The 60,948-nt window shown below is 45.7% G+C and overlaps 1 protein-coding gene across 1 annotated transcript; it reads left to right on the top strand.

The window, feature by feature from the left end:
- Positions 1 to 31,594: 31,594 nt before the first annotated feature.
- On the top strand, positions 31,595 to 58,885 carry LOC138358548 (innexin inx2-like). Its single transcript, XM_069316532.1, has 5 exons — positions 31,595 to 32,034; positions 52,719 to 52,960; positions 54,255 to 54,473; positions 56,135 to 56,310; positions 56,872 to 58,885. Exons 1-5 carry the CDS (start codon positions 31,648 to 31,650, stop codon positions 56,952 to 56,954), a joined length of 1,107 nt encoding a protein of 368 aa, XP_069172633.1. The 5' UTR covers positions 31,595 to 31,647; the 3' UTR covers positions 56,955 to 58,885.
- Positions 58,886 to 60,948: the final 2,063 nt, after the last annotated feature.

Genomic DNA, 60,948 nt, shown 5'->3' on the forward strand with positions numbered 1-60,948 from the left:
AGGCAGGGGTAATATCCAGGTACAGTCAGATCCGGAATATACTATGTTTAATTTGTCCTTTCGCCTACAGATTGAGAACGTTCTAGCAGTGTCTCCTGATTTTTCTCTCGACAAGGAACATGAGGTTACGATGGCAGAAGTACCTGAGCAAGAAGAGAGGCCTTGTGTGCAGGCACCCACGGATACCAACGAGTCTGGAGCGAAGGCGGATGTGTACTTGCGGTATGGCATTGTACAGCGTTCATTGAACCGGCCAGAGATTCCCCAGACCTCAGAGGTATGTGAGGTGTGTTCGAAAGGTCTAGTGCCCTCTTTGGTCCAAACCAGGCTAGTGGATATAGCCGGTTATGGACATGACAGGCTCGGGAAGCTTATCCCTCATTTGGCCCCATGTTTCTTAGCGATATTTTGTTTGATTCTCGTGTGTGTTCTCAGTAAGGATCAGTGGACGACCCGAAGGATGATGGCTCCCTTGAACATCAGATCCCAGGGATTAGAGACGTGCACTAAGAGTGTTGCAGTCGAAGAAGGGACCTGGAAGGTGATGGTTGATACAGGAGGTACGAGATACGATAATGTGAGTGACTGTTTCCGACAGGTTGACACCCCCCGCGTGACTGCTGAGCCTCAATGCAGTGTTATGTGGAACGTTGGTCGACCTGACGGTGACCGAGCGAATGCCATCTGCGACGTACGAACAGCCCCGTTGGGACTAGGTGTGGACCTAGTAGAGTATGCTGTAAGTACTGTTTTACCCGCTGTCGCTGTCACTCTGAATTATCCGACCCCTGTATTCCAGGTGCCCGACTCCCTGAAGGACCACCGGATCGGTACCAGAAATGCCGTCTGTGTCCAGCCATCATCGGTGCCACGACATAGGGAAGTGTCGAGTCGCCCCAGATCGTGTCCACACCGATCCTTACTTGAGAGATGTGAGATGATGCCCCTGCTTGACATCGCAGTGTGGAGATGTGGAAAATTACGTCAGGCAGGTCATCGCCTGCCATTTTAAAGTTCCCTTTGTGCCAGGGTTTCTCCTTAGTACAGTTCTGTGGACGAGACAGCCTCGCCGTGCAAGTTTACAGTAATTGTGAGTCCATTTGGAGATGTGTCGCCGTACTAATTTGGTTTGTGTCTCTTTTTATAGAACCCCAAACCAAATTCTTTTTGGTGGGGAGGTGTTACGAACCCGGATCCAGCATCCGAGCACGGAGCAGTGACGACCACGCCATCTGTGGGTCAGCTCCCGAAACCCCCTCCAAACGGACGACGACACCTGGTGAGGACGACGAGTACTGGCCACAAGGGCCGGTTTCCAGTCCTGTGCAGCTCACAACACCGCCACTGCTGACCTCTGGTGAGGTGGTGCTCAGACAACAACGCCATCTATGGAGTGGATATGTCAGGCGTTTGTGTCTGAGCCTGTAAGTGGGGTGCTGTAGTGTGTCTCTGCTATTGATGACGTGTCTGCTTACAGAGTCGACCTGGGACTGCTGTGATGGAAGTTGAGTCAGTCTACCCAAGGCAGCCGTCTCTATACCTTGTGCTTTGCTGCAGCAGCTGTGAAGTCGTCCCCCCGGAAGAACACTGTGGTGTTACCCTGCCAGTGGAGTGGCAGTAGAAGGATTACCCGGGACCGACTGCTGGAGACGATTATCCACTGGGGTATTGAGGACAGGAGAGTGATTTGTGGTATCACACGAGGCTCCTGTCTAGGGCGTTACACTAATATCGCTCGTGGAGTGGCCTTACCAGCGTTGCTGGTCCAGAACCTGCCAGCAGACCTGCTGGACTTGTGGTTGACGGCCTCCACGGCGGTGCCCCCAGTGGACCTGTGTTTTGGCTGACCTGTGGCCAGGGTAGGCTCAGCTTCTCAAAGGATTCGTTGTGAGGCCACGAAAGCACCGAAGACTTAGCACCGAGAGCTTGGATCCAGAGTCTTCAGGAGAAGACGTTTGTGTACAGTGTTAATACCCCTCCCCCCGTGTAATCTTTTTATATAATATTTATTGGTGGTGGTCAATATATTATATTAAGTTCTTGACTTTATTTCCCTTCCCCTTTAAGTTACTTGCGTCACGGATCTCATCCCTTGAAAGCCACTACTGGCTTGGGGCCGGATACAACTTCCTCTAACTACATCAGAGTAAGAACCCCGTTGCGTCCCGAGAGGGTCGTAACAGACGTCAATGCCATCTGTGAGTCCGCTCCCGAAACCCCCACAAAATGGACAACGGTCAGAGCAGTGTGTTAGCTGCTGATGTATGCAGTGTTGTATGGACCGATGTACCCAGAATGGGTCAGGAAGAGTTTCACCATGACAGTGGTGCATCTGTCGAGAATTGCTGCTAGAGAGCTACTAGAGACTTCTGCATGGGTGCTAGCTACCCCTGTATGTGATTGTTTCAGACCCACATCGGCGTGTTGCTGAACCCTCTGCCAGTGTGATTTTGGAGAGTGGAGGTGGGGTGTTGGCACATCAATATAATATGGTGTGTGGATTGGCCCATGTTGAAGATGAACTCGCAGGTGTTTGCCATTAGGTGTGGAAGACGTGTACCTGGATAGTGGATTCACCGGGTTGAAGAACACTGCCGAGGTTGTGTCCTGAGTGAAAGAGACACTTTGCAAATACGTGTAGTAATACTTGATTATAATATATATATAGGGGTGAAGGTGTTAATATATTGGTGAAGGTAATTGTGTATTGCTTATCCCCCTCTTTTTTTATTCATTGCACTACTACTTGACACAGCCAGTTCTTGAAAGCTTACCACCGACTTGGGATTGGATACAACAGAAGAGGTTATAACAGCATGAACCCAGTTACTGGCCCAAGTGGGCGTAACAGTCTCCTAAATGCACTTTTCGTGAATTAGTGTCTACTGTTACCCTGCCCGCAACCGTGACCCCTCTCTCTCTCTCTCTCTCTCTCTCTCTCTCTCTCTCTCTCTCTCTCTCTCTCTCTCTCTCTCTCTCTCTCTCTCTCTCTCTCTCTCTCCCGCTCGCTTTCCGGGAAACTTCACCAGGACAAGAGCAAAGACCATCTGTTTACAAACATTTAATACATGAAGACATACATAATAAAATATATATAGTAAACAAAATTACAGTACAACATTCTAAGAGGCAACAACCCGGTAACACTCCAATATCATATCCTGGCTTCACCAACTATCCATATCAGGCGGTTGTACAACTCTTGGCTCACAACCTACTACCCCCTCGCTGCTTGGGGCTGAAATATCTGGCACAACAATATAGAAGTCTGCTCGGGGCTGAAATACCTGGACCATCTACATAAGTATCCCCCAACAAAAGAAGAAATGAGTCTCTCGCCGTACACTGGGTCTTACATGCAAATAAACATTCTAGCACTCCTCTCATATATTAATGTGTCCACATGAGCCTCTATTCTGCTCCTAGAGGCTCACTATAAATGCATACATCTAGGTTCTCCAAAAATCAGGAGAGGCTCTTTTTTTTTTTTTTTTTTTTTTTTTTTTTTTTCCCAGCTTCTGCCCCAGCCTCTACGCTGGGGACCTCCGCTCCTCAGTCGGCCCCTGACCTCCATCGAAAGAGGATGTATCTCTCCTCCCTCCAGCATGTTCTTTTAACTCTAACTCCTTATTCTGGCTAACTGAATTAATAAAATCTCTGCTCTATATACACACACATGTTCACTATGATCGCTGGGCACACGATCAAACACTGGTAGCTAATCTAACAACAGATTAAACAAGCTTACTGCAGAATCTATGACGTGGGGCGCTCACTCTCTGGCACTCAACATGGCCTTCACACAGGCTGCCCACAGAAATTGCTTTAGTACTGCTTCACAAGGCTTCCTCCAGTCTTGACTTGAGTACACGGAGTTGTCCGGCAGGCTTCACATAGAAACGCCTGCTTTCTTCCTTCCACTTAAGGGAGTAAAATAATTAGTTTCACAAAGGCGCGACCGATCACTCCTTCCAGGTCGCCCCTAATAATATTCAAATCACAGGGAAATGGTGTACGATGTCCCCAACAGCTTCCTCACCCTTGAAAACAAGTAGTCTTCACTTCACCGCTAACACAGGGCACTATATTCTTCTTTCTTCTAGGAGATCAGCGAAGTACAACCATCCGTGATGACTGTTGTATCTCAGGTAACATCACGACGTCATGCTAGGGTAACGTCACATCACCAAAATATCGACATCTTATTCCATGTCATTTTTATTAGAAGCTCAACCTCTGCACCCGACCATGCGTTGCTGTGGTTCAGCAACGCATGAGCGTTGCTAATCCTAGGGTCCGCGTGATGGCAGAAACAAAATGGGCAGAGTTTCTTTCACTATGATACCCCTGTTACCTAGTAGTAAGGACTTGGGAGTTAGACAGTTTTAACGAGCTTCTTCCTGAGGATGTGTGTGAGTGTTTTTGGAGAGAAAAGGTGCGTGTGGAACAAATGGGTTAGTAGATGTTGACTGATAGACAGTTGAGAGGCTGGCCGAAAGAGCAGAGCTCAACCCCCGCAAGTACAACTACGTGAATACAACTCGCTCAAGAAGACCCCCCCCCCTCCCCCCCACTCATGAAGACCCTCACCCTTCACCTCTCACGCACCACTTCTCTCCCCTTCTCAGTGATTAGATTTCCCCTCTATTCCTTTTCGAGCATTATGATTATTCGGTTTGTGTTGGTGGCTCTCTTCCCCTCCATCAACACTGTTGGTGGCACTCTTCCCTTCCATCAACACTGTTGGTGGCACTCTTCCCTTCCATCAACACTGTTGGTGGCACTCTCCCCCTCCATCAACACTGTTGGTGGCACTCTCCCCCTCCATCAACACTGTTGGTGGCACTCTTCCCTTCCATCAACACTGTTGGTGGCACTCTCCCCCTCCATCAACACTGTTGGTGGCACTCTTCCCTTCCATCAACACTGTTGGTGGCACTCTTCCCTTCCATCAACACTGTTGGTGGCACTCTTCCCTTCCATCAACACTGTTGGTGGCACTCTTCCCTTCCATCAACACTGTTGGTGGCACTCTTCCCTTCCATCAACACTGTTGGTGGCACTCTTCCCTTCCATCAACACTGTTGGTGGCACTCTTCCCTTCCATCAACACTATTGGTGGCACTCTTCCCTTCCATCAACACTGTTGGTGGCACTCTTCCCTTCCATCAACAATATTGGTGGCACTCTTCCCTTCCATCAACACTGTTGGTGGCACTCTCCCCCTCCATCAACACTGTTGGTGGCACTCTTCCCTTCCATCAACACTGTTGGTGGCACTCTTCCCTTCCATCAACACTGTTGGTGGCACTCTTCCCTTCCATCAACACTATTGGTGGCACTCTTCCCTTCCATCAACACTGTTGGTGGCACTCTTCCCTTCCATCAACACTATTGGTGGCACTCTTCCCTTCCATCAACACTGTTGGTGGCACTCTTCCCTTCCATCAACACTGTTGGTGGCACTCTTCCCTTCCATCAACACTGTTGGTGGCACTCTTCCCTTCCATCAACACTGTTGGTGGCACTCTCCCCCTCCATCAACACTGTGGCACTCTCCCCCTCCATCAATACTGTGTTGGTGATACTCTCCCCCTCCATCAACAGTGTTGGTGGCACTCTCCCCCTCCATCAACACTGTTGGTGGCACTCTCCACCTCCATCAACACTGTTGGTGGCACTCTCCCCCTCCAACAATACTGTGTTGGTGGGACTCTCCCCTCCACCAACACTCTTGGTGGCACTCTTCCCTCCTTCAACACTTTGTTGGTGGCACTCTCCCCTCCATCAACACTGTGTTGCTGGCTCTCTCCCCCTCCATGAATACAGTTTTGGTGGCATTCTCCACCTCCATCAACACGTTGCTTGTTGTGAGATTTTTTTCTACGCCTACCTCCCTTAGGAGTTGGACTACAAGTTTAAAGTCTGCTCACGGCAGGTAAGCATGAGTCCAATAGAAAAAGGAAAAGCGGGAGCAAACCGCCAGGCCTCCACCACCAGGGGTGAAAACCTGTCCACAATAGGCCGCTGGCTCCTCCTAGTTAAACAGGACGTTAAAACTAATAAAGGGTAACCGACGGGTTCTCACAATCAAATATTTATATTTGATGTGGCGCTATGAATTGGAATTCGAATTCCCAAGAACAGCCGCCATATCAAGATCACATCAACATTTATTCGTAATATGCAGAAACATGTGTGGAATAATATGGTTGAAGGGTTGACATCAAAGACCGTTTTCTATAACATAACAATTTATTAATAACAAGAGACTAACTACTACATTACCGAGTTTACGTTACGTTAATGTCCATCCAGTGGCACGATAACAAACAGCTAAATAGCAACCCTTGCTGTGAGGCTGCATACTGAACTAACCTGAACACAGGTGTGCCCACTGATGACGCAATATTGCAAATCAAAGAAAAATATCACAGACTAAGTTACACCACAGCGAATGGTTACGTTATTGTCCATCAAGTGGCATTTGCAACACAGCTATTCAACAGCCCCTCGAGAAGTGACAGCAGGCTCCATCTTTGCTGACACTTCGGGGTGACAACATGAACTAACTGAACAAATGAAGGATATCCACTGTAGACACAAGCATGCAATCAATAGTGTCACGGTTTCCCTGACAGCTTACTATAATCACAAGCTTAGGGGTCCTCCCGCCCCCCAGGAGAGACCCACGTAACTAGGCGGGTAGTCCAACAGTGACCCCCCCTATCACAACCCAGTGTGAACACTCTTTGCAACTCCCTACAAGGAGTTGCACTGTAAACAGTAAACAAAGTCAGGCAAGGCGGGATTCTGGGACACAGCTCCACAAATCAGCTCCACAGCTCCACAGAGAGTAGATTACTCTACTCTCGTCACCAGACGACAACCAAAAGAAATTGCCTTAAGTGATTAATTACGTTAATTGACTGATCGCAGCAGTCAGCAACAAAGTACAACAGTAATCACAAACAATTGTCTCACACTAGACAACAACATGATGGTACTCTACGTTAATCCTCAACACTTGTTTCTCTCAATACAAGTCATCTCTGTTAACAATAACTCAAACTCTTATATTACATCACACTTCACTCCTAGCAAGTATTCAGTGAGTAATTCCTAATTAAGGTCAAACGGACCACTAATTACATCCCCACTGAGTTACGTTAACTAAGCCTACCCTAACTTGGTAGCTTCTCAACAGTCTGTGTCAAAAAATTACTAGTGTTAATTACCCTAATTAACTCCGAGCAATTAATTAACTGTCACCAGGACCGATAATTAATCATCCATAAATACGTCTCACTCTGCACTGCCTTAGCAGGTCTCATCAAACACTGTGAATTCACGGGAAAGGAGTTAATTACCCCTAATTAACATGTGTGTAATTAATCCACTGTCCTCAGACAGGATATGATTAATGCAACGATTTATGCTAGCTCCATGACCTCGCTTTACCAAGTCATCTGAGCCCTCCAGACGTAAATTACTCCACTAATTAACATGAGCCACTAATTGCTATACCCCAGAAAGGTAATTAGTCTCGAGCAAATTACGTTAACACAAATACTGACAGACTCTGACAGATCCTCTCCCACTACGTGAATTCATGATGAGAAGGCTAATTACATAATTAGCTAGAGTGGTCAATTAATTGTCACACGGAAAATTAATTGCTCCCGAGACGTATCTCACTCAAGCTCAATGCTGTTCTCTCACATAACAGCCCTCACTCACTCCACAATAAGTGTGCACCCCTTATCCAGTTAACTACCCCTTACTTAATTAACTTACTGAATCCTTAAGTCTTCAACACAACTTAAAGAAACAAAGTAACCCCAGTGTTACATAGGTCACACTACAATGGCATGCAACAACACAAATGCACTGCCCACATACGGTTGCGGCTACTGCAACTCGTTAATTACTGTGCCCACACAATAATGACACACGGTTGTGCAACAACAAGAGTATACCAATATTACTGCCCCCCTTATCTTGCAACCGTTGCAAAGGACTACTGTGAGCACACACTTACCTCAGCAAGGCAATTAACCAATCAACTGCCTGCTCTCATTAAGTACTGTGAATTCCCCTGAATAATCCTAGAGGTCCCTTAAACCCTCAACACAGCTCCCAGGGCAGCAATATCGTATAAACTGATAACAACACTGCACAAACCTGCAACATAATGATGCCATCAGCATACCCCACATGCTAATGACATCATTAGGCAATCAGTCAGCAATCACATCTACTGACTCACCACACAACACAGTACATAAAACATGCAAATGAACACATAGAAATGGCATTCACATAGTAAATGAAAATTATATCATCAGGTAAATGTAACTCCAACTACACAGACCTCAGGGTACCCACTGACATCCCTGCAACCTGGCCTGCCTACCTCTAATGATACAATTTATATGCGGTACTCTATGGCATTAATCAAGTCTGAACGATTATATAGAATCGACAGGCTGGATCACTTATATGGTAAATCTCTACACTGACCGGTACATACTCGAATCAGTCTACACACCTATATATATATACTATATGTATCTACAGTGTGGTACCTTGTACAACATCTATCTCCAGGTACCGCCCTACCAGTCCCCTGGACGTGCTACAGACAGCTGTCTCTCAGCTGCTTCCCTAGCCTGGCAGGGCTATGGGACAACACAGCTTTACCGAGAATTTCCCCTAGTACTGAAACACTGTTACACTCTGACTATCGTACTCACGTTTTTCCTCTCATTTCACTCATTTCCCAGGTCACTACCTCTCTGGCTGTCAACACTTAGCTTGCTCCTCGTGCGTCGACAAGATGTGGCCCAAGGCTGTCCCAGGAAAGTGGCCAAGTGGCCCAAGGGGGTGGCCAAGGCATGTGGCCACCGCGTGGCCCACAGCGCCCCTCCCGGGCTGAGAGCGGGGGGAGGGGGGGGGGGGGGTAGCCGGCGCGCGGGTGGCCTGGGGTAGCCGGCGCCCGGGCGAGCGGGGTGGGGTGGCCGGGACAGGAGGGCGGGTGGGGTGGCCGGGCCAGGTGGGCGGGTCGCCGGGGTGGCCTGGGGGTGGCCCCCGGGCATACACACGTGGATGGGGAATCACCAACAACCCCATCAAACCAGAGCCTGCCTTGCTCTACACTGGGGTGACAATGGCCGGCGGCGTCACCACACTGACGCCGCCTGGCGGAATTCAAAGTCCAACCGGGGCCTGTAATCTCACCACAATTACACTAGGAGGCCCTGCCCGTATTCCGCCAATTATCCATCAACACTAGACAGGTTATTTGAACCACCTGTTACACCATGAGGCTCTGCCAGCTGCCTCATGGGTGCCCACTGTCTCTGAGGCTTTTTTACTGGTCCTTCCGTACCTCATCGGCCCCAAATTTCACGAAAATTTGGCCTAGACACAACCCGGTATGGCAGGGGTGCCATCCCTGCTGGACAACACGGTAACGTCCGCGATTAACGGGGGTGGAGGGAGGGGAGACTCCCCCCCCTCCACCCAGCAACGTCCTAGTCCACCTGCTACCCAGCTCAAACTGACGATTTCGCGGGCTAAGGAAACTCAAAATGCCCATACCTCCCCCCCTACTTTGTCTTGACCAATCAGCACGAAGCCAGCACTGTTCCCTCGTGCCGCTTCCAATCACAGCTGTTCGCGCCAAAACACAGCTCGGAGCAGACATGCCTACCCCAATCACAGGCCTCACTCACCCTCAGGCATCCCGTGACGCCTGAGGGTGAGGGGGAGGCCTAAAGACAAGGGGCGCACTGTCTCACATGGTGGGGGGGGGGGGGGGCAACGGTCACCCCACTTTCCCCCCCACCTCTGTAAAACCGTTGGGAGAGTCAAGTATCTCCCTACACCACTTCACACTCAACTCCCAACCTATTTCACAGAACAGGAAAATTTCTGTAATTCTCTCTACAGAGCAATCACAGTCCTCTAACCCGTCCCAAATGATGGTCCATAACATAAGCTTTCATTCAACACCCCACAAGTATATGTTAGTTTGAAAGCTTCAGTTTCTAGAGTCCCTAGAGTGACTAGCCTAATCTAGAAACTAGGAAAACTAGCTGAGGGAATCTAGATTCCCTCACACTTGTGACACTCTCCCCCTCCATCAATACTGTGCTGGTGGCACTCTCCCCCTCCATCAACACTGTGTTGGTGGCACTCTCCCCCTCCATCAACACTGTGTTGGTGGCACTCTCCCCCTCAATGAACACTGTTGGTGGCACTCTCCCCCTCCATCAACACTGTTGGTGGCACTCTCCCCCTCCATCAACACTGATGGTGGCACTCTCCCCCTCCATCAACACTGTTGGTGGCACTCTCCCCCTCCATCAACACTGTTGGTGGCACTCTCCCCCTCCATCAACACTGTTGGTGGCACTCTCCCCTCCATCAACACTGTTGGTGGCACTCTCCCCCTCCATCAAAACTGTTGGTGGCACTCTCCCCCTCCATCAACACTGTTGGTGGCACTCTCCACCTCCATCAACACTGTTGGTGGCACTCTTCCCTTCCATCAACACTGTTGGTGGCACTCTCCCCCTCCATCAAAAATGTTGGTGGCACTCTCCCCCTCCATCAACACTGTTGGTGGCACTCTCCCCTTCCATCAACACTGTTGGTGGCACTCTCCCCCTCCATCAACACTGTTGGTGGCACTCTCCCCTCCATCAACACTTTGAAGGTGGCACTCTCCCCCTCCGTCAATACTGTGTTGGTGGCACTCTCCCCCTCTATCAACACTGTTGGTGGCACTCTCCCCTTCCATCAACACTGTTGGTGGCACTCTCCCCCTCCATCAACACTGTTGGTGGCACTCTCCCCTCCATCAACACTTTGAAGGTGGCACTCTCCCCCTCCGTCAATACTGTGTTGGTGGCACTCTCCCCTCCATCAACACTGTTGGTGGCACTCTCCCCCTCCATCAACACTGTTGGTGGCACTCTCCCCCTCCATCAACACTGTGTTGGTGGCACTCTCCCCCTCCATCAACACTGTTGGTGGCACTCTCCCCCTCCATCAAAGCTGTGTTTGTGGCACTCTTCCCCTCCATCTGTACTGTGTTGGTGGCACTCTCCCCCTCCATCAACACTGTGCTGGTGGCACTCTCCCCCTTCATCAACACTATTGGTGGCACTCTCCCCCTCCATCAACAGTGTGTTGGTGGCACTCTCCCCCTCCATCAACAGTGTGTTGGTGGCACTCTCCCCCTCCATCAACACTGTGGTGGTGGCACTCTCCCCCTGCATCAACACTGTGGTGGTGGCACTCTCCCCCTCCATCAACACTGTGCTGGTGGCACTCTCGCCCTCCATCAACACTGTTGGTGGCACTCTCCCCCTCCATCAACACTGTTGGTGGCACTCTCCCCCTCCATCAACACTGTGCTGGTGGCACTCTCCCCCTCCATCAACACTGTTGGTGGCACTCTCCCCCTCCATCAACACTGTGCTGGTGGCACTCTCCCCTTCATCAACACTGTAGGTGGCACTCTCTCCCTCCATCAACACTGTGCTGGTGGCTGTGGAGTGTGGAGGAGTTAGTTGTTTTGCGTGTTGAGCAGGCTTGTCAAACTGAGGGTCCTCCGATGGCCCCATAAGGGCCCCCCTCCGAGGGACTCCCCGAATGCCCCCCGATGGCCCCCCGCGGGACCCCTGGGGGCTATGTGGTTACACGCTGGGATGTTAAGGAACATGCTAAGTTACATGGAACATCCCTAAGGGAACATGGAATATGTGATGTTCCAAGAATATCATCCTGAGGGATTTTTATGGAATAAACACTATTGCTGGAGTATGGAGTGGCGATTTCTGCGCCATTATGGATCTGGGCTCCAACTCCTCACTATTTGGTGCAACTTAGACAACGCCATCTGTTTGTGGTGGCGAGCCATAGGTGAAAGGCACCGGTTTCCTGCCTGAGTTAGAAGGTGAGGTCGATGAGGATGATCTCTGGTGGGTGGCGTATGGAGATCAACGCCATCTAGGTTGTGACTACAATTACATTGTCAGTTCCCCGGAAGATGGGTATTATCCTAAGGTCACCCAGTATACTGTCTGTCTAGCTAATGACGTTTCATGTTCACAGAAGTGACGTAAGAAGGCGATTGCGTTGAGGAAGGCAGTTCACCTTGGGCCGTTCAAGAACTCTTGACTTGGTCGTGTGGGTGGACAAAGTGGCCGCCCCCGGTTATAGCAGTGTGATAGCTGCTAATTTATGCAGTATGGTATAAGCCGAAGTACCCGGGATTGGCCAGTAAGAGTTATGAGACGACAGGGGTACGTCTGTTGAGACACTTCTCAACAGATGTTGAGAAGTGTCTCAACACTACTTGAGTAGCGTTGAAAAGTCTTCTTAACGCTACTAGTGAGCGACTAGAGACTTCTGCCAGGATGTTAGCTACCCCAGTATGTGATTGTTTGAGACCCCAGTCAGCATATGTCCCCAGTATGTATCTGGGGAGCGGGGGTGGGGTATTGGGACACCCCACCCCCGCTGGGGTGGGGGTGTCCCAACGATACGGTAACGTGTCCCAACGATACGGTGGACATAACGATACGGTGTGTGTGGACTGGCCCATGTTGCAGAAGGTGAACTCACCGGTGTTTGGCATTAAGTGTGGAAGACATGTACCTGGAAAGTGGATTCACCGGGGTTTGATGAACACTGCTGATGTATTGTGTCTTGAGTGAAAGCGACACTTTGTAAATGTGTAGTAATGTTTTAATATAACATAGTGGTGAAGGTGTAATTATGTATTGCTTATTACCCCCCCCCCATATTCATTGCACTACTACTACCCACAGCCAGTTCTTGAAAACTTAGCACTGACTTGGGGGTTGGATAAAGACGAAGGGGTTATAAGATACATCAACAGCAAGAACCCGGTTACTGGCCCAAGTGGCCGTAACAGGGATGCTAAGGAACATCACTTGTACAAATGTGAGGTGAAGTCACATTTGTGTTGTCATGAGAGCCTCACACCACAACTAATTAAAGGCATTTAATACAAATTCGCCGGGGGCTGTGACAGGCTCTTATGAGGTTGTAAGGTTGTGAGTCGCAGCCTACTCACAACTAACACGGGCCCCACATATCAGACCCTAGGCACACATTCTCAAAACAATCCTCACACACCTGAATCAAATTCCATATACACCTGACACCTCGCACAACAGATTTATGGTCCATAAACTTCTGAAACAAGCCTCACACACCTGACCCAAGACACACACACCTGACCTAAGACACACACACCTGACCCAAGACACACACACACACCTGACCCAAGACACACACACACACCTGACCCAAGACACACACACACACCTGACCAAAGACTCATACACACCTGACCCAAGACTCACATACACCTGACCAAAGACTCACACACACCTGACACAAGACTCACACACACCTGACCCAAGACTCACACACCTGACCCAAGATTCTTACATACCTGACCAAAGACTCATACACAAGACCAAAGACTCATACACACCTGACCCAAGATACACACACTTGACCCAAGACTCACACACCTGACCCAAGACACACCTGACCCAAGACACACCAGACCCAAGACACACACACACCTGACCCAAGACACACACACACACCTGACCCAAGACACACACACACACCTGACCCAAGACACACACACACACACCTGACCCAAGACACACACACACACACCTGACCCAAGACACACACACACCTGACCCAAGACTCACACACACCTGACCCAAGACTCTCAAACACCTGACTCAAGACACACACACCTGACCCAAGACTCTCAAACACCTGACCCAAGACACACACACACCTAACCCAAGACTTACACGCTTGACCCTAGACTCACACACCCCTGTCCCAAGAATCACATACTCCTGACCCAAGACACACACACACCTGACCCAAGACTCACACACACCTGACCTAAGATTCAAACACCTGATCCAAGACACACACACCTGACCCAAGACTCTCAAACACCTGACCCAAGACACACACACCTGTCCCAAGAATCACATACACCTGACCCAAGACTCACACACTTGACCCAAGACTCACACACACCTTTCCTAAGACTCTCACACACCTGCCTCAAGACTCGCACACCTGACCCACGACTCACACAAATGACCCAAGACACACACACACTTGACCCAAGACTCACACACCTGACCCAAGACACACACACCATACCCAAGTCACACACACACTTGACCCAAGACTCACACACACCAGACCCAAGACTCATACACACCTGACCCAAGTCACACACACACCTGACCCAAGTCACAAACACACCTAGTAGTAGGGATGGCAGCCCACAGACGATTTTTTTGTTTTCAGAAAAAATCGTGTGTAGACTGCCAGGGTTTACAGGTGAATTTGAGCAGTCGCAGATTTGGAATTAAGGAATTCTTATGAGGAAAATAATTTCTGAGATTTTAGAAGTTTGTTAAAAGTTCTTATGATGAAAATAATGTCATAGAAGTTTGTTAAGAGATCTTATGGTAGAAATTCAAATATCGTGTTTAGATCGTCAGGGTTTTCAGGTGAATTTGGGCAGTCACAGATTTGGAATTAAGGAATTCGTATGACGAAAATAATTTCTGAGATTTTAGAGGTGTGTAAAGAGTTCATATGGGTGAAAATAAGTAGGAAAATCTTATAGAAAAATTTAGAAATATCGTGTTTAGCGTGTCAGGGTTTCAAGGTAAACTCTACGGACATATTTTGTCAGTTTTCAAAACCGCGTATTTTTCAAAAGACCATTTTCTGAGAATATCTGCATAAAAGTTTGTTAAGAGTTCTTATGAGGAAAATAATTTCATAGAAGTTTGTTAACTGTTCTTATGGGGAAAATTCAAATTTTCAGAGTTCAGTTTTAAGAAAATATTTCAGAGTTTCAAATAATCATAGAAGTTTATTTATATGTTTATGACCAAATTTTGTAAAAAAGACCATTATCAGCGAATATTGTCTTAGACATTTTGTTATGGAAAACAGACATCTTAGTCGTGACTTTAAGTTTTATAACCATTTACGGCTGTTTCACCTGTAAAGACCCAAAAATAGTCAAAGCCAGTTTAAAGCTCATATTTCATCAGAGTCCAGTTTATGCCTGAAAATAATCAGTTAAGTTTTACCCTGAAAATTAACTGAGTCCAATTAACAACAGAAATTCGTCAGAGTTCAGTTTAAGCTCGAATTTCACCAGAGTCCAGTTGTAGACAGAAAATATTCAGAGTTCAGTTTGTGCCAAAAAATATTCAGAGTCCTGTAATCTACCAAAATCAGTCAGAGTCCTCTTTGTGAGCAAAATTCGTCAGAGTCCAGTTTATACCCAAAAATAATCAGAGTCCAATTAACAACAGAAATTCGTCAGAGTCCAGTTTGTTAGCAAAATTCGTCAGAGTCCTGTAATCTGTGAAAATTCGTCAGAGTCCATTTTCAAACCATTTTTCATCAAGAGTCCATTTTATACCAAAAAAAATCGTCAGAGTCCACTTTGTGCCAAAAATATTCAGTTCATGAGTCCAGTTCATGATCGAAATTAATCAGAGTCCAATTGAAGACCAAAATTTGTTAGAGTCCACATTTATAAGTGTAGTCTTAATATTAACCTATCAATTTCCCCTAAAATTTTAAACAGTCATATTTCAGACGTGGTGAAATATATGAAGTCAGTAAGCAAGCTCCAGCTCTTGTCCTCAGCCTTAGTGTTTCCCTGTATCATCTTTACTATCAGACTAATTTCCCTAAAATTTATACCCGCTGTATTTCAGACATCGTACAATACGACAATTTTGTTACCGAGCTCCAGCTCTCGTCCCCCACCCTACTTCCCTCTCGTATCTTCGTTAATATCCTATCAATTCCCCTGAAATTTTTACCCTCTTTATTTCAGAAACCGTAAATAAGATCAAAATAGCTAACGAGCTCCAGCTCTCGTCCCCCACCTTAGTTCTCTTTCATATCTTTGTAAATAACCAATAAATTTTCCTTAAATTTTAACCCTCTGTATTTCAAACACAGTAAATAAGATCGGGTCAGTTACCGAACTCTAGCTCTTGTCCTCTGTCTAAGTTCACTCCTGTAAATTCATTACTATCAGTCCAAATCCCCCAGAGATTTAAACACCCAACTACACTTTCAGATACCCCTGTAAATAAATCAAACTGATATTACCGAGTTCCAACTCATGTTCTTCACTTAGTTCAATGTTCATCAAAATTATTTCAGATCAAGCCCCTCTCCAGTCTATCAAAGTAAACCTTTAATACCCTTTTTGTACTCAGCTATGTAGTATTCACACGGTCATATAACACCTTACCTTCAATACCTTTGTTTACCCAAGTAAGCAATAATCACACGGTCAAAAATCTCACCTTACCCTTTCCCTCCCTTACCTTCTCATCCCCAACGTATCCAAACCTTCAATAATCATACTGTATTTGCAGATTTTCTCTATGTTGACCAGACCACACACTAGAAGTTAAAGGGACGACGACGTTTCGGTCCGTCCTGGACCATTCTCAAGTCGATTTTGATGAGGAGGTAGAGACAGGCAATAAATAGGCAAGAGAGAGCTGAGGAGGAAAGTAAGGTGTAGGGGATAGTAGTAATAATGAGAACTGCAGAAGGCTTATTGGCCTTCTGACTCACCCGCACCTGACCCAAGACTCACACCTGACCCAAGACTCACACCTGACCCAAGACTCACACACACCTGACCCAAGACTCATACACACCTGACCCAAGACTCACACCTGACCCAAAACTCACACCTGATCCAAGATTCACACACACCTGACCCAAGACTCACACACACCTGACCCAAGACTCTCACACACCTGACCCAAGGCTCACACACACCTGACCCAAGACTCACACCTGACCCAAGACTCACACCTGACCCAAGACTCACACACACCTGACCCAAGACTCACATGTGACCTAAAACTCACACACCTGACCCAAGACACACACACACCTGACCCACGACTCACACACACCTGAGCCAAGACTCATACACACCTGACCAAAGACTCACACACACCTGACCCAAGACACACACACTTGACTCAAAACACACACACCTGACCCAAGACACACACCTGTGGAGTCCCACAGGAATCAGTCCTTGGACCTATACTGTTTCTGATATACGTAAATGATCTTCCAGAAGGAATTGACTCGTTCCTCTCGATGTTTGCTGATGACGCGAAAATTATGAGGAGGATCAGGACAGAGGAGGATAGTATGAGGCTACAAGATGACCTAGACAAACTGAAGGAATGGTCAGACAAATGGCTACTAAAGTTCAACCCAAGTAAATGTAAGGTAATGAAACTAGGAGGAGGAACTAGGAGGCCAGTCACTGGATACCGAATGGGAGATGAAGTCCTTCACGATACGGACAGAGAGAAAGACCTGGGGGTTGATATCACGCCAGACCTGTCCCCTGAAGCTCATATCAAGAGGATAACATCAGCAGCATATGCCAGGTTGGCTAACATAAGAACGGCCTTTACAAACTTGTGTAAGGAATCTTTCAGAACATTATATACCACATATGTCAGACCAATCCTGGAGTATGCGGCTCCAGCATGGAGTCCATATCTAGTCAAGCATAAGACTAAACTGGAAAAGGTTCAAAGGTTTGCCACCAGACTAGTACCCGAGCTGAGAGGTATGAGCTACGAGGAGAGACTACGGGAATTAAACCTCACTTTGTTGGAAGACAGAAGAGTTAGGGGGATATGATCACCACATTCAAGATTCTCAAGAGAATCGACAGGGTTGATAAAAACAGGCTATTTAACACAAGGGGCACACGCACTTGGGGACACAGGTGGAAACTAAGTGCCCAAATGAGCCACAGAGATATTAGAATGAACTTTTTTAGTGTCAGAGTGGTTGACACATGGAATGCATTAGGAAGTAATGTGGTGGAGGCTGACTCCATTCACAGTTTCAAGTGTAGATATGATAGAGCCCAATAGGCTCAGGAAGCTGTACACCTGTTGATTGACGGTTGAGAGGCGGGACCAAAGAGCCAAAGCTCAACCCCCGCAAACACAGCTAGGTGAGTACAACTATGTGAGTACACCTGACCCAAGACACACACACCTGACCCTAGACTCACACACACATGACCAAAGACACACACCTGACCCAAGACTCACACACACCTGACCCAAGACTCACATACACCTGACACAAGACTCACACCTGACCCAAGACTCACACACACCTAACCCAAGACACACACACCTGACCCAAGACTCATACACACCTGACCCAAGACTCACACACACCTGACCCAAGACTCTCACACATCTGACACAAGACTCACGCACACCTGACCCAAGATTCTTACATACCTGACCAAAGACTCGTACACAAGACCCAAGACTCATACACACCTGACCCAAGACACACACACCTGACCCAAGGCACACCTGACTCAAGACATATCTGACCCAAGACTCACACCTGAACTAAGACACACACACACCTGACCCAAGACACACACACACCTGACCCAAGACACACACACACACCTGACCCAAGACACACACACACCTGACCCAAGACACACACACATCTGACCCAAGACACACACACACCTGACCCAAGACACACACACCTGACCCAACACTCACACACACCTGACCCAAGACACACACACCTGACCCTAGACTTTCATACACCTGACCCAAGACTCACACACACCTGATCCAAGACTCTCACACACCTGACCCAAGAAACACACACCTGACCTAAGACACACACACCTGACCCAAGACACACACACACACCTGACCCAAGACACACACACACCTGACCCAAGACTCATACACACCTGACCCAAGACACACACACACACCTGACCCAAGACTCACACCTGAACTAAGACACACACACACTTGACCCAAGACACACACACCTGACCCAAGACACACACACACCTGACCCAAGACACACACACACCTGACCCAAGAAACACACACCTGACCCAACACTCACACACACCTGACCCAAGACACACACACCTGACCCAAGACACACACACCTGACCCAACACTCACACACACCTGACCCAAGACACACACCTGACCCTAGACTCTCACACACCTGACCCAAGACACACACACCTGACCCAAGACTCACACATCTGATCCAAGACTCATACACACCTGACCCAAGATTCAAACACTTGACCCAAGACATACACACCTGACCCAAGACTCACACACCTGACCCTAGACTCACACACACCTGTCCCAAGACTCACACACACCTGACCGAAGACTCACACACCTGATCCAAGACTAACACACACCTTTACTAAGACTCACACACACTTGATCCAAGACTCACACACCTGTCCCACGACTTACACAAATGACCCATGACACACACACACTTGACCAAAGACTCACACACCTGACCCACGACTCTCAAACACCTGACCCAAGACTCACACATACCTGACCCAACACTCATACACACCTGACCTAAGTCACACACACACCTAACCCAGGACACACACACACCTGACCCAGGACACACACACGCCTGACCCAAGACACACACACCTGACCCAAGACACACACACCTGACCCAAGACTCACACACCTGGCCCAAGACACTCACACACCTGTCCCAATTAAGACTCTCACACACCTGACCCACGACTCTCAAACACCTGACCCAAGACTCACACATACCTGACCCAACACTCATACACACCTGACCTAAGTCACACACACACCAGACCCAAGACTCTCACACACCTGACCCAAGACTCACACATCTGACCCAAGATACACACACCTGACCCACGACACACACACCTGACCCAAGACACTCACACACCTGTCCCAAGACTCACACATACCTGACCCAACACTCATACACACCTGACCTAAGTCACACACACACCTGACCCAGGACACATACACACCTGACCCAGGACACACACACACACCTGACCCAAGACACACACACCAGACCCAAGACTCTCACCTGACCCAAGACTCACACACCTCACCCAAGACTCAAACACACTTGACCCAAGACTCATACACACACCTGACACAAGACACACCTGACTCAAGTCACACACACACCTGACACAAGACTCACGCATACCTGACCCAAGACTCATACACACCTGACCTAAGTCACACACACACCTGACCCAGGACACACACACACCTGACCCAGGACACACACACGCCTGACCCAAGACACACACCTGACCCAAGACACACACACCTGACCCAAGACTCACACACCTGGCCCAAGACACTCACACACCTGTCCCAATTAAGACTCTCACACACCTGACCCACGACTCTCAAACACCTGACCCAAGACTCACGCATACCTGACCCAACACTCATACACACACCTGACCTAAGTCACACACACACCAGACCCAAGACTCTCACACACCTGACCCAAGACTCACACATCTGACCCAAGATACACACACCTGACCCACGACACACACACCTGACCCAAGACACTCACACACCTGTCCCAAGACTCACACATACCTGACCCAACACTCATACACACCTGACCTAAGTCACACACACACCTGACCCAGGACACATACACACCTGACCCAGGACACACACACACCTGACCCAAGACACACACACCAGACCCAAGACTCTCACCTGACCCAAGACTCACACACCTCACCCAAGACTCAAACACACTTGACCCAAGACTCATACACACACCTGACACAAGACACACCTGACTCAAGTCACACACACACCTGACACAAGACTCACGCATACCTGACCCAAGACTCATACACACCTGACCCAAGTCACACACAGACCTGACCCAGGACACACACACACACCTGACCCAAGACTCACACACACACACACCTGACCCAAGACTCACACACACCTGACCCAAGACTCTCACACACCTGACCCAAGACTCACACACCTGACCCAAGACTCTCAAACACCTGACCCAAGACTCACACACCTGTCCCAAGAATCACATACACCTGACCCAAGACTCACACACACCTCACCCAAGACACACACACACCTCACCCAAGACTCACACACCTGACCCTTGACTCACACACCTGTCCCAAGAATCACATACACCTGACCCAAGACTCACATACACCAGACCCAAGACACACACACACCTGACCAAAGACTCTCACCTGACCCAAGACACACACACACCTGACCCAAGACACACACACACCTGACTCAAGACACACATACACACCTGACCCAAGACTCTCACACATCTGACCCAAGACTCATACACACCTGACTAAAGACTCACACACACACCTGACCCAAGACACACACACACCTGACCCAAGACACACACACACCTGACTCAAGACACACACACACACCTGACCCAAGACTCACACACATCTGACCCAAGACTCATACACACCTGACTAAAGACTCACACACACACCTGACCCAAGACACACACACACCTGACCCAAGACACACACCTGACCCAAGACACACACACACCTGACCCAAGACTCACACACACCTGACCCATGACTCATACACACCTGACACCAACATAAACCTTACTTCACCACACTAACAAAAATTCAGCGTTCTGCGTGAACTCTTTAAAGTCAATAAACAATGCAAATATAATTGTACTTATACACGATTAAATACCAATAAACAAAAATAAACTAAATCCAATTAGCGAGGAGCGCAAAGTTGGTGGTGTGACGTCCAATAATCCGTCTCCTGGTGGGATAACTGCGTGCATAACATTGTGTGTTTGTCATCAAAGTAATTATCAGAGCCAAGCTCAGAATTATACCTCGCCAAGTTATAATTCTTGGGAATCTTTTAGCATTAAACAAAAATAATTTTGTGTATCAAATTGTTTAGGTGAGAAGCAGATAAGACAAGAAGGTAATTTCTAGAAGAAGGTAAGAGTAAGGTGAAAGGTAAGAATAGGAGGAAAGGTAAGATGTAAGGTACGAATGGGATGAGTGTAATAATGGGCTGAAGGAGGAATGGGATGAGGAAAGAATAGAATAAGACGAGGGTCAGAAAAGAGAATGGAGGTAGGCTTATATCAGGTCCCGTTTGTCGAGAAGATTAGAACATTTACGTATGTTATGTAATCATCTGAGTGTACTCACCTCGTTGTACTCACCTAGTTGTGCTTGCGGGGGTTGAGTTCTGGCTCTTTGGTCCCGCCTCTCAACTGTCAATCAACAGGTGTACAGATTCCTGAGCGTATTGGGCTCTATCATATCTACACTTCAAACTGTGTATGGAGTCAGCCTCCACCACATCACTTCCTAATGCATTCCATTTGTCAACCACTCTGACACTAAAAAAGTTCCTTCTAATATCTCTGTGGCTCATTTGGGCACTCAGTTTCCACCTGTGTTCCCTTGTGCGTGTGCCCCTTCTGTTAAATAGCCTATCTTTATCTACCCTATCAATTCCCTTCAGAATCTTGAATGTGGTGATCATGTCCCCCCTAACTCTTCTGTTCTCTAGCGAAGTGAGGTTTAATTCCCGTAGTCTCTCCTCGTACCTCATATATTCTTCGGAGATTAATTGAACAATCGACCACATAAGGTGATTGTAGTGCCTTTAAAATGCTAATCTAACCTACAAACATAAATACATAGATAAGCAGAGTTCCGTCTGCCCTACATAAAGTGTTCGATGTGTCTTTTACATAGTATCATTAATGTGCATTTACAAAGGTGAAATGTAATTCTGATCAGCTTCCACATATATTTTATACACATACATACACACATAATTTACATATATACATATATACACATATACTCATACATACACACATATACATAAACTTACATTGTATAACTGATACATTACATGGTCAATCTTGGGTACAAGTCCAATATATCATCACGTGTTCCATTACTCATATAGTAGTTACAGAGTTCAGCATACCTTAGCCCAGGAGGGCGAAAGTCAGTCAATATGGGACATTCTACAATATAATGTTCAAAGGGATGCATGCTTTTTCTTTCACAAAGTTGACACATTGTGTACTCGACATTTGGGTTTTGAGAAAGCTGCCAGATATGTCTATATCCCAGGCGTATTCTGGCCACTATAACATCACATTGCCGGGTTCTTGCTCTATTAGTTCCATATGTGAATGTCTCCTCACGATATCTATCATAATATTTAATGCTACAACTTTCAGGTCATTGTGAATTTGTTAGGTCGGTGAGATCTTCATTAGATATTTGTTTAAGTATTCTCGTTGTTACTGCTAATGAAACACCCATATCAATTTCTACTACTGGTTTTCTACAGGCTGTCTTTGCAAGCATATCAACCCTGTCATGCCTAGAGATGCCAACATGTGATGGTATCCACATGAATTTAATTTCAAATCTGTTTTTAGCAACTAAAACATTCATTCAAATATCACTAACTATTTTCTGGGTGCTACTACTGAGTGCGTTCAGTGCCAGAAGTGCACTTGGCGAGTCACAGTATATAAGTCCACTGCCTTTGTCTTTTAAAAATTCAGTGGCAAGGTATATGCCTGCAAATTCGGCTTGTGTTGTACTTGCCCAATTATTGACGCGCTTCATTGCTGTATGTAAGAGAGAAGATTGTTCAAATATATTATATGCGCATCCGGTATATCCTCCACCTTCTTCTACAGCACCGTGTATGGAGTCAGCCTCCACCACATCACTAACTAGTGCATTCAAGTGCATTCCATTTACTAACTACTCTGACACTGAAAAAGTTTTTGCTAATGTCTCTGTGGCTCATTTGGGAACTCAGCTTCCACTTGAATCCCCTTGTACGTGTGCCACCCGTGTTAAATAATCCATCCTTGTCTACCCTGTCAACTCCCCCTGATAATTTTATATGTGGTGATCATGCTTCCCTGAGCTCCTCTGTCATCCAGCGACGTGAGGGGCAGTTCATGCAGCCATTCCTCTTACCTCATGCCTCTTAGTTCTGGGACTAGCCTAGTGGCATACATCTGAACTTTTTCCCCCTGGTTTGTACTCACCTAGTTGTACTCACCTAGTTGTACTCACCTAGTTGTGTTTGCGGGGGGTTGAGCTTTAGCTCTTTGGTCCCGCTTCTCAACCGTCAATCAACAGGTGTACAGTCCCTGAGCCTATTGGGCTCTATCATATCTACACTTGAAACTGTGTATGGAGTTAGCCTCCACCACATCACTTCCAAATGCATTCCATTTGTCAACCACTCTGACACTAAAAAAGTTCTTTCTAATATCTCTGTGCCTCATTTGGGCACGCAGTTTCCACCTGTGTCCCCTAGTGTGTGTACCCCTTGTGTTAAATAGACTGTCTTTATCTACCCTATCAATTCCCTTGAGAGTCTTGAATGTGTTGATCATGTCCCCTCTAACTCTTCTGTCTTCCAGCGAAGTGAGGTTTAATTCCCGTAGTCTCTCCTCGTAGCTCATACCTCTCAGCTCGGGTACTAGTCTGGTGGCAAACCTTTGAACCTTTTCCAGTTTAGTTTAGTTGTGTGTGTGTGTGTGTGTGTGTGTGTACTTACCTAGTTGTACTCACCTAGTTGTGTTTGCGGGGGTTGAGCTCTGGCTCTTTGGTCCCGCCTCTCAACCGTCAATCAACAGGTGTACAGATTCCTGAGCCTATTGGGCTCTATCATATCTACACTTGAAACTGTGTATGGAGTTAGCCTCCACCACATCACTTCCTAAAGATCACTGTGTGTGTGTACTCACCTATATGTACTCACCTATATGTGCTTGCAGGATCGAGCATTGACTCTTGGATCCCGCCTTTCGAGCATCGGTTGTTTACAGCAATGACTCCTGTCCCATTTCCCTATCATACCTGGTTTTAAAATTATGAATAGTATTTGCTTCCACAACCTGTTCCTGAAGTGCATTCCATTTCCCCACTACTCTCACGCTAAAAGAAAACTTCCTTACATCTCTGTGACTCATCTGAGTTTCAAGCTTCCATCCATGTCCTCTCGTTCTGTTACTATTCCGTGTGAACATTTCGTCTATGTCCACTCTGTCAATTCCTCTGAGTATCTTATACGTTCCTATCATGTCCCCCCTCTCCCTTCTTCTTTCTAGTGTCGTAAGGCACAGTTCCCTCAGGCGCTCTTCATACCCCATCCCTCGTAGCTCTGGGACGAGTCTCGTTGCAAACCTCTGAACCTTTTCCAGTTTCATTATATGCTTCTTCAGATGGGGACTCCATGATGAGGCGGCATACTCTAAGACTGGCCTTACGTAGGCAGTGTAAAGCGCCCTAAATGCCTCCTTACTTTGGTTTCTGAATGATGTTCTAACTTTTGCCAGTGTAGAGTACGCTGCTGTCGTTATCCTATTAATATGTGCCTCAGGAGATAGATCCTGAGTGTGTGTGTGTGTGTGTGTGTGTGTGTGTGTGTGTGTGTGTGTGTGTGTGTGTGTGTGTGTGTGTGTGTGTGTGTGTGTGTGTGTGTGTGTGTGTGTGTGTGTACTCATCTAGTTGTTGTGCTTGCGGGGGTTGAGCATTGGCTCGTTTGCGTCAATCAACTGGTGTACAAATTCCTGAGCTTACTCGGCCCTATCATACCTCATTTGAAACTGTGTATGGAGTCAGCCTCCACCACATCACTGCCTAATGCATTCCACCTGCTAACTACACTGACACTGAAAAAGTTCTATCTAATGTCTCTGTGGCTCATTTGTGGCTGTGTGTGTGTGTGTGTGTGTGTGTGTGTGTGTGTGTGTGTGGTGGGTTAGTGGAGGTGGGTGTGGCTGAGTCATGATACTTATAGACCGGAACTACCCTTCTCCCCCCTCAACCCCCCCCCCATCTTATGCACCTGTTTCAGTTCTCCGCTATACTCTATGTCATTTAAAATATTCTCTTTATTTCCTTTGTCTTCCTTATGTGTTGCTGCGTGACATTCCTATCTCCCCATCCACCCTACCTACTTACCCTTTATATATATATATATATATATATATATAGAACATAAATTATATATATATATATATATATATATATATATATATATATATATATATATATATATATAATGTGTGTGTGTGTGTGTGTCGTACCTAGTAGTCAGAACGCACTTCTCGGCCTACTATGCAGGGCCCGATTTGCCTAATAGGGCGAGGATTTTCTTTATTTTCAATAAATTATTTCCTATTGGTTTATTTTAAATATTATTATTATATTATACTAGCAGATCCCGGCCACGCGTTGCTGTGGCTCAGAAACACATGTGCATTGCTCAGCCACAGCAACCTTCCCTGTCCCCCGGTCCTCCCCACCATTCTCCCCTCACCCGTCTCCTCGGCCTCCCAACCATTCCCGACTCCACCATAACCTCTTCCTTCCCACCATGACTCACTCCCCTGTCCCTTTGTCCTCCTGCCCCCACCTGCTCCATTTTCCATTCCCTCATCCCCCTCGTCCCCACCATCCCAAACTCCCCCGTCCCCTCGTCCTTCCCCACTATTACCCCTTCCCGTGTCCCCTCGTCCTTCCCACCATCTCTCACTACCGTCCCCTCGTCATCCCCAACATTCCCCACTCCCTCGTCCGATGCCTTCCCAAATGGTCTGATGTTCCTATCAGAAAATTGGGAACATCAAGTGATCTGATGTTCCCATCACTGAAATATAAGAAAAACAGTTAAAAAATGAAATGAAAATATTAAAAAATAAAAAATAAACTATACTCACGAAGTGAACGGTCTGGTAAACAACACAGCTCAATTCCAACGCAATTCAAACAAAATAATTAAATAAAAATGAAAATAAATAAAAATCTATGAAAATTCAATTTATCAATGTAATCAGAAACATTGAAATGGAATTATAACATATCTAGTATAGAATGTGCGTTGCTCCTACTTGCACCAGATGGCGCTGTTTTTCAAGAAAAGCATAGTTTTACCTGTCACAGGTGTGGCATCTATACTTATACTTACGAAATGAACAGTATAGTAAACAACACAGCTCAATTCCAACAAAATGTTACACAAAATAATTCACTAAAAATAAAATAAACCGAAATCTATGAATTAAAATTTATCAATGTAATTGGAAACATTGCAATGGAATTCGTGACATATTTAGTATAGCATGCATGTTGCTATTATGTACAACAGATGGCGCTGTTTTTCAAAACGCACGTTTTTACCTGTCACAGGGGTGGCATCTATATAGTAGGTATATAAAAAGATGCGCCTATTCGAATGCAACGTTGTGTCAAAATTTAAAAGCAATCGGTGTAGAACTTTCGGAGATTACAGTGTGTGTTGCTCTTACGTCCAACAGATGGCGCTGTTTTTCAAAGAAAGCCTGTTTTTTTCCTGTCACAGGTGAGGCATGTGTATAGTAGATATATAAAGAAACGCACCTATTTGAATGCAATGTTGTGTCAAAATTTCAAAGCAATCGGTAAAGAGGTTTCGAAGATTTCCCTCACATGAAAAACACAGTTTTTCTGAAAAAGCATGTTTTTTCCTGTCACAGATGTGACATCTATATAGTATATATATAAAAATCTGCTCGGATGCGAATGGAACGTTGTGTGAAAACTTCAAAACAATCAGTGAAGAACTTTCGGAGATTAGCGATTTTGAACAAACGAGCATTTCCATTTTTATTTATATAGATTAAGAACATAAATTGTTGATTTAGTTATCTTAGGTTAGGTTAGGTTAGGTTAGGTAGGATTGGTTATGTTCGGTCATATATCTACGTTAGTTTTAACTCAAATTAAAAAAAAATAGCTCATACATAATGAAATGAATAGCTTTATCATTTGATAAAAAAAATGGAAAATATTGAAATTCTGGAAAACTTGGCTTATTAGGCAAATCGGGCCTTGCATAGTAGGCCAAGAACTGCGTTCTCGCTACTAGGTACAACATATATATATATATACATATATATATATATATATATATATATATATATATATATATATATATATATATATATATATATGTCGTACTTAGTAGCCAGAACGCACTTCTCAGCCTACTATGCAAGGCCCGATTTGCCTAATAAGCCAAGTTTTCTTGAATTAATTGTTTTTCGACTACCTAACCTAACTTTTTCGGCTACCTAACCTAACCTATAGAGATAGGTTAGGTTAGGTTAGGTTAGGTAGGGTTGGTAAGCTTCGGTCATATATCTACGTTAATTTTAACTCCAATAAAAAAAAAATTACCTCATACATAATGAAATGGGTAGCTTTATCATTTCATAAGAAAAAAATTGAGAAAATATATTAATTCAGGAAAACTTGGCTTATTAGGCAAATCGGGCCTTGTATATATATATATATGTCGTACCTAGTAGCCAGAACTCACTTCTCAGCCTACTATGCATGGCCCGATTTGCCTAATAAGCCTAGTTTTCATGAATTAATGTTTTTTTGACAACCTAACCTACCTAACCTAACCTAACCTAACGTTTTCGGCTACCTAACCTAACCTAACCTATAAAGATAGGTTAGGTTAGGTTAGGTAGGGTTGGTTAGGTTCGGTCATATATCTACGTTAATTTTAACTCCAATAAAAAAAAATTGACCTCATAGATAATGAAATGGGTAGCTTTATCATTTCATAAGAAAAAAATTTGAGAAAATATATTAATTCAGGAAAACTTGGCTTATTAGGCAAATCGGGCCTTGCATAGTAGGCTGAGAAGTGCGTTCTGGCTACTAGGTACGACATATATATATATATATATATATATATATATATATATATATATATATATATATATATATATATATATATATATATATATATATATATATATATATAACATATATATATATATATATATATATATATATATATATATATTTATATATATATATATATATATAATATATATTATATAATATAATTATATATATATTATATATATAATATATATTATATATATATATATATATATATATATATATATATATATATATATATATATATATATATATATAATGCAACAAAAACAAAATAAACGAATTATGCCCTTTCGGGGTGTAATTCTGCATTCGGCGTTATTGGTGAACCGTTAGTGATACTCCTCTCATTATATCACTGTGTCCCTATATTACGTCTGTATTACATGACCCCGTCATGTTGGAAACCACAAAATAATATGCCTAGAAGGGCCTGTTTTGTAAATATCAGAATATATTTAGATGTTTCCATTTTGTAAACAATAGCATGTACATGAATCTTCTTATGTTTTACACAAAAACCAATACCTACCCCCACCTATGTTGTTGACCACAACATGGCAAGACATACCCATGTTGCAGGCTACAGTAAATAACTAGACCTACGCACGTTGCGGACCACAACATATACAGATCAGTATACCCATGTTGTAGATCATATGTGAAACTATTCCTACCCATGTTGTAGATTACAAAATATTTCAATACGATCTCAGTGTTGTAAACATCATTATATTCATACCTATGTGTAGACCACAACATTTTCGTATCCATGTTATAGAAAAGACTCATAGAGCATACACTCACAAATATGCTCAGCTGTTCCCCCATAAAGTGGATTTTGTTATTGTCAGCCTCTTTTTTTGCCGCGAGGTGTAAACAGGTGATAAAGAAGCACTTGTTAGGCGCAACACGCGCCCTTGTGTTCCACTACACACACCCGAGCCACAGGTGGCCAGGTCCGACCGCCTCCTGCCCACTCAGGGTAACACCTGGTGAAGCTACGCTTGCATTCTTTTAACATATTCACGTTAATATAGCCATTAGTCTGATTTATCTTTCATATATATATTTGCAATTGTTACTGATGCAAGTGTTAAGTATAATTCAGGGTTGTGTAAAGGTTGGAACACTTGTTGGGTAGAAACTAGCTGTAAAGACTGTAGGTATGTAAGCTGGAAAAGCTGAAAGGCATACTAAGCTGTTATTACAGCCGCTTAGGGGGCATTAGATTGTTTACTCAAAGTTGTTCAATGTCAACCAACATTTTTTGACTAGTTGTATATGAAAAGGGTTGCAATTGTTCCAGGTTTCAGTACTGCAGCGTAAATAGAAAGGGAGATTTCTTTGTTTTGTTTTTTTTCAACGAATTTTACATACTTTCAAGTCTAAATAAAAAAACACACCTTTCAGATATAATCATTCTATGACACTTTTCTGATACATTAGCATATAATAAAGGATCGGTAGTAAGATATTTTCCAAAACATCTTTAGTTTTCCTGACACAAATTTTCAAAGTTCCCCCCCCCCCAAAAAAAAAAACAAATGATGCAAATATGTCATGTTTATTGCTATTATAAAATCAATAAATGAACTTGGGAAAAAAAGCTTACTACCGATTTTAGAGACTTACACTTTACATACAAGGTGTAAGGTTCATGTAAATTGAATAAAAAATTAAAAAGTTATATGAACGTTTATGTTACTTGAAAATAAATAAAAAAATTAACAAATCCACAAGGTCCGTGGCGAGGATTCGAACCTGCGTCCGGAAGCATCCCAGACACTGCCTTAATCGATTGAGCTACGACAGGGTTAAAAGAGTTGAAACCGAAGTTTTTTTGAACTTACTGGATCTCGTAGCCTCTCCGAGGCACAAACCAGGATTTTACACAACTCCCCCCTGCACCCAAGCTATGTCAATAGGCCGTTATCCCTCTTCGCCCTTACATCATATATGCTCCCGGACGCAGGTTCGAATCCTCGTCACGGCCCTTGTGGATTTGTTCATTTGATGCATCACGTTAGTGTGATCTCTGTGTGTAAATACGAAAATAATAAAGTCTAAGGTGCTGCCATCTGTGACTGAGGTTGACTTTACACACTTTCCCGCCTACTTCCGCCATGGCCCACACTCACGCGCTCTCCCACACGCTGTGTTCGTCCACGACACCGCTCCCCATCTATTCTTTCCTATCCAGCAACACAAAACACTCTTCACGCAACGCCTCCTCCCTATCCATCAACACCCACCTACCTATACCAACACACAGGTCCGCCTCGTGACCAGAATCACCCACACCCACACACGCCGGCATCCACCACAGACACTCGCGACGTGTGTATCTAGCATCCCCGGGTGAGTGTATACCAGATATTAACCACAGAGCATCACACCCACTCACCACACAGCAATACTCTCGTACCACCGTCCCTTCACATATTCCGCCCTCATGCCATGCTGCTCCTTTGTATTGCAACTGCCGCATGCCTACGCCCACACACACTACCCGGAAATATTAAGATGATCAGCATCATCGCCGCCAACAGATCAAGCAACCGAAATAACAATGCCTGACATAGAGAATAATAACGAGACGCATTCTTTCCAGATTTCACCGAAATGCAATGTGAAACGACGGGGGGGTGGGGGGGATTAGATACGTGAGAATAAAATTTGAAGTAATAGAAGCTGGTAGCGAGAATTGGCATCACAGAGCGTGGCGTGGAGGCTACAAGTGTTGTCTCACAGTGGCCCCAGCTACCCGCCCTGCAGGGTCCCGCTCACTCACTCTCCCGCCTTTACCAGACACCGCCATGTTTACACTATTCCGTTCCTTGCGTCAGTTGATCCACCTCGACAAAATCTCGATAGACAATGTGATTTTCCTCCTTCACTACAAAGTGACTATGGTGCTTCTAGTGGCCTTCAGCGTATTAGTGACTCAAAAGCAATATTTCGGTGACCCCATCGACTGTATGGTCGACTGGTTGGACAGCCACATGATAGATCAGTACTGCTGGATCCAGTCGACCTATACGATACCGGCGCTGGCAGCTGGCGTGGTAGGAAAGGAGGTTTCCCACCCGGGCGTGGCCAACCCTGACGCCTCAGGACGCAACAGAGCCTGGGCCGGCGGAGAACAATACGCTATCCGGCACCACAAGTACTACCAGTGGGTCGTCCTCTTCCTCTTCCTGCAGGTCGGTGTTAACATCACACTCTCCTTTGTTCACAATATTCCTGCCCAAAATAACAAATGAAAGTCAGTGTTTGGAAGCATTATTTACAGTCAATCTCCCACAAGATTTATGTTTACATGCGCAGATCTGTCATAAGTAACTTGTCTCTAAAGCTTGTCACACCTTTAAACGTAAACAAAGAATGACGAACTGAGGACCACAGCTTAATACGTCATTGTAGTGCCGGTGGAGCACGGGCTGGTAGACTGGTCTCGGTGGAGCACGGGCTGGTAGACTGGTCTCGGTGGAGCACGGGCTGGTAGAGTGGTCTCGGTGGAGCACGGGCTGGTAGAGTGGTCTCGGTGGAGCACGGGCTGGTAGACTGGTCTCGGTGGAGCACGGGCTGGTAAACTGGTCTCGGTGGAGCACAGGCTTGTAGACTGGTCTCGTTGGAGCACGGGCTGGTAGACTGGTCTCCGTGAAGCACGGGCTGGTAGAGTGGTCTCGGTGGAGCACGGGCTGGTAGACTGGTCTCGGTGGAGCACGGGCTGGTAGACTGGTCTCGGTGAAGCACGGGCTGGTAGCGTGGTCTCGGTGGAGCACTGGCTGGTAGACTGGTCTCGGTGAAGCACGGGCTGGTAGACTGGTCTCGGTGAAGCACGGGCTGGTAGACTGGTCTCGGTGGAGCACGGGCTGGTAAACTGGTCTCGGTGAAGCACGGGCTGGTAGAGTGGTCTCGGTGGAGCACGGGCTGGTAGACTGGTCTCGGTGGAGCACGGGCTGGTAGAGTGGTCTCGGTGGAGCACGGGCTGGTAGAGTGGTCTCGGGGGAGCACGGGCTGGTAGACTGGTCTCGGTGGAGCACGGGCTGGTAAACTGGTCTCGGTGGAGCACAGGCTGGTAGACTGGTCTCGGTGGAGCACGGGCTGGTAGACTGGTCTCGGTGAAGCACGGGCTGGTAGACTGGTCTCGGTGAAGCACGGGCTGGTAGACTGGTCTCGGTGGAGCACGGGCTGGTAGACTGGTCTCGGTGAAGCACGGGCTGGTAGCGTGGTCTCGGTGGAGTACGGGCTGGTAGACTGGTCTCGGTGGAGCACGGGCTGGTAGAGTGGTCTCGGTGAAGAACGGGCTGGTAGAGTGGTCTCGGTGGAGCACGGGCTGGTAGACTGGTCTCGGTGGAGCACAGGCTGGTAGACTTGTCTCGGTGGAGCACAGGCTGGTAGAGTGGTCTCGGTGGAGCACAGGCTGGTAGACTGGTCTCGGTGGAGCACAGGCTGGTAGACTGGTCTCGGTGGAGCACAGGCTGGTAGACTGGTCTCGGTGGAGCACGGGCTGGTAGACTGGTCTCGGTGAAGCACGGGCTGGTAGCGTGGTCTCGGTGGAGAACGGGCTGGTAGACTGGTCTCGGTGGAGCACAGGCTGGTAGACTGGTCTCGGTGGAGCACGGGCTGGTAAACTGGTCTCGGTGGAGCACGGGCTGGTAAACTGGTCTCGGTGGAGCACGGGCTGGAAGACTGGTCTCGGTGGAGCACGGGCTGGAAGACTGGTCTCGGTGGAGTACGGGCTGGTAGACTGGTCTCGGCGGAGTACGGGCTGGTAGACTGGTCTCGGTGGAGTACGGGGTGGTAGACTGATCTCGGTGGAGTACGGGCTGGTAGACTGGTCTCAGTGGGGAGTACGGGCTGGTGGACTGGTCTCGGCGGGGAGTACGGGCTGGTTGACTGGTCTCGGTAGAGTACAGGCTGGTAGACTGGTTTCGGTGGAGTACGGGCTGGTAGACTGGTCTCAGTGGGGATTACGGGCTGGTAGACTGGTCTCGGTAGAGTACGGGCTGGTAGACTGGTCTCAGTGGGGAGTACGGGCTGGTAGACTGGTCTCTGTAGAGTACGGGCTGGTAGACTGGTTTCGGTGGAGTACGGGCTGGTAGACTGGTCTCAGTGGGGATTACGGGCTGGTAGACTGGTCTCGGTAGAGTACGGGCTGGTAGACTGGTCTCAGTGGGGAGTACGGGCTGGTAGACTGGTCTCTGTAGAGTACGGGCTGGTAGACTGGTCTCGGTGGCGTACGGGCTGGTAGACTGGTCTCAGTGGGGAGTACGGGCTGGTAGACTGGTCTCGGTAGAGTACGGGCTGGTAGACTGGTCTCGGTGGAGTACGGGTTGGTAGACTGGTCTCAGTGGAGTACGGGCTGGTAGACTGATCTCGGTGGAGTACGGGCTGGTAGATTGGTCTCGGTGGAGTACGGGCTGGTAGACTGGTCTCGGTGGGGAGTACGGGCTGGTAGACTGGTCTCGGTGGAGTACGGGCTGGTAGACTGGTCTCGGTGGAGTACGGGCTGGTAGATTGGTCTCGGTGGAGCACAGGCTGGTAGACTGGTCTCGGTGGAGCACGGGCTGGTAGAGTGGTCTCGGTGGAGCACGGGCTGGTAGACTGGTCTCGGTGGAGCACAGGCTGGTAGACTGGTCTCGGTGGAGCACGGGCTGGTAAACTGGTCTCGGTGGAGCACAGGCTGGTAGACTGGTCTCGGTGGAGCACGGGCTGGTAAACTGGTCTCGGTGGAGCACGGGCTAGTAGACTAGTCTCGGTGGAGCACAGGCTGGTAGACTGGTCTCGGTGGAGCACGGGCTGGTAAACTGGTCTCGGTGGAGCACGGGCTGGTAGACTGGTCTCGGTGGAGCACGGGCTGGTAGACTGGTCTCGGTGGAGCACGGGCTGGTAGACTGGTCTCGGTGGAGCACGGGCTGTTAGACTGGTCTCGGTGGAGCACGGGCTGGTAGACTGGTCTTGGTGGAGCACGGGCTGGTAGACTGGTCTCGGTGGAGCACGGGCTGGTAGACTGGTCTCGGTGGAGCACGGGCTGGTAGACTGGTCTCGGTGGAGCACGGGCTGGTAGACTGGTCTCGGTGGAGCACGGGCTGGTAGACTGGTCTCGGTGGAGCACGGGCTGGTAGACTGGTCTCGGTGGAGCACGGGCTGGTAGACTGGTCTCGGTGGAGCACGGGCTGGTAGACTGGTCTCGGTGGAGCACGGGCTGGTAGACTGGTCTCGGTGGAACACTGGCTGGTAGACTAAAGCAATTATATAAATGCGACCCACAATGAAAAACAATGACGCGTACTCTGAACCACGGGAAACAGCAAGCTTATTACACGACCATCATCACTATACACGACCTGTACCCATCATCACTATACACGACCTTCATCACTGTACCCATCATCACTATACACGGCCTTCATCACTGTAACCATCATCACTATACACGACCTTCATCACTGTGCCCATCATCACTATACACGACCTTCATCACTGTAACTATCTTCACTACACATGACCTTCATCACTGTAACCATCATCATTATACACGAACTTCATCACTGTAATCATCTTCACTACACACGACCTTCATCACTGTACCCATCATCACTATACACGGCCTTCATCACTGTAACCATCATCACTATACACGGCCTTCATCACTGTAACCATCATCACTACACATGACCTCTATCACTGTAACCATCATCACTACACATGACCTCTATCACTGTAACCATCATCACTACACACGACCTTCACTGTAACAATCTTCACTACACATGACCTTCACTGTAACCATCTTCACTACACACGACCTTCACTGTAACAATCTTCACTACCCGGGCTCCCGGGTAGTGACAGGAAGAGCATGGCATTGAAATTAGTATTTTCAGTTGGTTACCAAATGAGTGTTTCAAAGGAGACAATGTTCAGTACTGTAGACCAGCCGGAGTGGGAAGTGTCACAAGGGGAGTGACGCCGGGTCTGGCCCTCTCATCCCTACTCTTTGACACATTTTGTAACAATTTAGACACGAAATTGGATAATGTCATTGTAATATATTTTGTCGCTATAATGAACCGGGAAACACAATAAAGGTGACTGAAAATTGCTACATAACAACATACATATAATTTTAAGTATTTACAACATATAAGCAAATGGGAATAGGATCTGGATGTCATGAGTGATAGAGATCTTACTCAGACTCACACCAACAAATTAATATTTACATTAAGGGCGTTAATATATTACCACAAAAGAAAAACTAAACGCTGAATAAATTTGTACATGCATAGAATATTTATAAATATAATATTCATGAAGTCACTGGAGTGTATCAAGCGTAGGATAGACGCATATGTAATAGTGGATAAGAATAAATAGAAGAAGGCTTGCATGGGTTAAGGCGCCTGATGCAGTTTTCCCTATATATGTTTGTCCTTAGTCTTCCAATGGGAATCATTTACACTACTAGTTTTTCCTCACTGAGATCATTTACACCACAACTCATTCTTGATTTAATTATTTACACCGGAAGTTCTTCCCTATGGTGAACATTCACACATGAAAATCTCTCCCAATGATATAATTTACATCTGAAAATCTTTCCCACTAATAACATTTACACCTGATTTTCTTCTCAACAGGGATAATTTACATCTGCCGTTCTTTTTCACTTCGATCAAATTCGCCGAATGTTCCTCCCTTTTGGGATAATTTACAGGTGAAATTCTTTCAAGAGTCTATCATTCACACCGAAAATAGTTAAATCGAACTTCAGGAATATATGAATATAATTCATATATTCCTGAAGTTCGTCACACCAGGGATCATTTACATCTGAAGTTCTTCCCCACTCGTGTCATTTAATGACTTGGCGCTTTCCCCCGATAGTTCCCTTCCCTTCGTGTCATTTACTCCATTATCAAGCCACTCGACTTGATAACGGTCCAGGAGGGACCGACACGTGGTCGTCTCCTCATCTTCTGGTGTGTGGTTTGGTCATCATATCTTCAGCCACGTTATAGTGACTCATCGTCTGCATTTACTCCTGAAGTTCTTCAACGTTGGGATTACTTGCGTCTATTTTATTTTTAACCTTGTCATCAGAGTAAGAATTTAAACCAAAATTTCACAAGCGAAATAATTTACACAGCACATTCTTTCATAAGGAGGACATGGAGTCGTGTCATGCAATAAGCATATATATCATGCTATAACACATGGCAATGACCATTTTTATCCTGCCCTCGGCCGCCTCCTGTTACAATTTGGTCCTAATGGGGAGGGAATTATTAGGGGAAAGCGCCAAGCCATTTCGACTATATAGCACTTGGATGAGGTCAGGATAAGGATTTCGGATGGGACAGGGGTGGGGAAGGAATGGTGCCCAACCACTTGGACGGTCGGGGATTGAACGCCGACCTGCATGAAGCGAGATTGTCGCTCTAAAGTCCACTCCAAGTAGTCTTAATGGTTGATAATAAACTTTTCTGTTTTAGCTCATATCACGAGTTGTTTTGAAATAGTTTCGATAACAAAAATTGCTGTGTATATTTCTTTTAAGTTAATATCTCAATGAAAAATGAGATATTAACTTAAAAGAAAATATACACAGCAATTTTTGTTATAAATTTTTTGTTTATAAAATATTAATGCTTTTTTAATCTTTCACTTGTAGTGTCAGTCATTTTTCACAGAAGAGAAGGGAAGAGAATTATCAGCGGGAAGCGCCAAGCCATTACGACTTAATATCACTTAGAAGGGGTCAGGATAAGGATTTGGGATGAGACGGAGGGAAGGAATGCTGCCCAACCACTTGGAAGGTCGGGGATTGAATGCCGACCTGCATGAAACGAGACCGTATGAGAATGAGAATCCAAACTTGGAGCCGTGCCTGTGATTTCCAGCTCTTCTATTGCTTCCCTTCAACAGTGAGCTCACAATAGGTACAATTGTGTGCTATGCCCCATAGCCTGAGACTACAGCTGCTTCGTTATGATCACTGTAGTGTACTCACCTAGTTGTACTCACCTAGTTGTGTTTGCGGGGGTTGAGCTCTGGCTCTTTGGTCCCGCCTCTCAACCGTCAATCAACAGGTGTACAGATTCCTGAGCCTATTGGGCTCTATCATATCTACACATGAAACTGTGTATGGAGTCAGCCTCCACCACATCACTTCCTAATGCATTCCATTTGTCAACCACTCTGACACTAAAAAAGTTCTTTCAAATATCTTTGTGGCTTATTTGGGCGCTCAGTTTCCACCTGTGTCCCCTTGTGCGTGTGCCCCTTGTGTTAAATAGCCTGTCTTTATCTACCCTATCAATTCCCTTGAGAATCTTGAATGTAGTGATCATGTCCCCCCTAACTCTTCTGTCTTCCAGCGAAGTGAGGTTCAATTCTCGCAGTCATATCTTTGTACATCTGCACTGATGAAAGTATAATTTAATTCATTGTCTGTGCTGAATTTCATGTATTTATCAAGCATGTCATCAAGTTTAAAACTAATTAAATTATTTGCCTTTTGATGTTGGCTGGTCTCCTCCTCCACTCACATTATGGCCATGATGCCATACCAGTACTTCTGTGTATCCTGCCGGGAGAGTAATTTATCTTGTTTTAACCCCTTTGTTTCGTGGTCTAACTTGGCTGATAGTTTCATGAGCTTGATCTTACCTCCTGTGATCATTTCTCCCCTCATCCACTTGAAGGGCTCGGGCATGTCTCCCCCTCGTCCACTTGAAGGGCTCGGGGCATGTCTCCCCTCGTCCACTTGAAGAGCTCGGGCATGTCTCCACTCGTCCACTTGAAGAGCTCGGCCATGTCTCCACTCGTCCACTTGAAGAGCTCGGGCATGTCTCCTCTCGTCCACTTGCAGAGCTCGGGCATGTCTCCACTCGTCCACTTGAAGAGCTCGGGCATGTCTCCCCTCGTCCACTTGAAGAGCTCGGGCATGTCTCTACTCGTCCACTTGAAGAGCTCGGGCATGTCTCCCCTCGTCCACTTGAAGAGCTCACGCATGTCTCCCCTCGTCCACTTGAAGAGCTCACGCATGTCTCCCCTCGTCCACTTGAAGAGCTCGGGCATGTCTCCACTCGTCCACTTGAAGAGCTCGGGGCATGTCTCCACTCGTCCACTTGAAGAGCTCGGGGCATGTCTCCACTCGTCCACTTGAAGAGCTCGGGCATGTCTCCACTCGTCCACTTGAAGAACTCGGGGCATGTCTCCACTCGTCCACTTGAAGAGCTCGGGGCATGTCTCCACTCGTCCACTTGAAGAGCTCGGGGCATGTCTCCACTCGTCCACTTGAAGAGCTCGGGGCATGTCTCCACTCGTCCACTTGAAGAGCTCGGGGCATGTCTCCACTCGTCCACTTGAAGAGCTCGGGGCATGTCTCCACTCGTCCACTTGAAGAGCTCGGGGCATGTCTCCACTCGTCCACTTAAAGAGCTCACGCATGTCTCCACTCGTCCACTTGAAGAGCTCACGCATGTCTCCACTCGTCCACTTGAAGAGCTCGGGCATGTCTCCACTCGTCCACTTGAAGAGCTCGGGGCATGTCTCCACTCGTCCACTTGAAGAGCTCGGGCATGTCTCCCCTCGTCCACTTGAAGGGCTCGCGCATGTCTCCCTCTCGTCCACTTGAGGGGCTCGGGGATGTCTCTCTTCGTCCACTTAGATTTTTCTCTACGGAATCGGTTTCACCTTTGTAATACTGTGGCAGCATAGTCTAAGTGGGGTTTCATCAGGGCTATATATAAACGCAGTGAGATATTTGTGCTTCTATTCCTGACGCTTTTGGTTAATAATTTCCTAAATATAAACAGTTCGGTCACTGGACGGAACAGCACTTTGCCAATATGCAGACGATACAAAAATATAGGTGAATAAATTATGAACACAACTCAAAATAGCCTCAACTTCATCTTGCTCTTCATTAGCCCTACTTAGATTACGCGGTTAAGTTTGTCACAATGGGACAGAGCGGACATATCTACACTTTAACGTGCACAACGAAGGACTACAAGGGTGAGGGAAGCGCTAAGACGCAGGGATATGAAGACAGGGATCTGGGAGAGGTCGGAAGAAAAAAATGTTGCTTAACCAATCGGATCATCCAGAATCGAACGCCAGCCAGTCAGAAGCGGGGCCGATGCTGTACCGACCTGTCCAAGTGGTTCGAAGTTAACCCCCCAAAATTCTAAATCTTTTTTAATAGAGATTAAGGAAGTTTAATTAACTTTAGAAATACGAATAGTAAGGGGATAATAACTATACAATAAATGAAAGGTATTGCAAAGAGAATATTAATATCATATGTTAATATTAATAAGGCATTATATATATTAAAACAAAACAGAACGTCAAACATTGGGTGCAAATTGGATAAATTCAGAGGAAAAGCGTACGTAAAAACTGAGTTTGAAATAGGGTCTTTAATTTCTGGAACAATTTACCGGGTAAAATAATTGATGTGAGTCACTGGATTGTTTCAGTCTGAAAGTTATATACATGAATGAGTGTGATGGGTCCATGCTGGACCTGCTTCCCAGGGCTCATAGACCTTATGCAGTTCTTCAGTGTGATGAACTTATATTAACTATTGCCAGCATATATATATATATATATATATATATATATATATATATATATATATATATATATATATATATATATATATATATATATATATATATATATAATCCCATTGTTAAAATAACACTGCAAGTTTTCGTTGGTAGCCTTTGATATATGGTAAAGGTTTTGCCACTCTGGAGTCTAAAATGAATATTTTAGACAATAGTTTCTTTCCATTGATCTTTACTATTGATATTTCAGTAACTTTCGGAGGTTTGAGCAGTTGTAACTCCTTGTCGTATTCCAGTGGTTTGTAAAGATAATATTGAGAATCTCTTGAGTAATTGAACCATTGTTTTAGAGACATTCGGATGCTTCTGTACATAACGTCTCCATCTTTAAGCAACCTCTTCTTTATAGCGGACTAGAAGCCTTAGCGTCTGTGGTGCTGAAACTCCAAGAATTTCTTACTTTTCCTATCCCCAGAATTCTTTGTTGAGCGGAGTGAATACTTAAGATGCTTCCGTTGTGCTGGCGTAATTACTCTCTAAATGGCTCAAGAGGCTGAAGTGGATAGGCTTAACATAAACCTGTTCCTCGTATAATGAATTTAATTATCAGCTTCAGCATCTTACAGGGAGTAAAAATGTTCAAAAGTTTCTGGCAAGGTTTCCCAACCTTTGTAATATTTAAACTAACCAGGATTAACCAAATACGATCAAATGCGGAGACAACATTACTGAGGAAGTTGTGTAAGAATTACATTATAAATTTCGTCACTTTCAATGAAAATACAAAACTCGGTGCTCAGCTACACATTACAAAAAAGATCGATACAAAATTTTCATTACGAAGGACTCTACATAGTAAGAGTGTCTTTGTGGCTCTTGTTTACATGTAGGGCAAAGGAGGATTTTTGCATTACATGTAAACATTACATACAATAGTTCGTGAATAATAAAATATTCATACTCAACAGCAATCCACTTAAACCTTCCTTCACACCCCCACCAACAACCACACACAAAACCTTCCTTCACACCCCCAACAACAACCACACACAAAACCTTCCTTCACACCCCCACCAACAACCACACACAAAACCTTCCTTCACACCCCCAACAACAACCACACACAAAAGCCTTCCTTCACACCCCCAACAACAACCACACACAAAACCTTCCTTCACACCCCCAACAACAACCACACACAAAACCTTCCTTCACACCCCCATCAACAACCACACACAAAACCTTCCTTCACACCCCCAACAACAACCAGCCACAAAAGACTTCCTTCACACCACCACCAACAGCCAGCCACAAAAGACTTCCTTCACACCGCCAGGAAATTGTCTCTTACTTCACTTAGTTGCTCCTTAAGTGACATTATATATTAGGAAGTTCAGACTTTGTTTACAAACTAATTGAAGAGAATAAAAAGGTGAGACATTGTTATGTGCAGCTTCAGCCTTGTGGCGTCAGTGTGCATGTCGTCAGACAGCCTTGTGGCGTCACTGTACATGTTGTCTGTCTGCCTTGTGGCTCTACCGTCCAGCCCAAGTGGTTGGCACTACCGTCCAGCCCAAGAGATTGGCACTACCGTCCAGCCCAAGTGGTTGGCACAACCGTCCAGCCAAAGTGGCTGGTTCAACCGTCCAACCCAAGCGGTTGGCACTAGCGTCCAGCCCAAGTGGCTGGTTCCACCATCCGGCACAAGTGGTTGGCACTAGCGTCCAGCCCAAGTGGTTGGCACTAGCGTCCAGCCCAAGTGGTTGGCACTAGCGTCCAGCCCAAGTGGTTGGCACTAGCGTCCAGCCCAAGTGGTTGGCACTAGTGTCCAGCCCAAGTGGTTGGCTCCACCGTCCAGCCCAAGTGGTTGGCACTACCGTCCAGCCCAAGTGGTTGGCTCCACCGTCCAGCCCAAGTGGTTGACCCCACCGTCCAGCCCAAGTGATTGGCTCCACCGTCCAGCCCAAGTGGTTGGCACTAACGTCCAGCCCAAGTGGTTGGCTCCACCGTCCAGCCCAAGTGGTTGACTACCGTCCAGCCCAAGTGGTTGACTACCGTCCAGCCCAAGTGGTTGACTACCGTCCAGCCCACGTGGTTGACTACCGTCCAGCCCAAGTGGTTGACTACCGTCCAGCTCAAGTGGTTGGCACTTCCGTCCAGCCCAAGTGGTTGGCAATACCGTCCAGCCCAAGTGGTTGGCACTTCCGTCCAGCCTAAGTGGTTGACTCTACCGTCCAGCCCAAGTGGTTGGCACTTCCGTCCAGCCCAAGTGGTTGATTCTACCCTCCAGCCCAAGTGGTTGGCACTTCCGTCCAGCCTAAGTGGTTGACTCTACCGTCCAGCCTAAGTGGTTGCCTCTACCGTCCAGCCCAAGTGGTTGGCACTTCCGTCCAGCCCAAGTGGTTGATTCTACGCTCCAGCCCAAGTGGTTGGCACTTCCGTCCAGCCTAAGTGGTTGATTCTACCCTCCAGCCCAAGTGGTTGACTACCGTCCAGTGTGACTTTTCACTAAATGTCCTTAATTTTGTGTTTTATTTTATCTCTTGAAATAAAATGAAATCACTCTAAAAAAGATATATATATATATATATATATATATATATATATATATATATATATATATATATATATATATATATATATATATATATATATATATATATATATATATATGCGGAAAATCCACAGAGAAATATGAAATGAGGTGAACGTTTCGGCTTTGTTAAAGCCTTTGTCAACACCAGACTGACACTTCCGTCCAGCCTAAGTGGTTGACTCTACCGTCCAGCCTAAGTGGTTGACTCTACCGTCCAGCCCAAGTGGTTGGCACTTCCGTCCAGCCCAAGTGGTTGATTCTACCCTCCAGCCCAAGTGGTTGGCACTTCCGTCCAGCCTAAGTGGTTGATTCTACCCTCCAGCCCAAGTGGTTGACTACCGTCCAGTGTGACTTTTCAGTGTGAGGGTCAGTCTGGTGTTGACAAAGGCTTTAACAAAGCCGAAACGTTCACCTCATTTCATATTTCTCTGTGGATTTTCCGCATAAAATGATCAGTGTTTTGTGATCGTCAATTGCATATATATATATATATATATATATATATATATATATATATATATATATATATATATATATATATATATATATATATATATATATATATATATATATATATATATATATATATATATATATATATATATATATATATATATATATATATATATATATATATATATATATATATATATATATATATATATATATATATATATATATATATATATATATATATATATATATATATATATATATATATATATATATATATATATATATATATATATATATATATATATATATATATATATATATATATATATATATATATATATATATATATATATATATATATATATATATATATATATATATATATATATATATATATATATATATATATATATATATATATATATATATATATATATATATATATATATATATATATATATATATATATATATATATATATATATATATATATATATATATATATATATATATATATATATATATATATATATATATATATATATATATATATATATATATATATATATATATATATATATATATATATATATATATATATATATATATATATATATATATATATATATATATATATATATATATATATATATATATATATATATATATATATATATATATATATATATATATATATATATATATATATATATATATATATATATATATATATATATATATTATATTTTGGTAGCAGTCTTTCCTGTAGACATATATTATTAAATATGACCGAAAAAGTAAGATTAATAATTCTAACACGAATTTTCTCAATCTTTCGTACATTTCTTTTCACTGTTGCTGGTAATTCAAAAATCAATTCTCCAAAATTCATTTTTATTTCTAGTCTGATGCGACACTTGAGCGCGTTTCGTAAAACTTATTACATTTTCAAAGACTTTAGTTTAAACATACACAACTGAATAGAACTTACACATCTCCGATTTTGTTTATATCTACATTTGAGTGAGGTGGATGGGGTGAGGTGGTATTTAATAAGGTATTAATTTCATCAACACAAGACAGAACACGAAACAATGGGTATTGAATAGAAGTGATTGTAGAAAGCCTATTGGTCCATATTTCTTGATGCTTCTATATTGGAGCGGAGTCTTGAGGTGGGTAGAATATAGTTGTGTATTAATTGGCTGTTGATTGCTGGTGTTGACTTCTTGATGTGTAGTGCCTCGCAAACGTCAAGCCGCCTGCTGTCGCTGTATCTATCGATGATTTCTGTGTTGTTTACTAGGATTTCTCTGGCGATGGTTTGGTTGTGGGAAGAGATTATATGTTCCATAATGGAGCCCTGTTGCTTATGCATCGTTAAACGCCTAGAAAGAGATGTTGTTGTCTTGCCTATATACTGTTTTTTTTGGAGCTTACAGTCCCCAAGAGGGCATTTGAAGGCATAGACGACGTTGGTCTCTTTTAAAGCGTTCTGTTTTGTGTCTGGAGAGTTTCTCATGAGTAGGCTAGCCGTTTTTTTGGTTTTGTAGCAAATCGTCAGTTGTATCCTCTGATTTTTGTCTGTAGGGATAACGTTTCTATTAACAATATCTTTCAGGACCCTTTCCTCCGTTTTATGAGCTGTGGAAAAGAAGTTCCTGTAAAATAGTCTAATAGGGGGTATAGGTGTTGTGTTGGTTGTCTCTTCAGAGGTTGCATGGCGTTTCACTTTCCTTCTTATGATGTCTTCGACGAAACCATTGGAGAAGCCGTTGTTGACTAGGACCTGCCTTACCCTACAGAGTTCTTCGTCGACTTGCTTCCATTCTGAGCTGTGGCTGAGAGCACGGTCGACATATGCGTTAACAACACTCCTCTTGTACCTATCTGGGCAGTCGCTTTTGGCATTTAGGCACATTCCTATGTTCGTTTCCTTAGTGTAGACTGCAATGTGGAAACCTCCACTCTTTTCCATGACTGTTACATCTAGAAAGGGCAGCTTCCCATCCTTTTCCATCTCGTAAGTGAAACGTAGCACGGAACTCTGCTCAAATGCCTCCTTCAGCTCCTGCAGATGTCTGACATCAGGTACCTGTGTAAAAATGTCGTCAACATACCTGCAGTATATGGCCGATTTCAAGTTCATGTCGACTAAGACTTTTTGCTCGATGGTACCCATGTAGAAGTTTGCAAACAGGACACCTAGGGGAGAACCCATGGCGACCCCATCTACTTGCTTATACATGTGCCCATCCGGGCTCAAGAAGGGTGCCTCTTTAGTACAAGCTTGGAGTAGTTTCCTTAGAATATTTTCTGGTATGTCAAGAGGAGTACAGGCTGGATCACGATACATTCTGTCGGCTATCATCCCGATTGTCTCGTCCACTGGTACGTTGGTGAACAGCGATTCTACGTCCAACGAGGCTCTTATTCCTGTGGCCCGTGTGCCCCGCAGTAAGTCAACAAATTCCTTTGGCGACTTCAGGCTGAAGGCGCAAGGGACATAAGGAGTCAGCAGGCCGTTGAGTCGCTTCGCTAGTCTGTACGTGGGTGTGGGTATCTGGCTAATGATTGGCCGAAGTGGGTTTCCAGGCTTGTGTGTCTTGACATTTCCATACGCATATCCAGGTTTATATTCCCCAATAATCTTTGGCAGGTGGAGTCCTGATTTCTTGGCGTTCACAGTTTCGATTAGTTTGTTGACCTTTGCTTTCAATTCGGCTATAGTGTCCTTCGTTACCCTTTGGAATTTAGTTTGGTCAGAGAGTATGAGGTTCATTTTCGCCAGATATTCGTCTTTTTTAAGAATGACGTATATTGGCGACTTGTCACCTCTCCTGACAACTATCTCCTTGTTCTCACGAAGGCTTTTGGCTGCCGCTTTGAGCTCGGGGGACAGTATGGTGCTTCTGTAATTGCCTCGATTCTTTCCTCCTTCCGCAATAAGTTCTGCTTGTAAGGTATCTTTGGTAGTGACCTTCTTTTGTGTCTCGAGGTCGAATATGTCGTCCAACAGAATTTCCAACTCCACTTTCCGGGCCATCTCACTCGGTCTGGACATAACGTGACAGTTTATGCCCAGATTTAGGAGAGTGACTTGGTCCTCAGTGAGGTTAATTCCTGCAAGGTTCAGGAAGCCATCTCTTGGTTGTGGAATTGCCATTGGTCCTCCATATAACGTTGTTAGTTTCTTGATAATCCTTGTTTCAGTGCTGAGGTGATGTCGGTCTGTGAGGATGTCGAGGTGTTGTTCAATGCGGGTACGGATACTTTCGTCGATGTTGCTATTTCTCCACTCGTTCGTAGCATGAAGTAGTTGCGTTTTGTTGTCTTTGATTTCATTCTCTGCCTTGTATATCTGATCACGAATCAGATCCTGGCGATATTTTATCGTGAAGGCTTGATTCCTTGCTGCTGGGTCGTGAGCTCTAATATTAGTATATTTTGGTAGCTGTCTTTCCTGTAGACATATATTATTTAATATGACCGAAAAAGTAAGATTAATAATTCTAACACGGATTTTCTCAATCTTTCGTACAATTCTTTTCACTGTTGGAGGTAATTCAAAAATCAATTCTCCAAAATTCATTTTTATTTCTAGTCTAGTCTAGTTATTAAGACTAGAAATAAAAATGAATTTTGGAGAATTGATTTTTGAATTACCTCCAACAGGAGTTCCGTGCTGCGTTTCACTTACGAGATGGAAAAGGATGGGAAGCTGCCCTTTCTAGATGTAACAGTCATGGAAAAGAGCGGAGGTTTCCACACTGCAGTCTACACTAAGGAAACGAACATAGGAATGTGCCTAAATGCCAAAAGCGACTGCCCAGATAGGTACAAGAGGAGTGTTGTTAACGCATATGTCGACCGTGCTCTCAGCCACAACTCAGAATGGAAGCAAGTCGACGAAGAACTCTGTAGGGTAAGGCAGGTCCTAGTCAACAACGGCTTCTCCAATGGTTTCATCGAAGACATCATAAGAAGGAAAGTGAAATGCCATGCAACCTCTGAAGAGACAACCAACACAACACCTATACCCCCTATTAGACTATTTTACAGAAACTTCTTTTCCACAGCTCATAAAACGGAGGAAAGGGTCCTGAAAGATATTGTTAATAGGAACGTTATCCCTACAGACAAAAATCAGAGGATACAACTGACGATTTACTATAAAACCAAAAAAACGGCCAGCCTACTCATGAGAAACTCTCCAGACACAAAACAGAACGCTTTAAAAGAGACCAACGTCGTCTATGCCTTCAAATGCCCTCTTGGGGACTGTAAGCTCCAAAAAAAAACAGTATATAGGCAAGACAACAACATCTCTTTCTAGGCGTTTAACGATGCATAAGCAACAGGGCTCCATTAAGGAACATATAATCTCTTCCCACAACCAAACCATCGCCAGAGAAATCCTAGTAAACAACACAGAAATCATCGATAGATACAGCGATAGCAGGCGGCTTGACGTTTGCAAGGCACTACACATTAAGAAGTCAACACCAGCAATCAACAGCCAATTAATACACAACTATATTCTACCCACCTCAAGACTCCGCTCTAATATAGAAGCATCAAGAAATATGGACCAATTGGCTTTCTACAATCACTTCTATTCAATACCCATTGTTTCGTGTTCTGTCTTGTGTTGATGAAATTAATACCTTATTAAATACCACCTCACCCCATCCACCTCACTCAAATGTAGATATAAACAAAATCGGAGATGTGCAAGTTCTATTCAGTTGTGTATGTTTTAACTAAAGTCTTTTAAAATGTAATAAGTTTTACGAAACGTGCTCAAGTGTCGCGTCAGACTAGAAATAAAAATGAATTTTGGAGAATTGATTTTTGAATTACCTCCAACAGTGAAAAGAAATGTACGAAAGATAGAGAAAATTCGTGTTAGAATTATTAATCTTACTTTTTCGGTCATATTTAATAATATATGTCTACAGGAATGACTGCTACTAAAATAAAATATAATATATATATATATATATATATATATATATATATATATATATATATATATATATATATATATATATATATATATATATATATATATATATATATTTATATAGATACATGTTTGCAAGCTAATAATTTTAATTTAATTTATGATAACTAATATCAGATGGGATAATCACTTGAATTCTAAGATTTGACATTTAACATTCGTGTATGTAAATTAATATAGTTTAGCCAAGAGGCAAATTTCAGCTTAAACCTCGTTAAAGAAGGAAACGTAATCACATATAATTTAAAATTAATTACATATAAATATGATTCTTTTGGATCAAATATCTTTTATCAGATAAAAAAGAAATAATTGTCTCGTTAATTGATTGAAACCGGTGTAGTTGGGCAAGTGTGCAGCCCGTCCTCCTAAGGTTTGCCAAGGTCAACAAAACGGTCAATGTGAAGTGTCCTCTCCTAACGTACCAAAGGACCCAACTCAGAAAACAGGACACTACGTCACTTTCCGTACTTAAATATTCTGACTCCCGGTTCAACCTTGACTCTGAGCGGACGTCTGGACGCCTCCTTCGCCTTGGAGCCGCCGGTTTACGTTTGGTTTTGCAATTTCGGATTTGATACTGCCGTTTGGCGTTCCTATTCAACGGTCCGGTTGCACGACACTTGGCGCACATATCGCCTTTGGTCACGGGTTACATTTTTTTCACGTGTTCTGACTGGTTTTCCCGACGGGGTGACGGTGTCCGGCGCCGGCTTGGCCGACAGGTGCCGGGGGGTTGGTGGGCTCCTGCTGTGCCCTCAGCCGTGATGGGCTCCTGGTGTGCCCTCAGCCATGATGGGCTCCTGGTGTGCCCTCAGCCGTGGTGGGCTCCTGGTGTGCGCTCAGCCGTGGTGGGCTCCTGGTGTGCCCTCAGCCGTGATGGGCTCCTGGTGTGCCGTCAGCCGTGATGGGCTCCTGTTGTGCCCTCAGCCGTGGTGGGCTCCTGGTGTGCCCTCAGCCGTGGTGGGCTCCTGGTGTGCCCTCAGCCATGGTGGGCTCCTGGTGTGGCCTCAGCCGTGGTGGGCGGTTGGCATCTGCTCTGCCGGGGGAACACTGGATGACTTTTGGGGTTTAATTGGGGGCCGAGATTTTGGTTTGCTTCACAGTGTTCTCTGTATTCACCCAGTTGTTTTTGCGTGGGTTGAGCTTTGCTCTTTCGGCCCGCTTCTCAACCGTCAATCAACTGTTTTACTAACAACATTTTTTACCCCACATCACACACACACACACACACACACACGCCCCAGGAAGCAGCCCGTGACAGCTGGCTAACTTCACGGTACCTATTTACTGCTAGGTAACTGGGGCATTCAAGGAGAGAGAAACTTTGCCCAATTGTTTCTGCCTGGTGCGGGAATCCAATCCGCGCCACAGAATTACGAGTCCTGCGCTCTATCTGCCAGGCTACCAGGCCCCTATCTGTGTGGGGCAGGGCCGGTGCTTGTCACCCTGAGGGACTCCTGGGGCACCCCAATCATCTTTCTGTTTGCGTTTCTTTGCCGCGAGACATATTAGTTTCAGCGATTGGCGTCACTCGTTTCATGGTTAGGTTTGGCGATTCACCTTTTCCGGGCTTCTCGATTAACCCTTCACGTGTACGCCGGGGAGCATCCGATCCCGCGATCGTCGTCGCTCCTACATCAACAACAATAACAACTTCCATTTTCTACTAAGTATCAACACAAGACAGAACACGAATCAATGGGTATAAATTGGATAAGTATAGATTGTTGACCAATCCACACACTAAAAAATGAAGGGACAACGACGTTTCGGTTCGTCCTGGACCATTCTCACAATCGACTTGAGAATGGTGTCGGAAAATCCGACACCATTTAATAATCATACAGATAATAGCTGTATTGTATAAACAAGTTACCCATAGAAAACGTAACTTGTAGTGGAATTACCGTCTAAAGAAAACGGGATATCATCACCACATACCATTATAAATTGACCAGCTATTCTGCTGGGAATTATTCTTAAATACATTAGTCTTTGGACTTTACCATCATAAAAACATCTTATATAAATTAACTTAATTATCAATATTAAAGTAGAGTAAATGTGACCCTTCTATCACTTTCTGAAATGTGGACAATGTAGGCCAGGCGTCAGAGTGAGGAAGGAGGGCAGCCATTGTTTATACGAGACCAGAGGCTCACACGGGAGCAAATTCGGCTCCTGTTAATTTTACTTGGACGTAGTGTTATGGAAACCAGAAGTGTACCATTATCAACACGCTGTCTACAAATTCAAGTTAAGTGTCTATCCGAAACCCGTTTATCATTCATTTATGGCCATTAATGTCAGGATATAGGGTGGCCCGGTTAGATCACGTGGAAGCCTCAAACTAAAGGTAATTAAGCCAGGTCTTCATGTACTGTACAGTTTTCTCTGATATACCTGTCATATATAGGATTCTGGCTTCACAGTTAGCGCCCTTTTGACAGGTCAAGACGAGGATGCAAGATTTGTGCACCAGTTACTGGGTGATATGGAAGCTACCTCAAAGAGGATAATTTGGTGTCTACACCCTAGTTATACCTGGTGGACTAACCTGCTGTACTATAAGATAAGGAACCTCTTCAATGTATGTAGTTACTGTAGTTTGATTGGCTGCATATATATTAATTTAATAACCCCCCCTAATGTGTAGAGGATCGATTTGTGAGATTATGAGATTATTGCAGAAATACAGTCCACTTATCATTATACAAATTGCTATCGAAGTATATAAATTAACGTAAATATAAATTCTATATATATTCATATAAATTAAATAAATATAAATCTCACAGGTCGGTTCCCACAAATGGTCCAGGACGGACCGAAACGTCGTCGTCCCTTCATTTTCTAGTGTGTGGTTTGGTCAACATACTGCAGCCACGTTATTATGACTCATCGCCTGCAAGTATAGACTTAGAAAAAACCTGGGTAAATACTGGTTCGGTAACAGGGTTGTTGATTTGTGGAACCAATTACCGCGTAACGTGGTGGAGGTGGGGTCCCTAGATCATGTCAAGCGTGGGTTAAACATGTAAGTGTAGATGGAGTGGGAATGGGTAGTTATAAATAAGAGCTGCCTCGTATGGGCCAATAGGCCTTATGCAGTTATCTTTTTGCTTATGTTCGTAAGTACGAAAATTTTTGGTCTTAATTAACGCACACGAGCGTTGTTGCTGTGTTAGATTCTGCTACTTGGACTAAACGGTCCAAGTAGCACGGGCTATGGTGAGCCCGTAGGTGAGTTTCCGGGCACAGGAGCGGGGCTGTTATTGCCTACGAGCCAAAAGCGACGTTCTATGTTGGAGGACAGGTTGCCAGATGGAGGGACGATAGCAGCGAGGAGCAGTCGCTTCCCTCGTACTCTTAATCGACGATCACTATGCGACACATGTGGCGCCACCACCCGAGCAGAATACATACTATTAGAATGTGTGAGATGAATGTGTTGTGTAAGAGGGGGTCGCCTCTATGTATCCAGATTGTGTTGCTCCTGTGCCTGTACCACCTGGATATACAACGATAAGTATCTTTATGCAATGTATAGAAAACAATATACAATGTATAGAGCACAATGTACAACAAATAGATAACAATATACAATGCACAGAGAATATTATACACTATAGAGAACAATATTCAACGTATAGGGAATACAATACAACGTATAGGGAATACAATACAACGTATAGGGAATACAATACAACGTATAGGGAATACAATACAACGTATAGGGAATACAATACAACGTATAGGGAATACAATACAACGTATAGGGAATACAATACAACGTATAGGGAATACAATACAACGTATAGGGAATACAATACAACGTATAAGGAACAAAATATAACGAACAACAAAATATACAACGATAACAGGAGCTCCGTAAATCTATGGCCGGATAACTGAGCCACACGTCCAGACGCTGAACACGCTTGGCTATCGGAATTCAAACTACTTAAGCATCTTATCTTAACCGGTTCCTAGGCCCGGTGAGCCCACAACACAACGAACACAGAGAGGAAACACTTCCACGGAAGTCTCAGAATACAAATACAGATACAGAGAGTACAATACAAATACAGAGAAATAGTAGACCAAGAACATTGCTGTAGTGTAGAAGCACGGTACTTCCTTCACTAAATGACTCCTCCCCTACAGCCTGGCCACGGTCAGGCCACATTCACAATACAGTTCCGTCCGTAGGCTGGGATGTTCTACGTGCCTCGCTTCATCTGGAAGCGGCTAGAGGGAGGCCGTGTGAGCGGCCTGGTCGCCGAGCTCAACCTGCCCGCCCTGAGCCACGACCGCAGGAGAGAGAGGACCAAGTTTGTGATTGAGTACTTCGACCATTACTTCCACCACCACAACGTCTACGCCTACCAGTTCTTCCTGTGCGAGCTGCTCAACTTCGTCAACGTCGTCGGCCAGATGTACTTCACTGACAAGTAAGACGACAATCTTTCATTTCCGTTTTTCTATTCATTAATCTAAACAATATGATTTTTTTTTAAATTTACTTCTAAAGAAATATATGTATGTACTAAAGGGGAGTACCCGGGGCTGCATGGGTGATGAAGGCCATATCTTCATTACACACTTTCTTAATGACTGTAATAATCATCAGTACTCACTACCTTCATCACTGTAATAATCATCAGAGCTCACTACCTTCATCACTGTAATAATCATCAGAGCTCACTACCTTCATCACTGTAATAATCATCAGAGCTCACTACCTTCATCACTGTAATAATCATCAGAGCTCACTACCTTCATCACTGTAATAATCATCAGAGCTCACTACTTTCATCACTGTAATAATCATCAGTACTCACTACCTTCATCACTGTAATAATCATCAGAGCTCACTACCTTCATCACTGTAATAATCATCAGAGCTCACTACCTTCATCACTGTAATAATCATCAGAGCTCACTACCTTCATCACTGTAATAATCATCAGAGCTCACTACCTTCATCACTGTAATAATCATCAGAGCCCACTACCTTCATCACTGTAATAATCATCAGTACTCACTACCTTCATCACTGTAATAATCATCAGAGCCCACTACCTTCATCACTGTAATTATCATCAGTACTCACTACATTCATCATTTTAGCCATAATAAAACCTACAGTTATCTACTTTGTACCTACTGAACTTGGGACAAAAATTCATATTTCTTGTAAATATTAAGAAAGTTCACATCACACTCAACTTTCTTGCTTTGTGGTAGTTCTTCTAAGGCATCCAGATCTGTTCGAAGTTCGTAACGTTCGAAGCGTAACGTTGGGTGTGTGGGAAACGCATCCAAAACCAAACCTTGAACACCATACCAGTGTACATATGTGTCTCTCTCACCGCACAGGTTTGCCTCTGAGGCAAACTGCCTTCTCTAGTGTAAGGGTTCACTGTAAATAAATGGCCAACTCCCTTCCCCCTTTCACTTACGGGTATTTCACTGTTCTGTTCTGACTTATAGTTCACATCGACTAAATCTCAACAACTTGGAATCTATCCTGAGTTGAACAACTCTGAGTCCTCAGCTCAATTGTTCACACTCTGAGTTACGTTTTCTCGAATTATGCTCATAGGTCTTTTCATGTTTAAATTTCTTTGTTGTATTTAATATTTTTTGTATATTTCCATTTAAGTCAAAATTGTCTTTGTCTTTTTAATTGGTTGTTTAATTGCTAAATGTGTTCAAGCAACTTCAAGAATTCACTTTATTCAGGTTCTTGGGGTTTGGGTTCGCCAAGTATGGACCGCGGGTCTTAAGCTATATCCAAGACTCAATGAAAGGTGTGGATCCCATGGAGGAGATCTTCCCCAAGGTGGCCAAGTGTACCTTCCACAACTTCGGTCCATCAGGGACCATCATGCGACACGACGCTCTCTGTGTCCTCCCGCTCAACATCCTCAACCAGAAGATCTTCGTCTTTCTCTGGTTCTGGTGAGTGGCGTTCTGTTTGTGTGCTTCTGATGGGTTGTTTGGGCTTATTTTGGTGTGCAAGGCTGAGGTTGAGTTAATGGGGCTGGAATTGCAGTTATGTGATATGCGTTGTAATTTTATTTGTTTTTTATGTATTCTAACCAGTTAGCTGTTTGTAAATGGTGGGTGGGAAGTGATGCCTTAATTTTCTGTGTGCTTCATGGAGACGCTTACAGACAAGTGCTGTAATGCTGAGGATCTGGTGAGCTGTACACCTGTAACGTATCGGAAACTGAGAAGGAAAGGAAATAAATAATGAAGTAATGGGTTAGGATTTGTGGTGAGGGAGGTAGAGAGGTGGAAGGGAGGTGGGAGGAGTACAGGAAGGAGTCTGTTAGTAGCGAGGAGTGTGGTCAGGTGAAAGGGAAAGTTTGAAAAGAAAGGAGAGAGAGACTGAGAATACGGAGGGAAGTAGAAAGGAGAAGTAGAAGGTAGAAAGGGCTGCCACTATCCATTTTAAACTCAGTACATGCAAGACAAGGAATGAAACTTGTCTGTATCACAAAATGATCAAAGATGTTGTTAGAGGTTAGCATGTATGAACTAGAATGCAAGAATCTTTAAGTCAATGAACTCAGAGTGCTCCACACCCTAACTTGCAATATATCAGAAAATCCAAGATCTAGGGAACACAATTAAAGTCAGATTAAAAAGTAAGTTAATCAAGTATATATTTAACATGATGAGTATCATAATTCAAGAAATCGAACCTAATGTTCTCTATGTCAGGATAAATGTACAATGTGAGTCACCACACAAGACACTGAGAACACTACGGCTGTCTGCCCCTGAAAATCACAAAACACCTTCAGTGGGACCACACCAAATTTGTCACCTTACAGTTCAACTCACCAAGTGTCTGAGCCAAAGTTGGATAGAGAGGGGGTGGAGGGGGTGACAGGCAGAGTCCTCCCGTCCGGCCGACGGCCTGGTCTCGGCTGCTGTTCAATCGTCCAGTCTCGCTGTCTGCTCTGTTCTCTGGTGATGCTCTATGCTCTCGAATGTACAGTTCCCTGGGTATTTATGGGGGGACCCTGGAGCTAACTATCCCTACTAAGTAAATAGCCTCAGGCCATCTACCTATCACGCCTGGACAGCGACTTGTTTGATGAAGACACCACCAACCGTCTGCAATTATCAACTTCGCAGAAGCAAGGTCAATTCACACGACCTTACTCCTGGTCAACTTGTAGTCATTAACTCTCTAGAGGTGTGACTTTTTAATTACTACAGGCCGACAATCTGACGCCTCAAATCCTGTCTGACTGACTAATGTTGTATGTAACAAAATATAATTCAACTAAACACCTTTATGGTGTTACTCACTGATCCAATCGTGGATTATTTAATAGATGTTGATTATTTGACTGAGTCATATAAATGCCAACTAATGCATCTAATTATCTGCTAAAAGCCTAAAGTTTAAATTTCAGGAGACTTGATTCAACTTGAAACAACAAGCAGTAAATACATTTGTCTCAACAATGTTAAAGGTTATTAAGGTATGATCAGCGAGAGGGATCAGACACTATAACTAGGTATGCTTCAAGGAGGCGAGAGGTCATGTATATTCTGCTACAGAGCCGTGACCCTGAACTTTAAGCTTGGTGTGTGTGTTGCAGGTTTGTGACTGTGGCCGTCATCTCGACTCTGGGGCTCGTCTACCGCCTGGCCACCTTCACCCCCACCGTCCGCCACATGCTCCTGCGTAGTCGCTCGCGCCTAGCCTCCTCAGAGAAGGTGAAGGCTATATCACAAAGGTGTTACATAGGTGACTGGTTCCTCCTCTACATGATAGGTACGTGAAGCGTCTCGCCTGTATAAGGTGTTTCAAGCGTCATCACACCTGACTACTTCTTGAATAACTTACCCAAAAGTTATCATTTACTTCTCATGTTCACGATTCAATGTGCTTCTCGAGATTAATTTAAGCTAAAGGATCCAGGTAAGTGAACCATAAAATCTAGGAACATATACAATTTATCGAAATTCTGTAAGTAGATGAATGTTAGCAGCTGCTGTATTATATAGTTATTATATAAAGGTAAACAAATCCTCGAATATTACTAAATAACATTTACTTCTGTAAATGAAAGTAATTATAACCTACTTCTTTGTAGTCACACATGTTTGTCTAATAAATATTGCTTACCTCTCACTAGTCACATATGTTTCTGTAATATATATAACTAACATGTCAGCAGCCACATGTTTGTGTAATATATATAACTAACATGTCAGCAGCCACATGTTTGTGTAATATATATAACTTGCCTCTCTGTAGTAACGTGTTTGTGTCATAATTATAGCTGACCTCTCTGTAGTTGTGTCTAGTAATGTTAATTGTTTTACCTTTCAGCTAAGAACATGGATCCGTTTACCTTTAAGGACTTCATTAACGACATAACGCCGACCATAGTGGACAAGGAACACTCCTCCTAGTATTGTGTCTCCCATGTGGTGGACCCACCATACATGCTTCCCTATGGTGGACCCACCATACATGCTTCCCTATGGTTGACCCACCATACATGCTTCCCTATGGTGGACCCACCATACAAGCTTCCCTATGGTGGACCCACCATTCATGCTTCCCTAAGGTGGACCCACCATACATGCTTCCCTATGGTGGACCCACCATACATGCTTCCCTATGGTGGACCCACCATACATGCTTCCCTATGGTGGACCCACCATACATGCTTCCCTATGGTGGACCCACCATACATGCTTCCCTATGGTGGACCCACCATACATGCTTCCCTATGGTGGACCCACCATACATGCTTCCCTATGGTGGACCCACCATACATGCTTCCCTATGGTGGACCCACCATACATACTTCCCTATAGTGGACCCACCATTTATGCTTCCCTAAGGTGGACCCACCATACATGCTTCCCTATGGTGGACCCACCATACATGCTTCCCTATGGTGGACCCACCATACATGCTTCCCTATGGTGGACCCACCATACATGCTTCCCTATGTTGAACCCATCATACATGCTTCCCTATGGTGGACCCACCATACATGCTTCTCTATGGTGAACCCACCATACCGAATTTCCTATAGTGGCACCACCATAACGACTTTCCTATGGTGGTACGACCATTCCCCTTCACCATAGTGGCCCCACCTTATCTGCTTCTCCATGGTAGACCCACCATATAGGCTTCCCAGTGGTACCACCATCGTACAAGCTTCCCTATAGTGGACCAACCTTACCTCCTTTACCATGTTGGTGCCACCATGTCTGCTTTCCACTGGCGGCATCATAATGTCTTTACTCCTAAAGGGGCCTCACCATACCTTCCATGGTGAGGCCTCACACTATGGTGACCCCAGTATACCTACTACACCATGGTGGGTACACCATACTTACTACACCATGGTGGGCACACCATACCTCCCTTACCATGGGACTTGAATAATCCGGCTTTAGCCTATTGGCTCCACAATACCCTCCACAGTGTACCATAATGGCCCCATTATACGGGCATCACCACACCGGCCACACCATGAGTGGACGTGCCAGTTCCTACTTAACCATTAATTGTATCTAACTACTACTTCACTGAGGCTTCTCCACCGTGCCCATGTTACCATGGTGCCTTGTCATAACTATACTATGTATTCCCCAAAGTGTTTCATAATCACTGCTGTCGAACTCTAGTTAATTTCCCAAAACTTCAAGTCTATTGTTGCTGTGTTTAAGCCAGACAGCTATTGGTAACCACTCACAGCCGCCAGATGTGCCAGCATGAGAGGTGCACTGTTGGTGCTGCTCAAAAGTGACATTTCACCTGTGTGACGCCTCATCATGGCTGACATACTACTCATTCCCCATTATGGCTGACACACCTTCGTAGCATCATCATGGCTGACACACCATGGTTGCTCCATCATGGCAGCACTCGCGTTAGAATTTTTACCTAACTTATCTCTCACATCACTGACGATACACCATGTCTATTGCACTTCTGATGCCCCATCATGCTCACCATGGCTGATACTCCTCTGCTACCCCACCATGGCTGATACTCATTTGCTGCCCCACCATGGCTGATACTCCTCTGCTGCCCCACCATGGCTGATACTCCTCTGTTGCCCCACCATGGCTGATACTCCTCTGCTGCCCCACCATGGCTGATACTCCTCTGCTGCCCCACCATGGCTGATACTCCTCTGCTACCCAACCATGGCTGATACTCCTCTGCTGCCACACCAAGGCTGATACCCCCCTGCTGCCCCACCATGGCTGGTACCCCCCTTGCTGCCCCACCATGGCTGATACCCCCCTGCTGCCCCACCATGGTTGATACCCTCCTGCTGCCCCAGTATTGCTGATGCCCACCTGCTGCCCCACCATGGCTGATACCCCCCCCTGCTGCCCCACCATGGCTGGTACCCCTCTGCTGCCCCACCATGGCTGGTACCCCTCTGCTGCCCCACCATGGCTGATACCCCGCCCCCCCCCGGCTGCCCCAACACGGCTGGTACCCACCTGCTGCCCCACCAAGGCTGGTACCCCTCTGCTGCCCCACCATGGCTGATACCCCCCCCCCGGCTGCCCCACCATGGCTGGTACCCCTCTGCTGCCCCACCATGGCTGATACCCCCCCCCCCCTCGCTGCCCCACATTGGCTGGTACCGTTCTGCTGCCCCACCATGGCTGGTTCCCCTCTGCTGCCCGACAATAGCTGGTACCCCTCTGCTGCCCCACCACGACTGGAACCCACCTGCTGCCCCACCATGGCTGGTACCCACCTGCTGCCCCACATGGCTGGTACCCATCGGCTGCCCCACCATGGCTGGTACCCCTCTGCTGCCCAACAATGGCTGGTACCCCTCTGCTGCCCCACCAAGGCTGGTACCCCTCTGCTGCCCCACCATCGCTGATACCCCCCCCCCGGCTGCCCCACCATGGCTGGTACCCCTCTGCTGCCCCACCATGGCTGGTACCCCTCTGCTGCCCCACCATGGCTGGTACCCCTCTGCTGCCCCACCATGGCTGATATCCCCCCCCCCGGCTGCCCCAACACGGCTGGTACCCACCTGCTGCCCCACCATGGCTGGTACCCACCTGCTGCCCCACCTTGGCTGATATCACCTGCTGCTCCACCATGGCTGGTACCCCTCTGCTCCCCCACCATGGCTGGTACCCCTCTGCTCCCCCACCATGGCTGGTACCCCTCTGCTGCCCCACCATGGCTGGTACCCCTCTGCTGCCCCACCATGGCTGATACCCCCCCGGCTGCCCCACCATGGCTGGTACCCCTTTGCTGCCCCACCATGGCTGATACCCCCCCCCCCCGGCTGCCCCACCATGGCTGGTACCCCTCTGCTGCCCCACCAAGGCTGATACCCCCCCCCCCTCGCTGCCCCACATTGGCTGGTACCGTTCTGCTGCCCCACCATGGCTGGTTCCCCTCTGCTGCCCGACAATAGCTGGTACCCCTCTGCTGCCCCACCACGACTGGAACCCACCTGCTGCCCCACCATGGCTGGTACCCACCTGCTGCCCCACATGGCTGGTACCCATCGGCTGCCCCACCATGGCTGGTACCCCTCTGCTGCCCCACCATGGCTGATACCCCCCCTGGCTGCCCCACCATGGCTGGTACCCCTCTGCTGCCCCACCATGGCTGGTACCCCTCTGCTGCCCAACCATGGCTGATACCCCCCCCCCGGCTGCCCCACCATGGCTGGTACCCCTCTGCTGCCCCACCATGGCTGATACCCCCCCTCGCTGCCCCACATTGGCTGGTACCGTTCTGCTGCCCCACCATGGCTGGTTCCCCTCTGCTGCCCCACAATAGCTGGTACCCACCTGCTGCCCCACCATGGCTGATAACCCCCCCGGCTGCCCCACCATGGCTGGTACCCCTCTGCTGCCCCACCAAGGCTGGTACCCCTCTGCTGCCCCACCATGGCTGATACCCCCCCCCCCCCCCCGGCTGCCCCACCATGGCTGGTACCCCTCTGCTGCCCCACCATGGCTGGTACCCCTCTGCTGCCCCACCATGGCTGATACCCCCCCCCCCCGGCGGCCCCAACACGGCTGGTACCCACCTGCTGCCCCACCATGGCTGGTACCCACCTGCTGCCCCACCTTGGCTGATATCACCTGCTGCTCCACCATGGCTGGTACCCCTCTGCTCCCCCACCAAGGCTGGTACCCCTCTGCTCCCCCACCATGGCTGGCACCCCTCTGCTGCCCCACCATGGCTGGTACCCCTCTGCTGCCCCACCACAGCTGATACCCCCCCCCCCGGCTGCCCCATCATGGCTGGTACCCCTCTGCTGCCCCACCATGGCTGATACCCCCCCCCCCGGCTGGCCCACCATGGCTGGTACCCCTCTGCTGCCTCACCATGGCTGGTACCCCTCTGCTGCCCCACCATGGCTGATACCCCCCTTCCCCTCGCTAC

Source organism: Procambarus clarkii, chromosome 84, assembly GCF_040958095.1.
Source record: "Procambarus clarkii isolate CNS0578487 chromosome 84, FALCON_Pclarkii_2.0, whole genome shotgun sequence".
In the NCBI taxonomy this organism is placed as follows: domain Eukaryota; kingdom Metazoa; phylum Arthropoda; class Malacostraca; order Decapoda; family Cambaridae; genus Procambarus; species Procambarus clarkii.

Bases quoted from the DNA above. Each gene is read 5' to 3' on its own strand.
- LOC138358548 (XM_069316532.1), top strand. From the start codon at position 31,648: ATGTTTACACTATTCCGTTCCTTGCGTCAGTTGATCCACCTCGACAAA. The intron at 32,035-52,718 runs GTCGGTGTTAAC...TTCCGTCCGTAG, and splicing joins TCCTCTTCCTCTTCCTGCAG to GCTGGGATGTTCTACGTGCC. The intron at 52,961-54,254 runs GTAAGACGACAA...CACTTTATTCAG, and splicing joins CAGATGTACTTCACTGACAA to GTTCTTGGGGTTTGGGTTCG.